The sequence below is a fragment of the Heterocephalus glaber genome, unplaced genomic scaffold (assembly GCF_053883595.1).
Source record: "Heterocephalus glaber isolate CG9 unplaced genomic scaffold, H.glaber_assembly_v1.0 deba00001831, whole genome shotgun sequence".
Lineage (NCBI taxonomy): Eukaryota > Metazoa > Chordata > Mammalia > Rodentia > Bathyergidae > Heterocephalus > Heterocephalus glaber.
The window spans coordinates 1,724,273-1,796,361 of record NW_028258491.1 but is presented as its reverse complement, the minus strand read 5'-3'; the positions used below and the strand labels follow the sequence as shown (position 1 = coordinate 1,796,361).

Below are 72,089 nucleotides of genomic sequence, written 5' to 3'. Positions count from 1 at the left end.
TGTGATTTTTGTAAGCTTTATGCTATTGTGTGTGCACCTACAGGGCCTAACCTTGTAATGTTAGGTTCTCTCCTGCCAGGGTTGTTTCACAGGCTTTTTCACATTCCAGCACACGTGTATCTGCTAATTCTTTAACTGGATTTTTTTTCTCTCTATTTTTTCCCATTTTACTTATATTCCCTTTCTTTCTCTTCTTTATTCCTCCTCTTCCTACACCTCTTCTGTACCCCCTCCCTCCCTCCCTTTTTTCTTCTTATATATAAATGTTCTCATTAAGGCCTTTTCCCCCTTAGCCTATTCCACCTAATTTCCCCATCCTCCTTTCTGCTCTGAAATTAGCGAAATGTTGGAGAGTTTTTCAAACAAATTATAAATTACATGTTGATGAATGATTTGTTCTTTAGATATTGATATTTCTGATGAATATTCTGTCTTTATAAACAGTGCTAAGAATTCAACCTCACAGTAAAGTTCTGCAAGAAGATTCCCAACCTTAATCCTAAATTGACACTTCATAAAAGATTTCAGGTTAAGTATTATTTTCTAATTTCTTGCTAATCATCTCATGATAACCTTATGTAGCTATATATAAAAAGCAAGAATTTTCCCACTAATCATTTACAAAATGTATGATAGTATCCAGACTGGTTATGTCTTTCTGCTTATTTTTCTTTCATAAAATAAAAAATATCAGGTACAGTAAAATGATAAAATATATTATATGAATGTAGCCTGTAGATGAAGCCAGCCAGCTAGAAAAACAAGAATGTAGGTTCTGCCCCATCCCTGTGGTGCCTGAGGATGCCTATTTACCCTCTCAGTTCTGTTAGTGAAGACTGGAGTCCTGTCCAATGCATGAGACATGAGGAGGCTCCTTAGTATTAGGCTAACATACCCAGTCCTGGCAGAATAAATTGAGTAATAAAATTAGGATAAAATACTCAATGCACTGTATCATAATAATTATGCAAAGTTAAAAGTACATATTCAAATCAGTTTTTTTACTCACAAAAGGAAAAATACTGAAGGAAATTACTATTATGTAAACAAATTGTAAGAAGTCTGGAATTCTTTTATTAATTTTAATATTTTTTATTTTTTTCTAATGAATATGTGTTACATCTATGGTCATCATTCATTTAAGTATAAAACATTTCCAGAAGAAAAATTTCATTGTTCTATCCTTCATAGTGTCAATTGTAAAGAAAATACAACTCAGGAAATTTCTTCTCTAACTTCCTAGTCAAAAAATCCTGATTAATCACTCAAATGTACACATTATTCCTGGCAAGTTTATAAAACTACGTGTCAATTTAAAAAGTAAATAAATGAAGTTCAGCAGAATCTTGGAGCATCACATGAGAAGAGGAAGTGTTTATGTTCTAAATGTGGGGCTTCTAAGGGAAAAGACAAACTCTAGAGCTCATTAAATCCTTGAAATTTTCTCTTTGGAATTGGGCCAAGGAATCTTCCCTGGAAATTGCTCCCTGAGGGTAACCAAAGGCTGCAGTGTTCTGAATGCACAGCACATGAGGCTGACTGGGAGGAGAGGCACACACTGGTCTGTTTCCATTCACAGGTCCTACTGTGACACTATTCAGAGGAAATTTCTGTGAGATCTTTCCATTTTATCAAGACTTGAACAAAATTTCTAGGGTGATGGAGTTTACTTCAGAATAAAAATAAGAATACAGAAAAATATAAAGATAAATTACGCCTAGGGAAAAAAAACAGATTACAGTAATTTTCAGCTCAGTGCATGGTTTCCTATTTTGTTTCTGAGAATATTTTGTGCTTGACAAATTTCTAAACAGACAACATTGAAAGACAGTTTTTCAGCAACTTTGGTGGTGCACAGTAAGTATTCAGAGAACTGGATAAAATAAATGGGACTTTATCAAAAAATCTGCACACACACACCTCATTTGGGCCTCACCATAATGTTAAATTTTGCAGAAAAAGTATTATAGAGTTTGTGAAATCAATGTATTCAATCAATGTACAATTTTTAAAATACAATGTTTTTGAGGAAAATTGATTTTGAATGGGCAAGTTGAAAAATATATAGTTACCAGAGCTGAAGGTCCATACTGCCTCTGGCTGGCTCAGAAAAGGTGTGGAAGAGTTATTTTAGTGAAAAGAAAAGGGTTAATTTATTTCACAAGAGAGATAGGGGCCTCCACACCCCACAAATCTGTCTCCCTGTGTTAATTTCTGCCAGGGCTTTTATGTCCAGGTGACCCTAAGCTCCCTGCCTCCCTTTTCCAAGTTAAAGCAGACCTTGACCTCCTGGGTTGGTATCTGAATGTTCTTCACAGGCAGTGATGATATTTCTGGGACGGAGCAGTAATTCTCTGTCCAGTCATTTGAATGGGGACAGGCAGAGTATTCCTGCTCTCTGCAAGGGGAAGCAGGAGAAGTAGCCTATTTTTCAAAATCCAAAAGTTTTAAAGATTAATTTTTTCTCTGTTACTATATTTTCAGGAATTTAATATTAATGTGAATCACCTTATTCCTCCCAAAAATTTTTCTTCAAATATTACAATAAGTCATTGGAAACAAAATATAGTGAATAATACACTAAAATATTGTTTAGCATAGTCAATAATATATTCTTAATCAGTACTGGTAAAACAATTTCTGATCAGGAATACAGTATTTTAAGTCTGGTCTCTGATGTCAAAGTATTGAGGTAGAATCAATGGGAACATGTAACTGCTCTTTTTTATAATCTCTGTGCCCTTTTTTTTGAAGCTAAGGATGTGAATAAGAATATTTTTGGTATAATATTTTCCTGAGTATTGAATGTGTTAATAAAGGAAAGAGTTAAGCAGAGTGTCAGTTTCATGCTAAAAACAAGATGTAACCCTTTAATGTATCAGAAACAAATGTTACTTTATACCCATATGTATACCTGATGATTCTGTTTTTACACTCTTTTTTCACAAGGGTTACCATCAATAACCAGGAACATTATGAAAAATACTGAGCAATTCACATAGACAAAAATATTTTTGGAGACAAGGCAATTTTTAAAATTTATTATTCAACGGATAAGTTCAGCGAAACACCATGGGTAGATGGAACATGACCAATGTGCCTGGCTTCATCCTCATGGGGCTGACAGACTCTGCAGAGACACAGCTGGTCCTCTCCATGCTCTTTCTCCTGATTTACCTTATCACAGTGTTGGGGAATGTGGGAATGATACTGATCATTCGCCTGGATCCCCAGCTTCACACCCCCATGTACTTTTTTCTCACTCACCTGTCACTTCTTGACCTCAGCTACTCAAGCGTCATCACCCCTAAAACTTTACACAATTTACTGACTTCCACCAAGAGCATCTCCTTCCTGGGCTGCTTCACCCAGATGTACTTTTACATTATCTTTGTTGCTGCTGAATGTTTCCTCCTCGCTTGGATGGCCTATGATCGCTATGTAGCTATCTCTAGCCCCCTGCACTATCCAGTCATTATGTCCAGAAGACTGTGTCTTTCCCTACTTGCTGTCTCCTATATAATTGGCCTTCTGGATGCCACTGTGAATGTGCTTTTAATGAGCAGACTGCCCTTCTGCAAATCTAATCTCATCCAGCACTTTTTCTGTGACTCAACACCAATTGTAGCCTTGTCCTGCAGTGACACATCTGAGGTTGAAATCAGCATATTCATTTGTGCTGGATCCAATTTAGTACTGTCCCTCATCACCATATCTGGATCCTATCTGTCCATCCTCTCCATTATCCTGAAAATTAATTCCACTGCTGGAAAGAAAAAAGCCTTCTCCACCTGTGCCTCCCATCTTCTGGGAGTCACCATCTTCTACAGCACTATGATATTTACTTACCTAAAACCAAAGACATCCTACTCCTTGGGAAAGGATCAGGTGGCTTCTGTGTTTTACACGATTGTGATCCCCATGTTAAATCCTCTCATTTACAGTCTCAGAAACCAAGAGGTTAAAAAGTCTGTCTTTAGAATCATACAGAGGATTGTGGGTTCTAAACAATTTAAATAATAGTGATGCTTGGCTTTTCCACTTTTCCACTTGTTTTTTTCCTTCTAAAAAAATTCTTAGATATCATTCTAAAAAACAAATTAAATCTTTTTTTTCCCTTTCCAGATGCTCTTTACTTAACAACCATGAATTTGGATATTTTTATACCCAGGTACTTACAAATATATATTATAATTTGGAGTTATAAATTACTTGTTAAATTTAAGATGTAAAATTCTGTGCTCTTAAGGAAAACTTTTGTGCAAAAACAAAAAAAAGTCCTTTTAAATACTATATCAATGTTACATTTCTGGATTCCCCAATTTTAGACAATTTTATAATGAAAAACCCTTCATTTTTCATATGTCATTCTGTTTATAGTGATTTTCAGCATCAAAGATTTGGGCAATTGCTTACAAGTCAATCTAACTGCATGTAGATTCTAGATCCGGTGCTTCTCTAGCATTTGACAAACAATAATTTACTGAAATTGTAAGTTTCTGTCTGCTCACCTGCATGATGCATAATAATTCCATCTCTCTCATCAAAAGATGGTCATAAAAATTTTAGGACAATAAAATAGGTGCTGGCCATTATCACCAGAATGCTTGCATTCCTATAATATATTCATGTAATATACACTCCATATTTCTGAATAGTATTCCTTTACATTTTACCAATTTTTTTATTCAATTTAATTTAGTAACTAATAAGTAGCTAAAAAAAATAGGCCCGAAGTTCCCAGTTTAGGATTATGTAATATATTGAAGTAGCCAAGCTATAGGAAAGTGGTATATCTTAATGTTGGTGATAATTTGGAAAAATGAAGATTATATATTAAAGAGAAATATGTATCCATTGTTGCCTGTTTTGTGCAAGTTTTTTCTAAATTTGTGGTTATTAATAAATGCCTATATATTTAACACAATTCCTGTCATTTCTTGTATATTTTTGCAGCTTTTTTATTCACTTTAAAGTTTAATATCTAATAAACTCTGTATATTGAATCATGTAATATTACCTTGTACTCTGTAATGAGAAAAATTATGCTGTCATTGTATAGAGAGTTGTACCTGAAATGTAGTGAATTTGCCAGTTTGAAAATCAGAGAGCAATAACAGCTGTTAGGTGTGTTCCTGTGAGCCACATGGAGACCAAACCTTTCTCTGAAATGACAAGAAGCTTTAGCCACTGGCTTCTTTTTCTTTCTCCTGATTTATTTTTTGTACCAGGGATCGAACTTGGGTCCTTGTGCTTGCACAGCAGGCAACAAAACCACTGAGCTAAATCCCCAGCCCAGGTTTACAGTGTTCTTTCAAAATAAATGAATGATGATCAGCTTTGCCTCATATGTTATACTTTTTAAATAAAACTTTTGCAAGGGAAAGAACTGACAATTAATTTACAATATGTGTTAGTGCATAAGCTTAGATCAAGATGAGGAATAAAAATCTCCTTAGTTTAAAAAGTATTTTATCTCTACATTTATGTCAGTTTAAAATTTCTGTTTGATATAGTAAGGTTATTTCATAATATACAGTTTCACATCCTAAGTAAGCTATTTTATTTAAACTTGTAAAAGGTGTATTATACTGATTGCTTTACTCAATATATGTGATTATGAAAATATCTACTATTAGAATTTCAATTTATTTTATGTAAAAAATATTTCATTATTTTAGGTGTCTAAAGTGCAAAATCTTTAAGAATTAAGATTTAATTATTTTCAAATCAGTGACTAAATTATGCCTAGTATTATATCAATCTTACTTAAAATCATATTTTATTTCCCTTCAATAGCTGTCTTTTCCAGAATCTATATTTGTAGATACACCTGGTTGTCTTTCATTGTGGTTAGGGTTTAGAATTTAATAAATATTTACTGTTTGATATATTGTTAGGGCTCTTCTCTTTTCACATAAATGTATGAGTAATTTCATATATTTATGGACTATTTCCACTCTCCACTCTCCAGTCTAGAGGTATAGTTTTATCTTATGCTCTTTTATTTGTAATTTCATGATTTAGAAAATATGTTCTATCAGTTTTTCCTGGTAAACCCATCAATATAATGAATGTATGACTTTGTAGACAACATTTGAATTAAAGAAATTCTTTACTTTTAATTCAGTTAATTCTGATTTACTTTATTATATGAGGTGAACAACATTTATATTATGTTATTACCTAAACAATGTAATCTGTGCCCAGAGATTCAGCTCAGTGGTGCTGCCACCTGTCTGGCAAGCACAAGGTCCTAAGTTTGACCCCTGGTACCAAAAACAAAACAAAGCAAAATAAAACAAAACATAATGTAATCTATTGATCTCCAGGATTAAAATGTGTGGCTCATAGGCATTGGGTATCCATGTGACCAGGAGCAGGTTCTGGGCATATAAGGAACTTGGGTCATTGTTCAGGAACTGCACACATATTATGCAGCTACTCTCTTTTTCTGCCACCTTCATTGTCAATATGGAGGATATTGAATTGTCAGGAGTGCCGCCACAAGGAGGAATAATGGCTGTGTGTGTTGTGCTTTTGTACTCATATTAGAATTAAAACTATTGCTTTAGTAGCTATAAGGTGTTACTTGGGTCATTTGTCTCTCATACCAGGATTGTTTTATCTGGTTTTCTAACTGTTGTGTCTGGGAATGTGCACAGCAGCTTTGCTGTCTGAGTAGTTCATTGGGATCTTAAAGTAAGTCACAAGGGGTTAAGGGAACAAACTTTAAAAGAAAAAGCAAATCATTTTATTTGTAAGAAAGGAGGTGACCAGGGAGAACACAGAATGCTATTCTGCTAGATGTAGGTAGGGGGCTTCAGAAAGTCTAACACCTGTGAACCTTTGTCTTCAGCTTTCTTTAATCAAAATGATTCTCTCCCCCAGGTCCATACCTAGAACTTGTCACAACCTGATTGGTTCTATGGACTGGCATAGGTGGATCCAGGGGCCTGAACCCTACCTGTGGTTCCACTGTCTACATACATATACCAAGGTGGGCCAGCTTGTCCTTATCAGGGCCTTATTTCTGGAATTTATAGGTTGGAGAGGAGAAACTTTATATACTAGATCTAGTTAGTGATTCAGTATCTCAGGCAGTAATATTTTGACCCTAGAGTGAGAGAAAATATATGGATATATTCTAAATGAGAGTTATATAGTCCCATTTCCCTTTCAACTCATTGCATTTTACTGGAGGAGGTGGGAACATGAGGCTAACCTGGCTATGGGACCTGCCTCAATGCATTGTTTTTTCAGCTCTCCCTTGTACTGTATTGTTAAGTGTCCCTTCCAGTAAATCTTTAACTCTTTCTAGTCAGGATTAGCCAGAAAACATATTGAGGACTTTTCCTGCCTATAGACTCCTACATAACATTTCTCAGATACATGCATCTGCTAGATAATTGATTTAGTTCAACTTCCTTGTATTTTTTCTCATTTTCCACTTATACTCCTTTTTCTTCATTTTATTCCTTAAATTCTTTTATTGGTACATTTTAGGTATACAATATATTTATATTTATCATTGGAAACTTGGGACTTTACATGATGCATCTTGGTTCTTTTATTTTCCAGATCCCCTACCCTCCCTCCCTTCTCCCTTGCCACCCTTCCCTATTTACAAAGACTTTGTTTCCATTTTTATTTTCTCATACATTTTCCTTTCTCTTCTTTCCTTTCACCTACTGCTCCCACTTCCTCTACCCCTTTGGACCTCTTCTTCCTATTTCCCATTATCAATTATGCATTTTAATCATTTTAATCTTTATTTACACTTTTAGTTTCTCACACCAGAGAAACTATTCAGTATTTACACACATGTCCTATTTATTTCACTTAAGAGTATGGCCTCAATATGCATCAATTTACCTATAAATGTCTCTAGTGTGTAGTTCTTTACAGTTGAGTAGTACTCCATCTTATAAAAAACCCCCACATCTTCTTTATCCATTTTCCAGTTGATGGGAACTTGGGCTGTTCCCCAGGTTTAGCTATTACAAACTGTGCCACTATAAACATGGATGCACATATATCGCTGTGGTATGATACTTTTAATTCTTTTGGGAAGATACCCAGCCGAGAAATAGCTGGGTCAAATGGGACTTCTAGTGCTAGATTTTGAGGTATCTCCATATTTATTTCCACAGTGGTTGCACCAGTCTGCACTCCCATCAACAAGGGAAAAGAGTTCCTTTCTCCCCACAACCCCACCAACATTTGATATTCATTGATTTCTTGATAGCAGCCATTCTTTCTGGGTAGAGGTGTAATCTCAGTGCTAATTTCATTTTCATCAATTGAATGACCAGGAATGTTCAACATTTTTTCATGTGTTTATTTGCTGCTTTTAATTCTTTGTCTGAGAAATATCTGTTAATTTCAGATGCCCATTTTTGAATTGGGTCATTAAATTTGGGACGTCTGATTTTATAAAGTTCTTTACATATTCTAGATAGTAGTCCTTTGTCTAAGGTACAACTGCTAAAATTTTTTCCCACATTGTAGGTTGTCTCTTAGCTCTGTTGTTGGCTTCTCTTGCAGTGAAGAAGCTTTTTAATAAGATGAGATCCCAGTTGTTGATTCTTTGTGCTAGTTCCCATGCTACTGAGGTTTTCTTCGTAAAATCTTTTCCTATGCCAATGTCTTCAAGAGTTCTTCCTAACATCTTCCAGCAAGTTTAGTGTTTCTGCTTTAATATTGAGATATTTAACACACTTCAATCTTAGTTTAGTGTATGGTAATAGATATAGCTCTAGTTTTAATCTTTGGCAGGGTGAAATCCAGTTTTTCCAACACCACTTATTAAAGAGGTTATCCTACCTCCAATGAGGATGGTTTGCTCCTTTTTCAAAATAAGATGGCTGAGTATGTCTGGAGTTGTTTCTGCATCTTCCAATCTATTCCATTGGTCCTCAGGTCTGTTACCTTGCCAGTACCATGCTGTTTTTTTCACAGAGGCTTTGTAGTATAGTTTCAAGTTGAGGATTGTGATATCCACTGTCATGTCTCTGTTGCATAGAATTGCTTTTGCTATTCTAGGTCTCTTCTGGTTCCAAATGAATTTTTGGATTGTTTTCTCTAGTTCTATGAAATATATTTTTGGAATTTCAATTGGCATTGCATTAAATCTATATAGTAGTTTTGGAAATATGGCCATTTGTACTATATTTGTTCTTCTTACCAAGGAACAAGGGCTGTCTTCCATTTTTGTATATCCTCTTCATCTTTTTTCATGGTACTGTAGTTTTTAGTGTAGAGGTCTTTTGCTTCCTTTGTTAAATTGATTCCTAGATATTTCATTTCTTTGAATGCTATTTTGGAAGGAATTATTTCCATAATTTCTCTCTCAGTGAGTCTGTTATTTGTGTATAGGAAAGCTATTGATCTTTGAGTGTTGACCTTGTATCCAGCTACTGTACTGAATCTGTCAATTAAGTCTAGAAATCTTTTGGAAGAGTTGTTTGGGTCTTTTATGTAGAGTATCATATCATCAGCAAATAATTTCAGTTTAACTTCTTCCTTTCCTATCTTTATTCCTTTTATTTATTTCTCTTATCTAATTGCTGTGGCTAATTTTTCCAAAACTATATTGAACAGGAGTTGTGATAGTGGACATCCTTGTTTTTTTCCTCATTTTAGCCTGCTGGTTTTCTGTTTTTGACCATTTAGTATGATGTTGGTTGTTAGATTTTCATAGATACCCTTAATCAGGTTGAGATAAAGACTTTCTATTCCAATTTTGTGTAGGGTTTTTTCATGAACAGGTGTTGAATTTTGTTGAATGCTTTTTCTGCCTCTGCTGAGATGATCCAATGCTTTTTTTCTTGAATCTGTTAATATAGTGTCTTACATTTATTGATTTATGTATGTCAAACCATCCTTGCATCATCGTGATAAATCTAACTTGATCAGGGTGTATGCTCTTCTTGATGATCCTCTGTATTCTGTTTGCCAGTATTTTGTTGAGGATTTTTGCAGCTATGTTCATTAGGGAAATTGGCCTGTAGTTCTCTTTTTGGTTGGGTCTTTCCCTGGTTTTGGAATCAGAGTAACACTTGCTTCCAGGAATGAATTTGGAAGTATTGCTTTCATTTAAATTTCATTGAAGAGTTTAAAGAGCAATGGTGATAGTGCTTCCCTAAATATCTTGTATAATTCTGCAGTGAAGCCATCAGGACCTGGGCTTTCCTTTGTTGGTAAATTTTTAATTACATTTTCAATTTCACTGATTGCAATTGGGGTGTTTAGATTTTTAGTATTTTCTTCATTTAACTTTGGCAATTTGTATTTATCTAGGAATCTGTCCATTTCTTTTGTGTTTTCCATTTTTTTTAGAGTACAAGTTCTCATAGTAGGTATTGATGATCCTCTGCATTTCTGCTGGATCTGTTGTGACTTTACCTTTTTTGTTCTTGATTGCATGGACTTGAGCCTTTTCTTTCCTTTTTTTGATAAGATTGGCTATAGGTTTATTGATTTTATTTATTCTTTTGAAAAACCAACTCTTTGATTCACTAATTTTTTGGTATCATTCTCAGTCTCAATTGCATTTATTTCTGCTCTGACCTTTAAAATTTCCTCTCTTTTATGAGCTTTGGTTTTGTCATGCTCTTCTTTTTCTAGGAGCTTGAGGTTCAGCATTAGTTTGTTTATTATAGCTCTCTTTGTTTTCCTAATATGGGCATTCACTTCTATGAATCTCCCTCATAGAACTGCTTTCACTGTGTCCCATAGATTCCTGTATGTTGTACTTGCATTATCATTTAGTTGTAGAAACTGTCTAATTTCTTCAATTTCCCCCATGACCCATTGGTTGTTCAGGACAGTGTTATTCAATTTCCATTTGTTTGTGAGGTTTTTGTGGTTTCTTAGGCTATTGACCTCCAATTTATTTGCACTATGGTCTGAAAATATAAAGAGGTTTACTTCAATTCTTTTGCATTTACTTAAACATGTCCTATAAGCTAGCATGTTGTCTAATTTGGAGAGTGACCTGCATGCAGCTGAAAAGATTATATATTCTGATTTTCAGGGATGGAACACTCTGTTAATATCTATTAAGGTCATTTTTTCAAAATCTTGGTTGTGTTCTAAAATTTTGTTTTTTATTTTTTGCCTAGATGATCTATTTGTGACAGTTGGGTGGTGAGGTCCCCCATTTCAATTGTATTAGTGCTTATTGGGTTTTTATATCCATTAATATTTGTTTTGTATAGTTCAGGGCATTTTTATTTGGTTCATATGTATTTATGATTGTCATCTCTTCCTCTGGGATTGTTCCCTTTACAAGGATGTAGTGACCTTTTATGTCTCTATTAATTAGTTTTGGTTTGAAATCTATTTTATCTGCAAATAAGCTTGCTACCCCTGCTTTTTTCCATGTTCTGGTAACATGGAGAACTATTCTCCTTTGTTTTACTTTCAGTCTGTGCATTTATTTTTAAATTAGGTGTGTTTCTTGTACAGAGCATATTGTAGGATTTTGCTTCCTAATCTATACTGCTAGTCTATTTCTTTTGATTGGTGAATTGAGGCTATTAACATTGATGGTTATAATTGATAAATATTGACTTATCCTTGTCACGATGTTTTACTATTGTTGGCTATTATTTTTTATTTTTACCTCTTTCCCTTTAGTTTCTTGCCTTACATGGTAGCTTTGCCCTATTGGGCCTCATGGAGTTGTGATCTTCATTGTCTTTTTCTAGAATATTGTTTAGAATTGTTAAGAGTGCTTGTTTGGTGTTCATGAAACTTCTCAGGTGTTCTTTGACATGGAAGTATCTAATTTCTGCATCGATTTTGAAAGACAATTCTGCAGGATACAATAGTCTATGTTGTAAGTCATTTTCTTTTAAGGCTTGAAATACTTCACTCCAGGCTCTCCTTGACTTGCAGTTTTGTGTTGAGAATTCTGCTCTGATTCTGATTGGCTTTCCTTTGTATGTGATTTGTTTCTTTTCTTTAAGTGCTTGTAGGATATTGTTATTCTGTTGGGTTTCTAGGATCCTGCCTACTATGTGCCTAGGTGTAGATTTTTTTTGATTATGGCTATTTAGAGTTCTATATGCCTCAATTATCTGTATGTCAAATTCTCTGCCTCTGTCTGGGAAGTGTTCTACTATTACTTCTGTGAACAGTTTTTTTATGTCATTTGTACTTTCTCATGATTTTTGCAGACTCCTATCAGTCTTATATTATTCTTCTTTGCATCATCTAGCAGCTACTGGATTGATTTCTCGTGTTCCCTTACTATTTTTAAGAAATGTCTGTTTTCATGGTCATTAAGCAAAATCTTCTTTCCTATATCTGATATTCTGTCTTTGCATTTGCTCAATCTGCTGTGAAAACTTTCAAGGGAGTTTTTTTTTATCTCCTGTTTATCTGTTTGAATCTGTTTCATGGATTCCATTTCTTTCCTATATTGGCTGTTCATAGTTTCCATTTCTTTCTTATGCTGGGCATTCACAGCTTCTAGCATGGGACTGAGTTCTTCTACTTTTTTATGTATTTCTGATTTAGAGTCTCTAATCATGTTTTTCACTTTGTTCACCATCTCTGTATTTATCTGGAAAATTATTTATGTTTTAAATTTTGCTAGAGCCTCATTCATCTGTTTTGTTACTTCCTGTGCTATCAGTTCAATGTGTCCAGGTGGTTGATTATCATATTTTTCCTCTTTGCGTCCCCCAGAATTTGCCTTTGGTGAACTGGAATTCTTGGTTTGTGTTCTGCCAAGGGGTCTTCTCATTTTTATTTCTGTTGTTGGTGTTGTTTTTTGCTTTAATTCCTGGGCTGATACTTCAATATTTCTGACTGTGAATGCCTTTGTTACTTGTGTTGAGAGCCCCTATGGAGTGATTGCTTCTCAGAGATATCTTCTCTGTATAGCTTGAAATTTTAGGCTTTGAATCTCTAATAACTCACAGGCAATCTCATTTTCAGTATACCAGGGAAGACAACTGATTAGATCAGTCACAACACTTTAGCCTAATTGGCACAATCAGCACCAACACTAGCATCAAACACAGCTTAGAAAATGAAAATTTGTGGTAGCAGTCAATCTGTCACCTTTTACTGCACAAGGTCAGTCAATTTCTAGGGCTAACCCAAAATATGTTTGTACTAAGTAAACCCTTCAATATGGAAAATTTTCCCTTTGGGAAAAGGATTTGGAAGGGGTTGGGGAGGGAGGGATAGAGAGATAGAGGGAGGATGAAAGGTTAGAGGTTAGGCTAAGGGACGTGGGAAGGTCATACAAATTGTGGGAATTTGTTAAAGACAGGAAAAAAACACAGTAAAAGCACAGAGACAATTAAAGAACAAACTGACAGCACTAGGGAAGCTAGAAATTGTATTCACCATCCTATAATAGTGACATTCAAGAGAACAGAGAGAGAAAAACAGTTCAAAATGGGACAGGAACAGGAACAAAGAGGGAGAGAGAGAGAGAAAAAGAGAAAAGAAAATATATATAATCTCCCTCAGGATATGTCTCTTTGTCCTGGTAGACAATGTGGGCAGCAGTGTGTGGGTCTAAGTCAATTAGTCTCAGCAAGCCAGCTACTGAGATTCAGGCTGATTTCTGGCTGCAAGTTCCAAGTTGAGGTCCCTAACCTCCTGCAGTATTAAACTCTCCAAGGTTCTACTGCAGGTTCCAGCTTTCCTCCCTCATAAGTGAGTCCAAGTTTCTATGGAGGTGTTGATCCCACCAACTTACCAACCATGATGGTCCAGTGTGGTTTTAATGAAGAGATTTTCTTCATTTTCCCAGTGGGGTTCAATTTTCATTAAGGAGCCTCAGCAAGGCCCTCTCTGTTCTTCACTTCTGCTCTATCTTCCTGGGTGTCATAACCATGGCCTTTATGTTTCCACTGGGGCCTCTGCTGTGCTGATTCAGATACCAGGTGGCCCATGTGGCATTGTCCATTGGGGCTGCTGCTGGCATCTGTGGGATTGGTTCCAGTGGAGCTGCTGCTGGCATCCCTTTCTTCTCTTTTTTATTCCTTCTATTCTCATACTCTCAAATATCCCCTCCCTCCCTTTTTTCCTATTCATAAATATGCTCATGTAATCCTATTTTCTCCTTTCCCATCTTGTTACTCTTCTTTTCTGTTCCTTGATAGTGAATTTTTCAAAGAAGTTTTAAATTACATGTTGATGTATGGTTTGTTCCTCAGATATTGACATTAGTGGTGGCTATTATGTCCTCAAAATAGTGCATAAGATCTCAAGCTCATGCAGAAGTTGAGATCCAAGTGTTGTACTGAGGATTTCATGCTGAGACATCACAGCATAAGACACATCACAACAACAAACCACTTACTCAAAAGATCTCCACACAATGGATCTTCCACTCTCCATTCCCAGTGACCTTAAAATTCAACAATACACACACACACACACACACACACACACACTCAAAAAAATCATCAGAAAACAGTCTGTTCCCCAAATTCATAATTCGCACCCAAAAATTGATCCCACCAATATTGAAGTGGAAGAAATGTCGAAGAATTTTAAAAAGTGATAGTGAAAATGATCAATGATAGTAAGGATAGTGTGAATAAGGAGCTGAATTAATCAAATACTTAAATTTTTAATGAAATCAAAGAAGATACAATAGAGAACTGAATGAATGAAGGAGAAAATCATGATAAAGTATATGATAGACTGCATTACTGAAAATTGAAATTCTAGGAAAGGAACTAAGAAATCCTAGAAGTCAATCCTTAAATAGTGAAATGAAAAATTGAATTGTGGGTCTCAACAATAATTAAGATGAATAACAAGACTGTATATCAGAATTAAATGACAAAGTGGATGTGCTGCAACAATGGTCCAGTAAGAGAATGAAGAAAGAGAAGTAATGAGAAGATTGAGAACCCTATGAAAATCTCAAATAATAAAATAAAGACTCAAGTAGGGTGATACAGTACAGGGCAATCGCATAAAAACTTATTCACTGGAATTGTAAGAGACACATTAACTAGGGAATGAAGGCAAATAAACATGACCAAAAAAGAAACTCCTCATAGCATATCACACTCAAATTGCCAAAAAATTTAGACATAGAAGATTAAGTGCAGATACAAAGAAAGGCTAAATCACTTAGAATTATTAACTCAGAGGCATAAACAAAATTTTTGAACCAAAATTTTAAAAGCCAGAAAGGCTTGAATTGATCTACTTCAAGCCATGAAGAAAATAATTACAAGCTTGCAGTGCTGGACCTAGTCCTGTTGAAAAATAAATAAAGCCCTTCAAAGATAAGTCTAAAGAAATACTTACTGAATAAAAAGTGTTTCAATATTTCTAAAGAGAAGTTTTCAAAACAGATAAAGAGGGCAGCCACAATCATAAAGCTAAGAGGAAAAATTAATCTCATTGTGGCAATAGGTTTAAAAATACCAGATATGAAACAAACACTAGAAAAAGAACAAAATGCAATATATTAATACAAATGAGAAATTGTTTTGTCTTGTGAGTGAAATAAAATAATAGATTGGATCAAAACACAACACACGTTGTATATGTTGCCTGATTCACATGTAGCCCAAAAAGACACTGATTGTAATGAAAAGGGTACTTCAGTCAGCTTGAAGACTTAAACAAGTCAGAATAGCAATGGTTAGATCCACTAAAGTAAAGTTCAAACAGAAATTATTCAGTAGAGACAAAGAAGGCCACTGCCTACTGGCAAAGGGACCCATTTACCAAGAGACAATCATTGTAAATAACTATGTACACAGTTTCAAGAAATACATGATCTCCCTGGACCCTTTGTACAGCATTTCTCTCCCTTGAGTACACTTCAAGACCTTGTACAATGGCAGTTAGATGACATACTTCCACATGAGGTTGGTCATAGAATTTCTTTGTGGCCAGCTTGTGCACAGAAATGCTGGTAGAAGGCCAGAAAGCTATTTCCAGGTTATGAGCTGTTTGGGAAGACAGGAGTTTTACTGTATATGACCTTAAGAATATGAATGGCAATTGATACAGCCAACTTTGAGGGTGAAAGCAGATCCTGAGAAGTGTTATGAGAGGAAGGTTAGTGATATTGCTCCTGAGGCCCCCTCCCAGCTCCTTAATTTCAAAGTTCTCAGTCTGCCAGAGATGTACTTTGTGGTGCCATGTTCTGATTTGTAATAATTTTCCCATGTGGAACTACCATAGAAGTTTCACAAAAATTGAGAATTGAGCATTGGTTATGGGCAGGAGAGTGGGGTTAGCAAATGAATGGTAAACTATTCATACAGGGACTGAGGCAGAGCTAGGAAGGAGAATAGGCAAACAGAAAAGAACCAACCTAATAAGATTAAACAATCCAAGCACATAAAGACAAGTATAACTCATTCATTCCTTTATTCTTCACTTAATAAATTGATAAGTCATGTCCTTGGCACATGTTCAAGTCTTCCAGATATAACTCTGAGGCTGATCAGATACATTATGTAGCTTCATGAACTTGACAGCAGCTTATTATTAGATCTAAATTGTAACCAAAATAATTTAAAAAGCTGTTATGTGGTGAGAGAGAAAGTGCAGAGAAATGGTGAAAATCAAATCATTTTCTAAATGGAAAAGTGATTTAGCATTGAAGGATAATGCTTTATTACATTGAATATTGAATAATCTCATTATTTTACATTATTTTATATTGATTAAGAAAATAACAGATAAGGAGAATCTGATTTTCTCAAATATTTGATTTGCAGTTATGCAGACGACCCTCCTCTCCTGCTCTCAGAACGCACAGTGGTTCCCTCACTTCTGGCCCATCCAGGGGCAGAGGAAGGTGTCTCTTCCCAGCTTTCCAACACTGTGCTAATCCTGGACAGAGGTGCAGCAAGAAAAAGAGGGTAAAGATGAGAAGTTTTGCCTGGGATGGCAACCAGAGAACCCTGGGGCTGAGAAGGCCTTGGTTCCCCCCCTAGGTCCCACCTGCTTTTCTTCACCTCTGTTTTTCTGCTCCCCCAGGGTCTCCATCCTGGCACTGGATTACACAGTTTTACCTTCATATATACACATGCCTGACTCCTGGCCAGCACTTTAGTTACTTGTCAGTGTCATGTTTGGATACAAGTGCTTTGTATTAATGCATAGAGAGAATTTTCTAATATAGTCTATCATAGAAATATACATATATATATATATGCACATACATATATATATATATATATATATATATATATATACATATGTACCCACCACAGCCCTTCTCCCTTGCCCTTTAACAGGAATAGGGTGAACCCCATCTGTGCCTGAACCATCAAATCCAGAATCCAGAAGATGAGGAGGCAGCCATGTGTCCTGACCACCCAAGAGCCTGGGCTTTCCAGAGAAAGGCTTTGTGCAATTGACTGGGGATATTTTTTCTTTTTCATTTCTTTTTTTCACCATGGGCCTCCCCTCCTGCTCCCCAATCTCTGCACCAAAGCTCACTTGCAGGCAATGTTGGAAAAGAAATGCATTTGAAAGAAAAAAAATAAAAATAGATATAAAAATAGGTAATAAAAATATAAAACTGATCCTTGAATTTTATTGCAAGTTAATTGATCATCAACATGATGAATTTGTTACTGATACTAACCATATTCCTAAATATAATGAGATCACCACAGTTTCTCATTCTCCCTTCTCATTAAATAGATAATGTTTATTAGGCTTAATGTCAAAGAATGACACACTGATATTCCAGAAGACAATCTGAAGTAAAACATTTCTTGAACTGTTGCATGAAAAAAGTCTAAAGAATTAACCTGGAAGGCTGGAACATTTTTGAATTTTATAATACAGGAATATGCAAAAATATTGTACAATTAAGTTATTTCTTTCTTCCAGAAAACATTTAAAAATATTATAATCTGAGATTTAACTATTAAAAATTGTGCCACTATAAACATGGGTGCATATATATCACTGTGGTATGAAGCTTTTAATAATTTTTGGAAGATACCCAGCAGGGGAATACCTGGGTCAAAATGGAACTTCCAATCCTAGTTTTTGAGGAATATCCACACAGATTTCCACAGTGGTTGCACTAGTTTGCACTCCCACCAACAGTAGAGCAGTGTTCCTTTTGCCCCACAACCCCAACAGCATTTGTCTTGGAAACAGCCCAAATGCCCATCAACTAGTGATTGGATAAAGAGGATGTGGGATATTTTCTTTTTAATAAAATGGAGTACTACTCAGCCATAAAAAACTATGAACTGGAGGCTTTTATAGCTAAATGGATGCACATTGAGGCAATACTCTTAAGAGAATTAAATAGGACACCAATGAGTAAATACCAAATAGTTTCATTGGTGTGAGAAACTGAAAGTATAAATGAGGACCAAAATATATAATACATAATGTGAAATAGGAAGAAAATATCCAAAGGAAAGAGGAAGTATGGAAAGGGGGAAGTGGAAAGGAAAGAAGAGGAAACAATGAGAAAAGAAGGAAAAAACCTGAAGGTTTTTTGTAAGTAGGAAAGGGTGGAGGGGTGAAAGGGAGGAAAGGGAAATGGGGAAATAGAAGAACCAAGATATATCATGTACAGGAAGAAATTCCCAATGAAGAATGTGATCATAATATATACCTAAAATGTACCAACAAACTTATGAATAAAAAATTATGATCTAGAAAATGAATTTGAAGTAACTATGAATTTAACCAGCTTGGTTTTCCTTACATAAAATTGTGCCTAAAAAAAATTGTGGCTATAATTTCAGTACTGTGTGGCTAAAAATCAAGCTGCATTAGTTTTCGAGAAATTTTGCATATAGACTCTGCTGCCAAACTTTGCTTTTTCCAATAAAGATGTGTGAATCCATTTTGTATAAACAACCAGAATTAGAAATTGAAATAACAAAAATGTTATTTTTAATATCAAATTAATATTTAGAAATAAATCCTTACAAAGGCTTTGGTATGGATTCTCATATACTGATGCTGTTTTTCTGGCAGAGTTACAAAACAATCACTCATTTCTGAAAAACAGACATATCAAAAGTATAGCAAATATCTACACTTTTTTACTGCCTCCTCTTTCCTTTTTTCATACTGCATAAGTCCATAAGTCCAGATCATTTTCCCTTACTATATATTCCTCCTTGGATTTCATCAAAGTCTATAAGCCATAACCTGTGCAGTCTTTTCAACTGATGGGTGTCTGTCTGAAAGGACTTCTTCCCAGATACTTGTAAGACACCTCTACCAATTGTTTGTTCCCTTGACATCTTTCCATTAAATTCTACCTGTTGCTCATTACTTCCTACTGCTCCAACTACTGAACCCCATTTTCTACTGTGTTCTTTCACATGTTGTTTCTTAATTATAGTGTATCTCATGATCTAGTATATTGGATCATTTATGTTTGTATTTTTCTTCATTAAGGGGAATATATCATCTGTGGCTCCTACTCTTGTCAAAACCAGATCCACAGATCACTTTTTTAATCCATTCCTGATCTATGAGTTATTTATACCAGTTGATTACAAGCGTTCCATAGATTTCTATAAGTTTGGAGATCTTAATTAAAATGAATCATAATTTCTACCCACAGTGGAATAGAAAATAAAGTTAATATTTTGGAGATAAAAACAGTTAACTAATATGAATTTTAAAAATAAATTCAGAACTTCATATTATATTTACCCATAAAAATGGAAAACACACTTTAGATTGGTAGTGTAGAAGAATAGTACAGAACCAAACCAGAGCACATAAGTGAAAAATGGAGTAACAAACACATGATGAAGGGAAATATTTTAGTACCATGAAACACATAAAAATTAAGAATAGCAGTTACAATGACCAGGTGATAGAGACAAAAACAAATTTAACCTAGAAAAATTAGGAAAATAAAATATAGCAATGAAAGTACTATAGATTTTCCCAGAATTGCATACTCTTTATAAAAAATGAAAAAGGTAGCAAATTATTTACCACAAAGAAATTATTAAGGTGTATTTTTATGGATAGGCTAATACAGTTGAGTTGATTGCTACTCATATGCATAAATCAATTTATCACATTCTACCTCATACATTTGTGTAAATATTGTCATTCAAAAATTTAAATTAGATAAACAAACATTTGATTCTTTCACCAGTCAAAACTGAAAGGAAAGAAAGACTACCATGATAACATTAAAGAAAGTGAGGGAAAGACAGAAAGAGAAAAGAATAAGGAGGTAAATAAAATTAGGAATTTAAACTGTGATGATCTAGCAGTTAAACTACATGAATGTTTACCCTGAAAGGGATTATAAATTCTTCATGTGACTTTGCTTGCTGCTGTAAAACAGAAATTCAAGAACTGCTCTGCTGTCTGAAGCAGCTCTACACAGGACCTGAATGTGTTTCAATGATAGTAAATTTTGAATGAAACAATCTTCCTTGTGGCATCTTGTGATCTCATGCCTATTGAGGTGATATTGGCTTAGATATTCACCCTCAGCCTCTCATTTGACTTAAAACTCATTATTAGCTTTAAGGTCAGGGTTAGGGTAGTTTAGGATTTAGGGTTAGGGTGAGGGTTGTCGAAGTTATGGTTATGGTTAGAGTTCAGGTTGTTAGGGTGATGGTTAGGTTTAGGATTAAGAGTTTTAGGGTTAAAATGTGGATGAACAGCATTGCCTTTCTACAAGTCCATGAACAATATAATGCTTAGCAGAAGTAGCTCTTATTCACCATGACACATATTCTCTTGAAATTTTCGGAATATGTTTTTTCTGAGGCTTACTTTTATCTATAAATCACAGTTGATTTTATAGGATTTAATGCAAGATTCACAATATCTATGTACCTTGATTATCACTGTCTACTTTTTCCAATCCTACATTTGCTGCCACTTCTTGGACAGATAATACTCAATGAAATACTTCAGTTTTATTATTATATTTTTGTTTATTTTCATATTTTCAAAACATATGACATGATTATCTATAACCAAAGCAGAATTTGTCCATGTATTCATTACAAAATTTATGCTAGAGTCCATGCTGATTTTTTCTTTCTGATAAATTTACTTTTGAAACAATAAAATGCATTCCACATGTATACAATGTACTTGAAGCAGGTGACACTGGCCAAATTGAATAAAGGTTCTCTCCCATTCCAGTTGGGGCTCAGAATGTGCATCAATCACCGTAAATAGAGAGTTCACTTAGTTAAAGATGAGACACCATAGAATATGTAATGCATGGATGTATGGGTTACTGAATGGCTCAAATGAGCACAAGGCCTGCCCAAATACCAAGTACAAGTGGGCATAGATCCCAGTGAGAATCTCATATGGGCCAAAGTTTTGTAGGTGGTAACAGGTCCCAGCTGGGATGCCAAACAGACATTAGCAGCTTGGGCTCACAGGTCCCAGTCAAAGGACTGCCTGGAAAAGAGCACACAGGCCCACAAGCAACAGCCAGAGGGCTGCCCAGATTCCATCATTAACTGTGCACAGATCCCAGCCAGATGCTTTCTCAGACACCAGTGACTCAGATGCACAACTCTGAGGCAAAGGCACTCCCAGACAACAGCTATGTAGGGGGCAGGCCCTAGCCAAAGGGCAACAAAGTGGAACAATCTGGTACTTAACCACTGAGGCTCCCAGAACTGCCAATGCAAGAGGTTCTGGAAAAAAAGAAATCAGAAATAACTTCTCAGATAATAAGAGATTGTTTCCATAGTGCAAAAAATGTTTAATAACTCTAGAGCAGACACAGATTTTAAAAAATAGAGGAGCTGAGGAACATGATGGAATCCCAGCATAGGAAACAAATGGAATCCATAAAACATGCAAATAGAATTCCAGGAGATTAAAATTTGCATTGAAAGTTTATGCAGCAGAATGAGCCAATGTGAGCACAGAATTTCAGATATAGAAGATAGGATTGCAATTAATGAATAGGGAAAATTTTTCTTTAAAGTAGTAAAGGACCATGAGAAATCAATGCATCAGCTGCTAGATGATGCAAAGAAGAATAACATAAGACAGATTGGAGTTAACGAAGAAACAGGAGAGAGTGCAAAAGACATAAAAACAACTGTTCACAGAAGTAATAGCCGAAAACTTACCACGTAGGAGAAAATAACTTGACATACAGATAAGTGAGGCATATAGGACTCCAACTACCATGATCAAAAAAAAAAATCCACACCTAGGTTTATAATAGTTAAGATTCCAGAAACCCAACAGAAGAACAAAATTCTATAAGCAGTTAGAGAAAAGGAACAAATCACATACAAAGGAAAGCCCATCAGAATCATAGCAGACTTCTCAACTCAAGCCCTCAAGACAAGTAAAGCTCAGAGTAAAATATTTCTAGCCCTAAAAGAAAACAACCTCCAAACCAGATTGATGTACTTGGAAAACTGTCAAACTTGATGGAGAAATAAGATACTTTCATGACAATGAGCACCTGAGAAACTACATGAATGCAAAATCAGCACTTCAAAAATTTTTGAACAATATTCTAGAAAAGGACAATGAGGATTACAAACTCAGGAAGCCCAGCAGAATGAATATATCAGGCACAAAAGATATTAAATGCACAGGGGGAGAATCCAACAAAAAGAAAAGTCATGACAAAGATAAGTCAATACATATCCATTATAACCATCAATGTTAATGATCTCAATTCACCAATCAAAAGAAATAGACTGGCGGAATGGCTCAAGAAGCAAGATCCAACAATATGCTGCATAAAAGAAATGCACTTAATTCAAAAAGAAACTCATACACTGAAAATTAAAGGATGGAAAAAAATACCCCATGAGACAGGAGCCTGAAAAAAAGGAGGAGTATCTATCTTCTTTGCAGATCAAGTGAATTTCAAACCAACACTAAATAATAGAGAAAAAGAAGGACACTACATTTTTGTAAAGGGAACAATCCAAGAGGAAGAGGTGACAATCATAAATATATATGCTCCAAGTACCAGTGAACAAAACTCTACAAAACAAATACTAATGGATGGGTAAAATCAAATAAGGATTCATACATTAGTAGTGGGGGATCTCAATACCTCACTGTCACAAATAGATAGAACAACTAGACAAAAAATTAAATACAAAATACCAGAACTCAAGCAAACTCTTGAACAAATGGACATAACAGATGTTTACAGAGTGTTCCACCCCACAACATCAGAATACACATTCTTTTTGGTTGCACATGGGTCATTCTCCAAAATAGATCACCCACTACCTCATAGAACATACTTAAGTAAGTATAAAGGAATTGAAGTTATCCCCTGTATATTTTCAGATCATAGTAAAATGAAATTGGAGGTCAATAACAAAAGAAACTGCAAGAAATAATAAACACATGGAAATTGCAAAACACACTTCTGAATAACCAGTGTTTCACAGAGTAAATTAAAGAAGAAATTAGAGAGTTTTTACAATTAAATGACAATGCCAATACAACATCAGAATCTATGGGACACAATGAAAGCAGTCTTAAGAGGGAAATTCATAGCATTGAAAACTCATATTAGGAAAACAGAGTAAGCTTAAATAAACAACCTGATGATGAACCTCAAGTTTCTAAAAAAGAAGATAAGGACAAAGCCAAAGATCATACGGGAGAGGAAATTATAAAGCTCAGAGCAGAAATCAATGCAATGGAGACTAAGAGAATGATGCAAAAAATCAAGGAAGCAAAGAGTTGGTTCTTCAAAAGAATAAACAAAATTGGCAAACCCTTAGCCAACCTTATCAAAAAAGGAGAGAAAAGACCCAAAACCATGCAATTAGGAATGGAAATGGTAAAATTACAATAGATTCAGCAGAAATCCAGATAATCATCAATATATCTACTGTGAACCTATACACCAAAAAGATAGAAAACACAGAAGAAATGGACAGATTCCTAGATACATATGAATTACCAAAGTTGAATGAAGAAGACCTAAAAATTCTAAACAACCTAATATCATCAATGAAATTGAAAACATAATTAAAATCTTACCAAATGAGAAAATCCCTGGTCCTGATGACTTCACTGATGAATTCTACAAGACATTTAGGGTAGAATTATTCCCACTACTGTTTAAATTCTTCAATTAAATTGAAAGGGATGCTATGCTCCTGAATTTATTCCTGGAAGCAAGCATCACCTTGATCCCAAATGCAGAGAACGATGCAACTGAAAAAGAGAACTATAGGCTAATCTCACAAATGAACATAGAAGCAAAAATCTTCAGTAAAATACTGGGAAACGGAATGCAGGACATCATCAAGAAGGTCATACACCCTGAACAACTGGGATTAATCCCAGGGAATCAGGGATGTTTTAACCTACACAATCAAAAAATGTAATACTATATTATTAGAGCCAAGGACAAAAACCATATGATGCAGAAAAAACATTTAACAAAATCCAACACACGCATTCGTGATAAACCCTCCAAAAATTTGGAATACACAGTCTCTATCTCAACCTGATAATACCCATCTATCAAGAAGCAACAGCTAATATCATACTAAAAGGTCAAAAAATTAAATTCTTCACACTGAAATCAGGAATGAGACAAGGATGTCCACTATCACTACTCCTGTTCAATATAGTTTTGGAAACATTAGCCATAGCAATTAGACAAGAGAAATAAAAGGAATGAAGATAGGAAATGAAGAAGTTAAATTGTCATTATTTGCAGATGATGATACTCTATATAGGAGACCTCAAGAACTCCACCAAAAGTCTCCTAGACTTAATGACAAAATTCATTGGAGTAGCTGGATACAAGGTCAACACAAAAAAATCAATAGCTTTCCTCTACATGAACAAGAAAATTGCTGAAAAAGGAACTGCAAAAACAACTCCCTTCACAATAGCATCTGAGAAAATGAAATTGCTAGGAATCAACCTAACAAAACCAATCAAATACCTCTTCTATGAAAACTATAGCACTCTGAAAAAAGGGATGGAAGAGGATCCTAGAAAATGGAAAGCCATCCCTTGCCCTTTGGTAGAAAGCATGAATATAGTGAAAAAGGCCATACTTCCAAAACTGCCATATAGATTCAATGGAATTCCAACTGAAATTATAATAGCACAGCTCACAGACCTTGAGCAAACAATCCAAAGATTCATTTGGAACAAGAAGAGACCTAGAATAGCAAAAGCAATTCTAGGCAACAAAATCAAGGTAGGGGGTATAACAATCCCCAACTTGAAACTATACTACAAAGCTGCTTTGATAAAAACATGGCAAAGAAACAGACCTGAGGACCAGTGGAACAGATTAGAAGATACTGAAACAATCCCAGACACACTCAGCCACCTCATCTTCAAAAAAGGAACCAAACACCATCACTGAAGGAAAGATAGCCTCTTTAATAAATGGTGCTGGAAAAACCTTGTTACAACTTGCCAAAGATTAAAACTAGACCTATATCTCTCAGCATGCACTAATCTAAAATCAAAATGGATTAAAGATCTAAATATTAAAACAGACATGGTGAACCAGCTGTAACAGAGGTTAGGTAGAACTCTTGAAGACAGTGGTGTAGGAAAAGATTTTATGAACAAAACCTCAGTTGCCTGTGAGCTAGCACAATCAATCAACAAGTGGAATCTCTTCTTATTAAAAGGCTTCTGCACATAAAGAGAAACCCCCAACAGCATGAAGAGACACCCCATGATGTGGGAAAATAATTTACCATCTGTTCCTCAGATAAAGGCCTACTATCTAGAAAATATAAAGAACTTACAAAAATCAGACTTCCCAAATTTAAAGATCCAATTCATAAAAGGACATTTGAAATGAACAGACATTTCTGACAAAGAAGTATCAATATCAAATAAACATATAAAAAACTGTTCAACATCACTGGTTATTCAAGAGATGCAAATGAAAACAATGCTGAGATTCAAACTCTCCTGAGGAAGATTGGGTGCTATGATGAAATCAACCAATAACAAATGCTGGGGGAGCGGTCAGGGGGAAGGAACCCTGCTCCACTGTTGGTGGGAATGTAGCCTAGTACAACCACTGTGGAAATCATTGTGAAGATACAGCAAAGAACTAGGATTAGAGGTCAAATTTGATTCAGCTATGCCTCTACTGGATATCTTCCAAAAAGAATTAATAGAATCACACCACAATGATATATGTGAATCCATGATGATATCAGCACAGTTTGTAATAGCTAAATTTTGCAAACAGCCCAATTGCCCATCAACTTGAGACTGGATAAGGAAAATGTGTTTTTTTAAATAGAATGCAGTACTACTCAGTCACAAAGAATGAGAAATTAGAGACATTTATAGCTAATGGATGCACATTGAGATCATACTCTTAAGTGAAATAAATAGGACACGTGTAAATAATGAACGGTTTCTCTGGTGTGAGAAACTGAAAGTGTAAATAAAGATCAAAAGGCATAATTGATTATGTGAAATAGGAAAGTACAAAGGGGAAAGGGAAGTGGGAGGTTTGGGGGTAAGGAAGGGAGAACAGTATTAATATGAGAAAAGAAAAATATGGAAACAAAATCTGTAAATAAGAAGGAGTGGAGGGGTTGCAGAGAGAGCAAGGGAATGAGGAAAAAATAAGAAACAAAATATATTATGTAAAGTTAGAAATTTCCAATGATGAATGTCATATTCTATACCTAAAATATACCAATAAAATTAATAAAAAATAAAAGGCTAACCTAAGATATGTCATGTTAGATTATAGTGTTTTTGTTATAATATTAGACTGAGACTGATTGTGCTCACTTCGGTAGCACATATACTAAAATTGAGACCGACTACACAGTATTACAAAAATACTACAGAGCTATAAGTACACATACAAATAATCTCTATGCGCACAAAGGAAAATAATGGGGAAAATTACTAGTATGTAAACAAAATGTTAGCAAGCCTTGCATTCCTTGTAATGCATGAATATTCTGTTTTCTATTTTTTTCTAATGAATATGCCTTACCTCTATCATCATGTTGTACTTCTAAATATAAAAAGTTTTATGGTGAAAATCGTAATGTCTCAAGCTTTATTTTCTGTCATTAAATAAATGTCCCTGGAAAAGTGTTCTTCATCACCCTAATCCAAAAGTTTCCTGATTGATCACTTGAGTGTAAACATTATTCTTTTCAAATTAATGTAGTGATATGTCAATTTAAAAAGTAGATAAAATGAAGTTCAGCCACTGTTTAGAGTATCTCAAAAGGGCATGAAGTGTGTATTGGCTTTCTGGATGTGGTTTCTGATGGAATAGGCAAAGTCTTTGTTTACTTAATCCTTGAAATTTTGTCCTTGGAACCAGCCCAAGCAATACTTCCTAGGAAATTATGCCCTGAGGATGACCAAATGATCCAGTGTTCTGAACGCTCATTAAATGAAGCCCCCTGAGTTCAGCAGGTGAGAGGGAAAGTGTACACTCTTCACTGTATTTTCACCGCTCCTTTCTCCATTCTTTTCAGACAAGACTTCCTGGGGAAGTTTCCATGTGACCAGGCCCTGAAAAAAGTTTCTACCATGATGTAATTTATCTCATTAAGAAAATGTATGCTCTAATACATAACAATAGGTTATATGAACAAAAAACAAATATGTCTGAGAAATTTTAAGCTTCTTAAGTGGATTTCATATTTTATCTCTTAGAGTAACTTTAAGTTGACCAGTTTTTACTCAGATAATCTTAAAGAAGTTTTATTTTTCAGCAACTTTGTGTCACAGTAAGTATCATTCCTCACATTTGAGTGGATTACGTCATATAAAATAAAATGGGTATTTCATCAGAAAAACATCCATTTCGTCAGAAAAACTTTCACTATCATTTAGGCCTTAATACAAGTAATGGTAAGCTCTGTAAAGAAGAATATAGAGTTGGGATTTCAAAATGTACATATTTTTAAAATGTAATATTTTGAATGAATGTCATTTTGAATAATCAAGTTAAGAAAGGGTAGTAGAAGACAGACATCCATGCTGCCCTCACTCCAATCCCAACCTTCAATAAAGTGAGAGAAGGTTTATTTTGTTCAAAAGAAAAGTGTTTTTGAATAGTTAACTCAAAAGTAGACAAAGGGACCTGTTAATGACTCAAATCTCTACCTCCCTATGGCAGGGCTCCCAGGGACTTTATATCCTGGACACTCTCAGGTCCCTTCCTCTCTTGTCCAAATTAATCCTGACTTGGTTTCCTGATGTCTAGATCTGCACATGATTTTCAAAGGGATCTGATAATTTTCTGACACAGTATCGTTCTCTGTTTACTCTTCTGAGCTGATGTCAGGAGTGGTGGATATTTGAGCTCTGGGAGAAATTTAGAGAAGCAGCATATCACTAAAAATCCCAGTGCTTAAGAATTAATTTTGGCCTCACATCAAGACTATTGTAGTCAGGCTAAGTACTAATTTTAATTATTCCACAGTTAATGGACACCATGAGTATTAGGAACTTCAACACTGTGCCTGGCTTCATCCTCATGGGGCTGATGGACTCTGCAAAGACACAGCTGGTCCTCTCCATGCTCTTTGTCCTGATTTACCTGATCACAGTGCTGGTAAACATGGGGATGATACTAATCATTCACCTGGATACCCAGCTTCACATCCTCATGTACTTTTTTCTCACTTACCTCCCATTTCTGGACCTCAGCTACTCAAGAGTCATAACCCCTAAATCCTTACAGAACTTAATGACTTCCACCATGAGCATCTCCTTCCTAGGCTGCTTCATGTAGATGTACTTTTTTATATTCTTTGGTGGCAGTGAGTGATTCTTTCTCTCAGCTATGGCCTGTGACTGGTATGTAGCTAACTGCAGCCCTATGCACTATCCTGTCATTATGTCCACAAGTCTGTGCCATGTCTTGCTCGCTAGCTCCTATATGTTTTGGGTTTATAGATTCCATTGTTAGTGCAGCCTGCAAGAGAACCTTGCAAGAGAGCCCTGCATTTCTGGAACTCTAATGTCATCCATCACTTTTTCTGTGACTTATCCCCTATTTTAGCCCTGTCCTACAGTGAAACTCATGATGTTGAAATCACAATATTCACTTTTGGTGGATCCACCCTAGTGCTGTCCCTTATCACCATATCTGGATCCTATGTGTCCATTCTTTCCATTATCCTGAAAATTAATTCCACTGGCAGAAAGCAAAAAGCCTTCTTCACCTGTGCCTCCCATGGAGTCACCTTTTATTATGGCACTCTAATCTTTACTGATTTAAAACTGAAGACATCTTACTCCTTGGGAGAGGATCAGGTGGCTTCTGTGTTTTACACCATTGTGATCCCCATGCTGAACCCTCTCATTTACTGTCTCAGAAACAAAGAGGTGAAAAATGCTGTTGTTTGAATCATGCAGAAGAGAGTGGCACTAAAATAACAGTGATGCTAAATATTTATACTTGCCTTTTCTCTTCTTCCTTTTGAGAAATTTTTTGGTATCTCTCTTAAAGCAATATAATTTCTGTTTTTGCTGAAGCTGTGTTTTACTTAATTTTTATTTAACACATTCTTTGACATTATAATGAGCATTATTTTAGAAATTCATTTTAAGTGGAAATAATGAAGCCTGTGTGGTCCATTATGGAATTTCCTGTGATTTTAAGAGCAACTAATATCCAACATAAGAAAATGTGCTTGTCATTTAAAAAACTTTTAAATATCATTGTAATATCATAGAATATCCACCTTAACTGTATCATTAGAGAATTTTATAATAAAACAGGCCTCTACATTTCTTATAACTCATTGTGTTGATAGCACAGTGAATAAGAGCTGATTAGTAGAAACCATGCTCAAAACAAACATTCTCCCATTCAGATCCTGGGTCTGCCACCTTTGAATTTTATAACCCTCATTAATTTACTGAAATGTTATGGCTCAATACCATCCACCTGCACAAGATACATAAGAATTCCACATCCACCTCATCAGAGCATCAGTGTAAAACCTTTGGTTCAATAATAGGAATGCTGGACCCTATCTTCAGAAGACTGTGATTCCTACCATATTTTAATACTTAATAAATTTTTTGAAAAATATTTATTCATATTTTACAAATTTTTCTTGATGAATTTAATTGACACATATAGTTAGAAGAAAAACAGAAGCCATTAGTTACCAATTTTAAATTCAGAATAAAACAATATACTGAAATAGAATTAAATTATAACAAAGTGGTGCGTGTTAACATAGACAATGTGGAAAATAATGAAAACTATTAAAGCAAAGATATACACCATAGCAATTATTGAAAGTGTTCTGTGTATTCCTCTAGATAACTTGTTATTAACACACATTATTGAATATGAGTTCTTACATTTCCTGTGTGATCTTTGCCGCTCTCTGTATTCATTTTAAAGTTTATCTTCTAATAATTTCTTTGTAACTGAAATCAATGAGATGAATATATTCTCAGTATATGAGCTAAATTAAGACTGTCATTGTGCATTTCTTTGAAACTAAAATACTGTGAACTCACCAAGGTAAAAAAAATCTGTATGTGGTAATATCTTTTAGCTGCATATTTGCTAACTATGCTAAAACCATAACTTTATGGGACATCTAAAGAACATTCAGCCTCCTGTTTCTATGCCTTTCACCAGACATCTTTATATTTGTAATGTTGTGTAAAAATAAATTACAGAACTCATTGTAAACATCACTTACATTACATTTTAATGGAAATAATTTGGCCAAAAGGATTGAGGATGAATTTTGAATATGTTGCATGGAATAAGCTTAGGACAATAGAGAAATGAAATCTCATTTGTAATATTTTATTTATATTTCTATAAATGCATGTTTTAATTTATTTTCTATATTTCCGTTTATTTTATATTATATATTTTCATTTTCTAAGTAAATATTTTATTTCAATTTGATATTTTATTATGTTATTTAAATCCCAGTTTGTGATCATTTGAATATTTTTTAAAAATTGTTGCTTTTTGTAAAATTATATTTGTTTACTTTTATTGTCTAAAGTGCAACATCTCCATTTTAAAAGTTAGGAATTTATTGATGTATTATGAATTCAAACAACTAGTTTATAAATATCATGTAAATATATAGTATATTATTCAAATTTCTGAATCTTTCACAAAGTTATACCTGCTCCTAAATCAATATTACCTCAAATTATTATGTATTTTTTCTTTGATGCCTATGTTTTTAAAATCCATTTAATAAATATTCCTGGTTTTCTTTGTAATTCAAATCAAGATTTTAAATAGCATGCATTGTTCAATATGTTGTTTGGGCCCATCTGTCATCACATGTATATCTTCATAATTTCATATATTTATGGTCTCTTCCTGCTTTCTCATCATTTTGTAAGATGTGAATTTATATTGTTCTAATTTGTATGAATTTCTATTATTTAGACAGATTATGCTTTTTTTTTGGCAAAGCACTCAATTGATATTATGACTTTATATATGATATTTACTTTGAAGAATTCTTAAGTTTTTATTAAATTGAGACTAACAAATTTTCTTTAAAACTTATGCTGGAAAGCATTTATATTGTATTATTAAATAAGCATAATACAATTCAATGGCAATTTGAAACAAATACTTAAATGACTTGCACTGCCCAGTTACTTTATTAGATCATTGCATAGCTCATATAATGGAAGTTATTTTTCTGAAATAATGTCTTATCAGCTGTTACATGGTGCCAGACCAGAATGTTATACAATATAAATATATTTTTTAAAAGAAGATAATACATCACTGTGGAATATGAACAGCTGGTCTTACTTCTATACAGTTAATGTAGCGATACCAGTAACATTATATCTTGCTAAACACTATATTTCAAACAGTAACTGAACAGGCTGAAGATATACAATTCACATAGTTTATCCTTACAGAGCAACTCTCAGGTACATACTAGTGCTATACAAATTTAGGGTCATGTAGTAAAAAATTATCATTTCTTGCTTCAGGCAAAGGCTTAATAATTTTTGGGGGGTATTTTCTTTATATCTTACCAAGTTCATGTCCTTTTCATCAGAATAATTTGATTCTTAACATAGGATGTATTTGGAGTCTACTCAACACTTTCTCTGTTACTGTCCTGGAATAAGGATCAATCAATTCACTTTTAAAATTATTGTAGTAGCACCTTAGCTTCTCTCTGGCTTTACTTAGTCAATTATGAAGCACATTGAAAAAGACTGTAAGGGAATGAAGGTAAAACACAGAGTCAAAGCGCAGTCTCATCTCTACCACTGGACAGTGATATTGCTTTGTGGTAGTGTATCATTTTCACAACCCCTACAAGACTTCACCACATGAGATGTACACACCTAAGCCTTTATAAGGACCCAGGATAAGAAATGACACCATTCACTCTCCCTGCACCTCTAACCCTCACCATACAACACTCTCTCCTAGTTTCCACTGAGGGATTTCCTCACTCTTCCCTGGAAATGTAGGTCCCCAAATGACCCAGGACACTTTCAGTGGTCTAGCTTAAAACTTTATGGTGTCAAATATAGCAGTTAAAAACAATTCTACCCCTCACCACCTTATTTGTAACTGAATCTGTCCACATCACTCTCTGTGCTTTCTTTTTCAGTGCAGATATTTTCCATCTTTAATTTTGTATCCTTTGCTCTTGCCTTCTGTTGTGTATCTGTTTTACCATGTGATCATGTAAGACTATGGGCCCAGATATTTCCTCAGCACTTAGAGCAGGGTTGTAGTAAGTGTATTTGGAGACTGAATTTGTAGAGGATGCCACTGGGTAGAGCACAGAAAATTTAAATAACTCACTTGTGGTCTCTCCACTGGTCACAACCCATGTTCATTTGAACTTAGAGCAGCAATACTGATGATTATTCTATTACATGACTTTATTTATAATAATATGCTGTTAAAATTAGGTTGAATTTCTTAATACATTAAGAAAACCAATACAATAGAGGTCATTGATTAGTGTACATTGTTGTGAATTGATTTGTAGAATTTCTGATCTAAGATACAGTGATTTGGTATTAGTAGTTACTTTTTGAAGTTTACAGGTATAAACTTATTTACAGAAAAATTAACTTGGTTAAGCAGAGAATGAGTATATGATGGCTGGTGATGGGAAGGTTAATTGTGTTATTTAGAAGGAATGTTTTAGAAACTGAAAGTGTAAATAAGGATTAAAATGATTAAAATGAATAATTGATAAGTTGAAATAGAAAAGGTCCAAAGGGGTAGGGTTGGTGGGAGGGGAAGGAGAAAGGAAAGAATGGAGAGGAAAAATTATGAGAAAAGAAAAAAAAGGAAACTAAATCTATGTAAACAGGGAAGAATGGAGGGGGTGAGGGCTCACAGGTAATGCGGGAAACATTAAGAACTTAGATACATCATGTACAGGTACAAGCACCTAATTGTAAATGTAAATATTTACCATACCTAAACTGCACCAATAAAAGAATTTTTAAAAAAATAATACATAAAAAGTAAAAAAAATAAATAAACAGATTATGACTTATACAGTTGTTATTTTGTGAGTGTTAAGGAAGAGTAATAATCCATTAGATCACCAGAGACAATAAAATATAAATTAGGAAGGAAATTAAGAAGTCAAATTAGATAGCAAAGGAAAGAATGCCCTACAATAAGGAATTTATCTTAATTAGTGTACACACATGCATGCGCGCGCACGCACACACACACACACACGCATTGAAAAGTTTATTCCAATGGTTGAGAATATGCTAAAGAATCATTTCACTTCTCATTTGTATCTATTGCTTGTCCTCACTGACATGGAAAAGACGTTTTTCTGCCACATGGTCTTGAGGTCTATAGTCTCTAATTCTGTTCTAGTTTAATATAACATTTATTCAGTCACTGTTTGAAATTTTTCTCTCTTGTTCAAGGAAGGCAAATAGTTGGCAGCTTTTTCAAGGCCATGTTTTTAGCTTGTGGAAGGCTTATCTTTTAAATATGTGGTCAGAGTGCCTGTGCTTGCTGTACATTCTGAAGGAAAACAGCAGGTTCTCATCCAGTTCTGATGTATAGAACTCCCACTGCATGTAGCCTTGAAGAACAGCTATGGTATATATCACTCAAGGTCCTTTGAAGGGCACATTTTACATCTTTTTTCCTCAAGCTGTAGATCAAATGATTTAACAATGTAATGATCAAAGTACAAAATTTGGTATACATTTTGTCAGTGTCACTGGTGTGACTGGACTTGGATTGCACGTGCATAAATATCAGCATCCCATAGAACATGGTGACCACCGTCAGATGGGACCCACAGGTGGAGAAGGCCTTGCTCCTGCTCTCTGCAGACTTCCTCCTGAGAATGGCTGTGAAGATGAGCAACTAGGACACGAGAACCATCAGGAGAGAGGAAATCAAATCCAATGGTGCAAAGGCCATAATTATCCCTTCAATTTCATGTGTATTTGAACACAGCAAAGATAACAAGGAGATCCAGTCACAGTAGAAATAACTGATGACATTGTGGTCACAGAAGTACAAAACGAAAATCTTTGTGGTGACTACGAGTGACATAAATGTGCAGTAGAGATAGGGTATTCCCACCAGCACCCATCATAACTTTTGTGACCTCGTGACATTGTAGAGGAGAGGGTTACAGATGGCCACGTAGCCATCATAAGACATGGCACACAGAATAAAAAGATCACTGCCAATAAACAGAAGACATAAAGCAAACTGGGCAGCACAGCAATAATAAGAGATTGTATTTGGATGCACAACAAAATTTCCCAACATTTTGGGTCCCACAGCTGTGGAAAAACCAAAATCAGTGAGAGCCAGGTGTCTGAGGAAAAGTACATGGGAGTTTTCAGCCTGGGGTCCATGTGGGTGAGGATGATCCATGCCCAGGCTGCCCAGCACTGAGATTGCATAGATGATGAAGAACAGTGCAAACAGTGGAGCCTGCAGCTCAGAAATATCTGTGATGCCTAGCAGAATGAACGTGATCACCACTGTGAGATTGGGCCCCTCCATCCAGGGTGATTAGAAGACCTATGTTTATAGGAACATTATCATAGGGGGAATATTGAAATATTGTCACCTGGAGTATTCTTATTATGCAAAACTAGGTAAATGAGATATATTTAAACTTTCCATATTGAGTATTTCCAAATAAAACTATACTATTTTCTGCAATTTTTAAAATAGACTATATATGAATACCTATAAGTAGCAGAACATTACTGCTCACTATGGGTGATTATATTCACAAAAATATCTTATTAACTGTTAAGCCTTACTTTGATTGTCTTAGGAAGTAAAGAAGTACTGGCATTAGTTTACATGCTACTATATCCAATATCCACTGCAAAACAATACAATTATCCATAAATTTTTCAAAGTTTGAGAAGACTTCATACGTATATACATATATAGATAGATAGAAAGAGAGAGAGATGGATAGATAGATAACTAGGCATAGAATGTTTATTTTGCAGAAACAATTTATCTCAAATTCTATACTCATACGCAAAAATATGTCCTGGCAATTTTGATTGAAATAATAATTAAGTGATTCAAAGTGTCCAACCTTGCTGGAAATAGTTCTCATAGATCAAGTAAATTTGCATATTTTTGCGTTTCATGTGATAATGACAATCCCCTTGAAATAATTTTTCTTTACATATGTAAAGTATATACTTAAATATGTAAGTAAGGACAGTTATATTTCTACCTCAGTGTGCCTCAGTCCAATAGTATTGTTAGATAATAGATACACTACTGGTTTTCATTACTTATCTTCTATTACTAATAAGTGGTTCAAAGGCATTTTAATATAAGTTGCTTTTACATAAATTTACTGGAAATATTCTTCCCTTCAGAGTATTCATGCTAAAGCTGAAATACACTTACTTGAATATAGTAAATCAGATGAACTTTATCATGCTGAGGCCTGGGGTACTGTAAAGAATTCTGAGCAAATTAGGAGAAAGAGAGGTCATTAGCACTGGTTTTAGAAAAATGAAGATTCATGAAATTCTCTTGATGAAAGATGCTATGATTTAAACAATATAAGGATGACATCTTGTAAAAATTTTATAAACTTATACATTGTGTAAAATCAGAAGTATGCTGTAAAATAGCATAGAGATAACACAGTATAGTAAAGATTATATATTCCTGGATTCTTGGGTGTGTTCTGGAATCCTCTGTGTGTTATGTCATAAGGACTCCTTCCAAACATGACATCGCACATTATGTAGACAAATATATGTGAGCCAGATGAAATGCACCCGAGTTTCTTATAACCAAAGGATTTAAATACAGCAGAGTAGAAGATGAATACAGCATCTTAATGTAAGTTCATTATTATTGGTATAAAAACTTGTGAGCACCAATTTTCCTTTTCCTAAAAAGAAAGAAATAGAAATACACACTTTAGAGTGAGAGGCTCCATGGTGTCCAGCTGTACTTGAGCTACAAGTAAACAAACATTTCATACAATTCACATTATGCACCAAACCGATCATGGGTCATTTGTATGAAACTGGCATATAGTACTGCTTATGTGGTTGTGGGTATTCAGTCTGCTACTATGCCCTTTCAGACACCACTCTGATATTAAATACAAATGTAGAACAAATCACTGCATTTGAGAAATACCCTGATTAAACACAATAAGAAACAGTTTAAATCCTTTTCATTGTTGGTTTGGCTTGGCTTCGTTTGGTTTGGTTTCTAATTATAAAATATTACAACATAATATACATAACTAATTACCAATATTGATGTAATGTAGAGAAAAAGATGTTTCTTCTCCAGTTTCAGAAATTAATGGAATTTTCTTTTCGCAGCTAATTATTATTGAATAACCATGTTTAATTTTAAACTTATAATATGAAAAAAATTTAGTCAGATGCCAGTGCAAAATGAACATCTTACCATTATTAAAAAATGTATCATGAAATAGTTTCTCTAAAAACCACTTCCTATGTCTCAATATGAAGGGGCAATTTTTTCCCTAGAAAGATATAAAATGGACCTAATTCTTACATTTATTTGGATAATCTTAGATGTTCAAATACTTTAGGGAGTCAAAATCAGTCCAGAGCCACTAAATACCTAAGGACTTGGAAGGTGATCAAATTGAGAGAATGAATCACTGCTGTCTCAGGACCTGCTTTAAAACTTCTACATCCTTTCATTTACAGTTAACCTCCTCTCACTTTTACCAACTGTTAGATATAACATAATATGGATACAAAATTAAAAACTTTCTAAGTGGACATATAATATGTGTTTTCAAGTTGATATTTCTCTCACATTATCAGGATATTTTTTCAAGTAGTGATATGAAAACCAGTGAGGTGCTATTGATTTACAAGCATTATGAATTTGTAGAAAGCACAGAAACTGAGTCAGAAATGCTGCCATATCCCAAATGGCAAAGCCATTGACAATTGGGACCATTTCTTCAGATCTTGATAATGTATGTCACCCCATGAAATAGTCCATCTTTGTTACCTGTAATGAAATTACTGTCTTGAGTCTATGTGTTTCTTCACATTTGGTATTTGAGGAGAATTTATGGATACTTTTTAACTTTAGAGACTCCCTCTGGGGATTGTCAAAATTATTGGAGGATTAACTCTAAAGCATTTGAACGTAAATGCCTGCAGGCGTCTGCTAATTTCCAAGGACATTTTACATTCTACTTTGAATTTATTTATATATTATAGGATCCAGAAAACTATTCTGGATTTTAACTAACTGTATTGATATTTGAATAATCTCAAAGAGGTATTATTATTATTCCCATATTCACTGCCCCATAAATTGAAATACCCAAGATGTAGAAAAGAACTAAGCTATGTATTAGTTATTAATGAATAAATATAATGTAACTTACATAAACAATGGAATATTAGCCTTAAAAAGGATATCCTACAATATGCAATAACATGGATGAACCAGAATAACATTATGCTCAATGAAATAAAATAATCAAAGGTCAAACAATGCAATGACCCTACATATGAGATAATTAAAATACTCCATAGAAATCATGAAGCTGGGGACAAGAGCCAAAGTTTGTAAGAAATGAAGAACTGCTAAGCCAGGAGCTCTGACACAGGACTGTAATTCCAGGACTTTGGAAGGCTGAGGCAGGAGAATTCAAGTGTGAGACCAGGTCTCAATAAAAGAGGGGAGGCAGCCAGTGCTGGGGATGTGGCTCAGGGTAAAGGATTGGATTCAATCACCAGAACTGCAAAGGAAAACACACATACACATAAAGAAACACACACACACACAGGGAGCGAAACAGAGAAAAAATGCTAAAAAATACACAATGTCTCAATCACATAATGTGAGTTCCAGAGATTTGCTGACAGACATCATGCTTAGAGTTAACAGTACTGTATAGCGCATTTTAAGTATTGATAGTGTAGGATTTATATTAAGCATAATGAATAAATTTTAAAAAACAAATATGTAATCCCCCCAAATCCTTCAATCACTAAGAATCTAGTAATTCAAAGGACCCAGGCAAAAATAGCTGCTTTTCCTGTGATAGGAACACTCCAGAGGAGAAAAGTCCACAGGAAGGGAGAAGAGAAAATTAGAAATTGAACCCCTGCTGTTTCAATCTCTGCTTCATTGATGCAGTTTGAGAGACATGGTGCACAGTGTGAATGTCATGATTGCCATTAGATCCTTGCTGCTATATTTACTTATTTTTTTCAACTTGTTTGTGTATGTATTTATTTATTGGGAGAGAGTTTCGCTACGTATTCCAGGCTGAACTTGCATTCATTGTGCAGGCCAGACTGACCTCAAACTTGTCGGATCTTCATGTCTCAGCCTCCGAAGTGCTGGGATTACAGCTATGTGTGCCACCACGCCCGGCTTTAAATCATTTCTTTTAAAACAGATACTGTAGTTTTATGGGGCATGAATTGTACAGGAATAAATGTATTTAAATAAGATTACATATAATTTTACATGTTCATTTTCTGTTTTTATTGAAATCTTAATCGTATATTTTTCTGATCTTTATGTGCATTCTTGATAATTCATTTTGTCTATTACACATAATACGGTAACTATCTTTTAAAATTATATTTTAATATCTTTCAGTTTCCATGATATTCTAAAAATATTTTCAATTTGAAAATTATCCACTTTAACAAATATATCATTAACTGAGGTGATTCTACTAATTTTAAGAATTCTAGTAAACAGTGGTATTATTACTTTGCAGTTTCCAAAATGAAAATATGCTTGTTTTTAATAATCAGTATTGAAATTCTTTGTACACTTTTCCTCTCTGGTGAATATTAACCCTGATCCAAATGCGATTTCTCCTTCTCTTGAGGGGAGAGGAGGCAATGTGTCCTTCACATGCAGTTCTCCTGTAAACACACACACTCATCAAAAACTACAATAAAAATTTGTCCATACATAAAAACCTCTTATGATATATGACTGAATGCCTTATTATGGAAATTCCTGATGTCTATTCTTCAGTTTTGTTCCATCCATGTTTATTCATTTGGTTGGAGATTATTCTTTGATATAACCTTTTTGTTATTTACAAATTGTTTTCCAAACTCCACCAATGTTGTGAAATATTTTAATTTCTCTCTCTTACTATGCACTTTGAAGTTACTAATACCATTTTGTATTTACAAATATTATTAAAATAAAAAACATTATTGCAAGCATATTCTATCTTTATGAATATGTATGTATACTTTCTGCAGTATCCTGTGGATTGAGTTTACTATTAATTCAGCAATTGTATAATTATATTAATTGTCCTCAGTTTCTCATTCTATTACTAGTTAAGATTGATAGAGGGCAGGTTTAAAAACTTGTAGAACACAACATTTCTTATCCTTTGTAACTTTGAGTAGCATTTAAGGTTTAACAATATACACAAGCATAGGCATAAACATAGGCATATATATGCACATATTCTCAAGGTAAGTTCTTATATCATCTGAGAAGGACCAATGACAGGTGTCAATAGGCAAGACTTAGTTTGACATTTGACTGAAGGAAAGCAGAGCTCCTCAAAAAGAGGAAAACAATTTTTGTGTAGCAGAATATTGTCATGGAAGGTGTTCTACATCTATACCATTGAGACATTACTTAAATTATGTAACCAAGGGCCTGGGATTTAGCTTAGTGGTTCAGTTGCCTGCCTTGCAAGCACAAGGACCCGAGTCTGATCCCCAGTACCAAAATAAATATATATGTATATATATATATCATGTAACCATATTTTAGGGAATTATCCTTTGGGTGTACTTTGTGTTCTAAGGCTACTTTTGTACTTTGGTTGATTTGTCAAGGAAACTCTTGCGGAAGAACTGAGTTCACAAAATAAAATTTCAAACAATATATTTTTTTAAGATAGAAAGTTTCTTTATTAATTATTCCAACCATATTTCTTCAGATCCAGGAGTTTTGAACTCAAATACTTAGGAGAAAACAAGTTAAGATTGTATTATCCTGCAACTCATTACCAGTAACATATTGCAAAGTGAAACAGCTTGGAAAAGAGGGTGGGAGGGGAGCGGAGTGAGAGAGAGAAGATAAAAGAAGAAGAATTAAGTTGATCAAGTGGAATTCTTTTTTTCTTTAAAATTCTTGGGAACTATGAAGTCCTTGCAAGCACAGCTCGTTTCTGCAGATTATTTTCCAAACGTGTACAAAATGGAATCCAAAAGGAGAAGCCCTTAGAACCTGGAGAGGTGCAACATGAAGGGCCACGAATATCCAGCAGCAAGCCATCCTGCCTTCTGTCACCAGCGCTTCTTCCTCCGTTCCCAAGAGTTAGCGGGACGAAAATGTTTTCCCCGTGATTGTTTTCATTTCTTTTTTCTCAGCATCTGGGCATGCAAGGTTCAGCACCTTGAGGAAGTCAGATGTTTTTGCCCGCATACGTGTGTGAATATAGGCCTTGGAGCACTTGATATGGTAGTGCAGGTAGTCCCGGAACGTGTGGATCAGGTTGATGGTGTTGTCTCAGGAACTGGCATTAGTATGGCAAGGGAACAGCCCAAAGGTGATGTAGCCAATGTCTCCCACAGTGACATCTGTGTCTTTAAGCTCCAGAGGAAGTTCCCTGCGGCTAAAGAGAACCTGGGGGCTCCTGCATGAACACCTTTCCAATGACCACATCATCATCATCTTTAAACACTGTGCTGAAGACCACTATGACTCTGTCCTTTTTAGATTCAACATATATGGTTTCATCATCCTTATAGTGGATAACTGCCCTGTTCTCTCCTTCCTTGCCCTCTTCTTGCAATTGGATGTATTTCTCAAAGACAGAGGCAAAACAATTTTGCTTCAATATGCCAACCTGATGCACAATGGAATCTTTGGATGCAGGCAGATTCTCAAGGTCATATAGCAAAGAGACATTGTAGCCTGATTCTGGATTTACCAAGAAGCTTCCATAGACTCTCTTTAATAGCTCTTCAGCATCATGTGCCTGAAGTTTCTTGTAGAATTTCAAAGAAATACTGACCATCACTTTTGTTTTGTCTCCATTAGGACTTGAAATATGATAGAGGACTACATCAAAATCTGCAAATGTCACTTCTACTGGTTCTGGTTTATTTCCAGCAGCCACGTTCTCCAATTTGAATGCGAGCATCTCCTTGATGATGCGGTTGTGGTTGTTCACCTCCAGCAGGATCAGAGTAGTGGCTGGCCCCGGAAGCCTGAACCTGCCTGCCGAGCTGCTGCTGCCACCACCACTGCCACCTAAAAAGATATTTTTAGAAAATGAAACAAATGAGGAAAAGTCAGAAAATGTAAACCTGTTTGAGAGACATATATTTGCCAAGAAAATGAGGTATGTGGGCAACCAGGTAAGTGAGACCACACCAGAAAGCTTTTTCTGTTTTTCCTGGAGTTGGGCAATGAGGAAGGGGTGGCCTTGCTAAGGGACTGAGTAGCAGAGGTCAAAGAAAAGGAGAAAAGGGGAAGGAAGTGGGAGGGCTAGGGGAAAGGATAGAAGGGAATGGGATTAATATGAGAAAGTGGAAAAATAGGAGCAAAATCTTTGTAAATAGGGAGGAATGGAGGGGTTGAAGGGAGGGCTGGGCAAGGGTGAAAAATAAGAACCAAGAGAGACTATGTAAAGGTGCAAATTTGGAAGGGTGGAGGGTGTGAAGGGAGGGCTAGGAATGGAGAAAAAATTAGAACCAAGATGCATCATGTAAAGGTACAATTCCCAACGAGAAATGTAATTGTGCTGTATACCTAAAATGTACCAATAAAAGAATTTGACACACACAAAAAAAGAAAACAGAGCAAAAGCCAAGTAGGTACCAGGCTGCTGGGACCCCCATGACCTTAGGAGATGGCTCAGCAGTAGGAGGAACTAACACTCTCTGTCATTTCCATTTTATTTATGAAATGTGCTTTTTTGGGGAACTATTTTTCATTTAAGTAGAATCTTGAAAAAATGCTAAGATATAATCTCAATTGATGCCTGTGAAGGCAAGGTAAAATTGGAAGACATTCAACCCTAAGGCTATCCAGGAGATGACACTAAGAATTTGTGCATATTACCTATGGTATCCAAACCACATGCTGTGATTAGCTTGTTAGGCAGATCTCAGAATGCATGAGATTGCTTTGAACTTGAATCAGGTAGTGGTGAGTCCATGGAAAATAATCTGGTTTTACCTAAGCATTGGTTTTCCTTCAGATTTGGTAATGCTTGGCCAATCCAGTCAGATATAAGTGATATTATTTATAGTTGCAACTATGGGAGAGTTATGGTATGGAATCAAAATGTCCCCTAAAACTAAAGTTTTAGTAGAGAGTTGATGGGACTTTTGGAAAATGATCAGATTATAAAGTCTGCATCATCATCAAATAGATTACTAATAGTTAATATTTACATTAGTAAAAGTTTGATGGCATTATAGGCAGGTGATGAATAAAGGCAGTGGGCCTATCTGAAGGTAGTAGTCACAGGAGTGACCTTGAGTACTATCTCTGGTCCCAGGATCTTTCTTCTCTGGTTCCCTGACCCTCTCTGATTCCCGGCTGCCATGCTGAGAAGTTTTCTTATTCTTTGCCTATTCCTGACTTGCTGCAAGCCTAAAGCAATAGAATCAGTGGACCACGGACTCACACTTCTGATTCATGAGCCAAAATAACCCTTTAGTCTTTCAAGCTGTTTATATCAGGTGCTTACTCAATTTTTGAAAATTTAAAAACTAAAGGGATTTTACTCAATTTAATAGTTCTGATAAGTAATAGCATATTAGTATATTTTACTTAAATTAGAAAGATGCTTATTCTGAATATTATATAGGAGTACAACTGACTTTATATTTATATATATTTATTTATATTAATCTATCTTATTTTCCATAAAATTGTACTTACAACATTGAAAGTGTTTGCATGCCCTAGTCCTATCCAGTTAAATCAATTTCCTGACATAAGCGATATTTACCATGCATAATTATTTGTTAATTTATGTTTTCATCAGCAAAACATTCCATAAGTTTACAGAAATGTATGTACATTTTTCTGATGTACTATCCAATGTCTTATTTTTTCATTTGGGTTTTCTTTTGCTCTCCTCTATGTGAATTTATTTAGCTATAAGTCATTGTCTCATTTGGTTGAGTGTATAAACTTAGTAGAAGTTTGTAAATTGTGTGGCAAAACGTCCATTAGTATTAAACTCCCAGCCGAAGAATGGAGTTGTTCACTTCCTCACCACCACTTTCAAGTTGTCACCTTTTAAATCTGTGCCACGTTTATGAGTTGTAACAGCATTTAATATGACTCCATTTCCAATTTTCAGATTGTTATAAAATGAAGTACAGGCATTAATCATGCAAGATTTCTTTATTTATCATTTTTATTTATATGTATATGCTATCCAGTGTCCTATGAATTAATAGTGTACTATATATTAATTCAACAAACATACAATTTTCAATTCTATGGTTTATTCTTTTACTATGTTGGCGATTGGTTCTATGATGCAATGTTAAATTTGTATATGCATAAAATTCACTATTATTTATAATTGTAAGCAGTGTAATGAACTCTTCAATGCTTAGTGATATACACACACTGAAACATGTACATAAGCTCGTATATCCTGGGTCAGTGCTAACATGTGTTCTTTGACTCCATACAGATCATGGATGTGATCTGAACTTTTACATTCAAAGGAAATAATGCTGTGATATCACAAGGAATTGCCCAACAAAAGAATAAAATGGGTTTTGTGGTTCTGCGTAGGAATGTATTGGAGTATATATCCCTATATATACTGTATTTGTCTGTTGCAGTGCTATTTAAATGCATTAATTACATTTTAGAAAACTATAATTGATTACAGTCTATGTATTAAGAGCATTACTATAATTAATGAATAAAGGGAATTCTTGAGGGCATAAATGAATTTACAAAATTATAATTTAAAAGTAATAATTAAAGAAGAATGGGGAAGAGAAAATACAGTTAGGGTCACTTTGATGAAGAGGTAGAGGAGGAGTGAAAATGAAATGTGTTAGGACCAGAACTCAGGACCAGCAAAGCAGAGCTCCTTTTCTGTCATTTCCTTTCCTGACCTGGGCAGTGAGGAAGGATGAAATCTCTATTGGCCTCTCCCTGGTAGTGATGAAAAGAAAACAGAGACAAAAGCTAAGTATGGGGGAGGCCTGTGGGAAATCTCCTACTAGGAGATGTAGACTGCTTTATTGGAAGAGTCAAACTGCTGAAAAGTTCTATTTAATTAATTGAACTGTGGTCATGTTGTTGTTGTGGCTATTGTCAAGTTTAAGTATAGTCTTGTTAAATGACAATGGTTAATGGTATCAAGTTAAAGAATGGGTTTTATGCCTGTGCTATGGATGTATATATAATAAAAACAGAATAACTTCACCCACATCAGTCAGCACAGGGATGATTCCCAGAAATCTGAAGATAACAATCATGTGATTGCTGTATGATGCAAAGAATGAAGGGAATTCCTTCAAGTTGGAACTAAGCATCCATATCTCTAAAGAAAATATTCTGGGATTACGGGAGCAATACAAACTTCCAGTGCCTGATACTGTTTGATCAAGTCAGTCAACTAAAACTACAAGATTATTTATAAATATAACCATGGAAAACTACACAGCACAATTTAGATAGGTTAAGGGAATAAAATACACAGCATGTTAAAGCTTGTGTAGGTAGTGATACCAGCATCTATGTGTGGAAATATATATACATAATGATATGAACATTGTAAATGCAAATCAATGATAGTTTGTTTCTGCTTTCAGTACAACACAGGAGAGGATTGCTCATGTCCTATATCTTAAACACTCACAAAGAAGAGACTCATATTAATAAATTAAACTTTCATTAAACTCTTTATACTGACATACAGAATGTCAATTTTAATTTTTGGTGATATTTTAGAGTGGAAAATATATTTTATTCATAAATAAGATTTTCTCAACACTTTTTGCAGTTCTTCTGTGACATCTTTGTTTCTCAAACTCTAGATGATGGGGTTCACCATAGGAATCACAGTGGTGTAAAATACGGACACCACCATGTTGTGCTCCAAGACATAGCTGGAACTTGGTCTCACATACATGAAAAGAACAGTTCCATGGAAAATGAACACTGCAGTTAGGTAAGAGCCACATGTAGAAAAGACCTTTCATTTCCCTTCTGCAGAGTGTGTCCTGAGAATAGTTGACAGAATGAAATCATAGGATACCAGAACAATCAGTACAGTAAATATCTCAATAGAGCCAGCAAAGTAAAACAGTGGAAGCTCGTTCCTGTGAGTGTTGGAGCAAGAAATCTCAAGCAGAGCAGGGATATCACAGAAGATGTGCTGGGTGACATTAGGTCTGCAGAAGGACCAGCTGAAAGTGGCCGCTGTGTGCACAGTGGCATGCAGAATCCCCCCGGGGTAGGACACAGTGACGAGTTTGAGGTAGGCCCTGGGCATCATGCTAATGGAGTATAGCAGTGAGTCATAAATTATTACAGCCGAGAGAAAGCATTCTGTGGTCCAGAAAATTACACCAAAAAACATTTGTGCTGCACACCCAAGGAATGAAATGACTTTCTTCTTTGACAAGAAATCAAACAACATATTTGGGATAATAACAGAAGAATAGCAGACATCCAAAGAAGACAAGGCACTCAGAAAATAGTAGGTTGGGTTGTGCAGCTGGGGATCCCCAATGACCAGCACAATCAGTCCTAAATTTCCAATAAGAGTAATAAGGTAAATTGCTAGAAACAGGAAGAAGCAAATGATCTGCAGCCCAGCATTGTCAGTGAATCCCTTCAACACAAATATGGTCACTTCAGTGAAATTCTCCATGCTGACATGTCCCAGGACAAAACTGAAGATAATCATAAATGGAAGATCATGTCACTAGGAGAAAATGAACCTCACAGCACCCATAAAGAACAGGAACCATGCCTACATAAGTATCTCCATAAACATACAAGTACACATAAGTATCTCCATAAACATACATGTACAACTGAGGGTATAGATAGCATATAATTCCCCAGGATCAGCTCTAAATAGGACTGAGAAGAATGCTGACATCACTTGCTGTATAATCAAGTGCAAAACTGTATGTGTGTACACACTTAATACAACAGTGCCGTGTGTCTTAAATATCAGGTCAACTGGTTAATGCTCCCCAAAATTGCATCATCTCTTTTCATATTAAATCACAGTAGAACACAAACTGACCGTCTAAAAAGCTCCTTGTTTCATAGTACTGCAAGACATATTATATCAAGGATGTAACATTGAGGTAGAGTGACAATTCTATGTCTGTTAGCAATTGTGTTTATATATTAATCCATAAGCTCTAGACTGTGAACATTAATATTTATTTTACAGGATTGCACTCATTTTTGAAGAAAAATTATGCTAAAATTGAATCTTTCAAAAACTATAATTACAAAATAAGCTAAATTTGTTGGTTCTACAAAGTACCCTAAGAGAATAAAATGCAGTGAAAGATACTTTGAATTATGATTTTTTTCTTCTGATAATAGTTTATATACTTGAATTCTTCTTTAGACATTAAACTGTTCTGTAAAATATACGGTTTAAAAATATGCACATGATTTACCACCATTCTCCTTCTTACAACATGGAAGCCATCTATTTGCTTTGAGCAAATAACATGATTTAGGTAAATTATATGAGCAAGTTATTTCTACCAGCTGCCAAAAAGAAGTTGTAATGGTATAAAGAAGTTAATATTGGCCCATGCTCAAGAGATTTAGACTTTTCAACAGAAATAACTACCATTCTTGAAGACTAAATAATAAAGGATTAATTTTAAATTATTTGTAATTCTACTTCCGTAATTTCAACTTGAATAGAAGGTTTAAAATTCCAAATACCTTGAGCTTCATGATGCAACTCTAAATTTGGAAATAATAAGAGGAACAAGGACAGCTACTTACTGAGAGCTCACTGCAGGAATGGACGTGTGTGTATAGGAATGTTATTTCACACTTACGGAACCTTCCTTGGGTAATAATTCTAGAATCAAGACTGTCCATAGTCTTCCTCACAGTGCATCACAACTGTCACAATTCTTGCCTGTCTATTAGTGTAGAATGGCTTTGAGGTACTTACTAGAATGTCCATGGACCCCAGGGAATTAAAGTAAACAAAAATCTTGTTGTGTGCGCGTTTCTAAATAACTAAAACTTGAGAAATATAAAACAAATAATAATATGGAGTGAAGAGTAAGTGATATTACTCACACAAATTTTAAAGAATTATTGAAAGATTTCCTTATTATATCAAAATTTAAGACTCCAGATGATGGAAATGTTGAATGGTTCCTTACCTTCTATTGACAGATTTTGTGAGTTGTTATTATTTTAAAATATGTTCATCAGTCATTAAAATTAACTCATATTTACTTATACAAGTATAAATGAATTTTTTTTTGCCAAGAAGTGTTTGTTTACATTCATGGACAAAATTCTGCATAAATTAGACCCTCATGAATACATATTGTTCACACATAGAACAGGCAAGTGATGTTTAATACTTGGTTTTGAGTAGAAAAATATTTTCTAAAACTGAAATTGATATTCCTGAAATGTTAGGTTCTAGCTCCACAGATATATTTCAAATTATCTGAAAATTTCTCTTACCCAAGGAACAGCAAACACTAGTTTGGGTGCACAGTGAAGGTGTCTAAATGAGCTTGTTTTTATCCAGGTGTTTCACTGTTTATGAACGCCACAGATTCCCCTAGGGAATACACCTTAATTATTTCTGAAATAGAAACATAATGTTTTACTTCATAATGAAAAAAGTAAATGTCCTGGAATAAGGCTTAATTTGCTGCTACAGACCGATATGCACTCTTCAGGCCCTGTTTGAACTGTTTTGTTTAGTTTTATTTTTTGAATTTTTTATTTTTTACTAGTAATGTTTATATTTGCAGTATAATGTTACAGTGTTTAAAATACTTTTGATCTGCAATTATCGGATGATCAATGATATTGAATATGTTACTATACAGATATTTTTCATTTAATGACCTACCTGTGCAATGACTGTTTGGACTCACAAGCAGAGGTGTGCTCCTCTGACTTGTGAACCAGAGCTCGGACTTATGAGTCATCTTTTTCTTTTTTTTTTTGTACAGTTCTGTACATCTTGTTTGCAGAGCCTCAATGTCTTTATTGTAGAATACACCGTATTTATACAGTACTTGAATTTTTCCTGATGGTACTGTACAGAACAATACTGTAGTTTTATGTCCTGTTATACATTACAGTACTGCATGTAAGAGCTATGCAAATAAAAGCAAAGTTGGAATTTCCTTTGACCATTTCTGTGTTCCAAATATTGTCATGTACATACTATGTTCAATTCATCATTTAGCAATCAGTTCATTTAACTATCTATTTGCAGGGACTGAGTTCATTCCTTAAGTGAAGGTTTTCTCTAATCCTGTTGCCCACTTTTTCACTGAAGAAAAGTAAATTCAAGTTCTTTGTCTCTGTATAAACTAGGTATGTTTTGCTATTGAGTTCCAATGGTTTCATACATATTTACATTATTAATCCTATACCAGATCTCTGGTTTGCAAATATTTTCTTCTATTTTGTAGTTTGCCTATTCTGTCTACTGAATTTTTCTTTTTGGTGTGCAGGCGCTGTTTATTGTGATGTGTTCCCACTCCTAATTTGGTTTTAGTCACTTGGCTTTGATGCCACATCCAAGAAATCATCACCACACCCAAATTCCTGAATCTTTTCCTTCAATATTTCTTCTAGGGCTTTCCAAACAGGGCTTATGTTAACATATTAAACTCATTTGTAGTTGATCTTTCTATGTGGTGTCAGTGGAGGATTTCCTTTCATTCTTTTCCTTGTTCACCCTCAGTTTTCAGGAGCATCGTTTGCTGAACTCTCTGGTCCTCAAGTGTGTTGAAGATCAATTGACCACGTATGTGTGAAATTGCTTCATGGCTTTCAATTGGGTTCCATTACTCAAAATATCTTCCTTATGCAAGTAGCACAACTTTTTACACTTTTATTTATTTAAATCAAATTTATTTAATTAGAACCACTACATTATACCTGATGATGGGCTGCTATATGAGTTTTCTACATATGTGTTCATTGTGTAATTGTGTAAAATAGGTTAAACAATTTATTTTCTCAAACAATAATGATTTCTTTTTGGTGAAACATTCACAATTCTTTCTCTCTTTTTTAATATTCAGCTCACTGTCCCTTTCTGTCTTCCCCTTTCTGTATAATGGTACAGCAGAATCCATATTCTTATCTAACTCTACTGTAGTATATACACTGACCAACCTTTCCTCATCCCTAGCTCTGTGCTCTTCCTGGCTGCTGGTAACTCCATTCTTCTCTCACTTTTATGAGATCAATTGTTTGTCACACATGACTGATAAACTGTGGTAAATGTCATCAGTGGCTTGGTTTTTTTCAAATAACACAATAATCTCCAGTTCCATCCATGTTGTCACAAAAGACAGGATTCATTCATTTTTCTCGGTAAGTGGTATTCCATTGTGTATATTTTCTGCATTTTCTTTATGCAGTCACTAGTTAGTGGACACTTAGGTGTCTTCTTCCAGTTCATACCTATTGTGAAGAGAGGTGCAATGTATATGGTGATGTAGATGTCTCTTCCGCTCTCCTCCATATCAATTTCATTTCTTTTCTATAATATATATATACACTGGAGAGAAAACTGGAAAATACAGTAGACATTTTTTTTAATTTTTGAGGGACCATTGTATAGTATTTCATAAGGGTTATACTGATATACATTCCCATCAACAGTGTCTCTTTTCCACACACCCTTCCAGGCACTAGCATCTCTTGACTTTTCAATAATAGTCACCCTTACTCTGGTGAGTTGATAACTTGTTGTGGTTTTGATTTGTTTTTCCCCAATTAGTGATGTTGAGCGTTTTTCATGCACTTGCTCTATATTTGCACATAGCATCTATATTTGCATGTAGCAGGTGGTTGAGAATTAACAATTTATATCCAGTGTTGATTTTTAAATCAGGTTCTGTTTTTTGGCTGGGTTTTTTTTGTACCAATGATTGAACTCAGGACCTTGTGCTTGCTAGGCAGGCACAGTGTCACTGAGCTAAATCTCTAGCCCATGGCTGTTGGGTTTAAGGATTTCCTTACATATTCTAGACATTGCTATCTGGTCAGTTATATTGATTGCAAATATTTCTCTCATTTTGTACATTGAAAATCAATTGCATGGACCGGCATCTGGATTCTCTATCATATCACATTGCACTACGTACTTGTGTTTTTGCCAAAGTATGCTAATTTTATCACTGTGGCTTTGAATATTATTTTGAAATAGGTTTAATGCTCATATATTTTGAGAGCATTCTTCACACATATTCAATCTTTGGTTTTTTCTCCTACAAATGTATGTTCTCAAATAATCTGTCTTCAAGCTCATTAATTCTGTCTTTTGTTTGTTCTGTCCTATAATTAACTCAATGCATCACAATTTTAATTTCACTTAGTGCTCTTTTAAACTCAAGGATCTCTGTCTCTGTGAAGTTTCTGTTAGTGTACTGAATTATTTCTTTGTGTTTTTTGAAGTTATGCAGTAACTTATAACATTTCTTTTTAAAATTCTCCCTCTGGCATTGTTTCCTGCACTGATAACTATTGGTCATTGTAGGGAAATTGTTGCTATTACACAAGGTCATACTTTGGATTTTTGTTGGCATGTGATATCACAAGGTTATTAAATGACTGGCCTTTCATTATATTCTTTGTGATCTAGCATTGTGCTTATTTTTCCTCAAAATCTATGCATCTGTTCCCTTGTTTTAATCCGGTAGCCATTTTCAGTGCCATACCACTAGATGGAAACTGCAATCCTTGCTTTTAACATCTACTGCTGATGTTTTGTCACTGTTTCCTAACTAGAGGGCCATGGGAGCACAGTTTGGTTCCAAATATGTTATTGGTGGGTTGTTCTGTAAGAAGGCCCCAGAAACCTCTCCTCTTGAATGAGTTAGTCTTCACTGTCTCCTCTACTGTCCTTGGGCTAAAATCAAGCATTGTAATTGGTTCTGGGTCAAAGACCCATTAGCCCCAGGCTCCAGTGTTAAGCCTGTTGCTGCCAAGAACAAAAAGCAATGTCACATCCTTAGCCTATAGCCTGTCAATTCCTGTACAGGCCCACATTGCTATAGTGTGGTCTGAGGTCTCCTCATGGACATATATGATGTTGGTGGGGACACCACAGCTGTGTGTCTCTGCTGGGACCAGGGAGGCTCCAGATTCCACTCTGGGAATGCCTAGGTGTAGGGTCTGTTCGGATCCCCAACAGCCTTGCACTGAGTTTCAAGACAAAGTCTTAGGCTGTGTAGCTTCTCCTACCCTAAGCAAATGTATTTCTACACCATGCTGTGTGCCCTAAGTTTTGAGTAGTGTTGGAAAGGCAGTTCTTGTCACCACGTTGGGAGGATGGCACTGTCTCAGTGGCCCAATCAGATGGTCATGATAAAGGCCAAAGCACAAGATTCTGTCCCCGAGGACCAGTCCTCAGCATGGTGTTAGGGAACTTCTGTAACCTCTGTCTATAAACACTGGTCTGAGGATGGCTGTGCCCCCTGTGGAGAGGAAAAGAGTGGTGGTATCAGTCCCATGGCCCCAAATGCTGGTGCTGAACTGGGACACCAGGGATGCTCATTCAAGGCAGTCTTGGGTGAGGGTGTTGCTACCCTACCACAAGCCAGACATGATGCTGGCAAGATGAGAGTCTGTCCCACAACATGGAGGTCTCTATCCAATATTAGGGCTGCTGGAAGCTTTGTCTCTGGGCCCTGTTGTTGGTACAGGGCCTCTTATTTTCTTCTGCATGCTGGATTTTACTGAAGTGGGCCTGTTGTTGAGTTTTAAGACAGGCCTATGCTGGATTTCACATTCACACCCTGCTCCACAGTGGGTAGAGTCTCACTTCCTGCCTTGCTGCCTGAGGCTGGGGGAGATACACAGAGGCAGTCTCTGTATAGTGACTCAGACTGCAGGCATAGACCTTCAGATAGGGATGGGGCATTTCCCATCAGCAGGATTGAGGGTGGCCTGGGAACTGGGTTTCAAGTTTAAGGCCTGAACTCCATTCCTTCCTCCTCTCACAAGTCAGAAGCATCCTTTTCTTGCACTGTCAGTTTAGAGTTGTGGGAAGGGTAATGCACCACCCTTTCCTTTCCACCTTCTTCAAAGTTTTTATTCCTGACCAAGGTCTGTGGTGTGTCACTCGACTCCCTTAGCTCTTCTGAAGCTAGTTTGGTGCTTGAATTAATATCAAATGGTGTGGGTCTGGGAACGTTGTTCCTTAAAAATATTCCTCATCTGCCAGTTTTCTTTGCCTGCCCAACATTTAAAATATAATTAAGTCCACTAAGGACACTCAATTAATCCTTAATATTCTGAAATTTGCCATTTATTCCATCTATTTTACTTTGAGGTTCTATTAATTACTACTCTTACACAGTTATCTATTTTCTCTATTCTGTGGCTTATTTCTTTTTTATGTTTGTTATTCTTTTCATTGTGCAGACTTAAAAAATTTATAGCATTAATATATGACAATTTGTGAATTTCATTTGTACTTAAGGATCTTTCTCATGTTTAAGCACAAATATGGACATGGAGACATCTGTACATACACATACAGGCGAACTTTTATGGAGGTGTGGGACATATACAGATGTTGAGTATCAGTAACAACAATTGAATTTCATTATTTGGAGGAGGAAATGATATGAACAACAGGGAAGTGAGCCTTCTAAACCAAAGCAGAAATATCATGGTCTGCATGTAAGATAGGAACCAGTACTCTACATAGTTTTATGATCTATAATTTAAAGTTTTAAATCTGAATTCAGGGAAATACCCTTTACTTGAATTCTACTTTCTAAAAAGACTTTCATGTTAAAGTTAAAGATTAAAGCCAACTCAGAGGGAATAAAATGGCTCTGGCAATATAATAAAAATTAGAAATAAAAAAGAAGAGAGAAGGACAGCAGAACATTACCAGTCTTATAAAGTTGAACTTTAATATGAGTTTAGTCAAAGCTTTGTCATTAATGCATATTGGAACTTTAAAAACTGTTTTTGGCATCTATTGAGTTGACATATACATGAATGTGGTATTGAATGTGAAATCAAATATAAATTCCTGGCTTAAGCCTAGTATATCAATGATTTCTCACATTACTTGGACTATCAACTAATATCTTGTTTGGAAATTTTACTAGTATGATACCTTTATCTGTCATGAAATTTAGAGAGTTATCTTCAAAGTTTTTGAAACTATCTTGTCTTAGTCACTTTCTTCTTGGTGGAACACAGTACCAGAAACCTACAATTTAAAGAAGAAAAAGTTTTTTGTCTCAGTTTTTTTTTTTTTCAGTCCATTGTTTGCAGGCTCCAAGGAAGAAGAGCAAGGTGAAAAGGCCTGCAAGGAGGAGAGCTACTCATATCATGGTGGTCAGGAAGCAGGAGAAGGTAGGAGCCAGCAAGTGAGATATGTGTTTCCTGGTCATACCCCAGGACCTTCCTTTAAACAGACCCCACCTCTTAACCAGAATCAGCTGGAAGGTGCTCTCCCATATTTCAGTCACCTTTTAAAAGACCAACTCTGATGGCATGAGGCTCTGGGGGAACATCGAGAGCCAAATCATATGTGTGCTCCCTTAATTTTAGGAAGAATTTCTAGGATTTGGTGATACTTCTTTACCCTCAACTTTTAGTAAAAATCATGGTATCAAGATTGTTTTTCTGATGGGAATACAGTGTAGAGAGGGCTTTTTAAAATACATATTTGATTTTGAGTTCCTCCTCAAAATGATTTTTTACTAGTATGATTCTTAATTTCTCTAGAAATGATACAAAACAATGCATTACTGCTTAAAATTCTACTGTAACTACAGATAGCCTTTTAGATTCTCTGTGGTTATCTAAATTATTTTTTTAATTGACATTGCATTGAAGTTCTTACATAACTATTTGAGAATATATGAAAGTTTATTTACTGAAATTATTTTATCAAATATTACAATCATATGATATTCCTGGTTTTTAGAAATGTATATTCTTAAGAAAAAAGTAAATCTTGGAAATAGCATATAAATCCATGTAATAATGAAATAGAGGCTAATTGCAGAATAAACAAAGTATCAAATATTCAACACATTTTTTCTATACCTAATTCATTGAGGGACTATCTAAAATATGACCAACATTTAATTTAGAAATATACTCGGCTTATTTTTTTATTCACAGTATTTTTTTGAATGTAGATATGACAAACTTTCACCTTTATTATAAAATTAATAATTGGTAAATTATGTTAATTAGAAGAAACAAAATAATTTTAAAGTAGAAAAATTTTAGTAATTCTTTAATAACTCATTTTAACATCTTCTCTATGTTCATCATACATGTATTTTCTTCAAAATTGATATATTTCTTGTATATATAAAAATTATTAAAAATTTAGTATATGATTTTATCATAAAAACTGTAAAACTATTTAGTAATATTTATCTCCATGTTTTAATATGCATATGATTTTATGATTCCAGTGAATGATCTTATTTTTTTTTTTACAGTCAGCTGGCATTTCATACTAACCACTGGAGGAGGTAGTAATGCATAGTGTTGGAATTTAAAATACAAGGTCAGCATTAGCTGTAAACAATTCCAAAGCATTATAACTTTAAAACATATGTAGTGAAAAGGGATTAGAATTCATATAAAAATCAGAAGTCAAAAAGCAAAAAATAGAAATATTTAGTGATTTAATCAAAAGAAGTTTAAATTATACAGAAATGAAAAATATTAGAGGTCTATACACAATAAAAAGTGAATATAAATTAGCCAGCTCCATGGACATGTCCAGTTAAACATTCATACAAATACATATTCACCTCTTTCTTTATATAGCAGTAATACATACATACATGACATGAAAATTCTGGCAAAAAAAATCAGAGATATTAACAATATTCTCACATTTAAAAAATGGTGTGAAATATGTTTTAACAAAAAAATTCTACATGAATGTAAACCCCTGGTAAATTCTATGATTTTATCATGCCAGAAGCATGTTGGTTTTAATTTTTTAAAAACAAGATACTGGTATCATAACATATTGGCTTATTAATAAGTAAATCATTTTGTATACACAATATCTTAGTGCGTACAAAAAGTTTTAAGATTATTTACTATGATATTTTAAACTTTGAAAGTGTCTTCAACATGGGAAAATGGCTGCACGCATTTAGGTATTTTTTTTTTATAAAACACAAAAAAATCTGTGATTGGTCTCTGTGGTTCCTAGTAATAAGTCTTGTCTTATTTTTTTTCACATAGTATAAATTATATTCTAATGCAGGATTGCATTAAAACCCAGTAGTTCTTAAACAATGTTACTAAATAACCATAAGTCCCAAATGCAGCAAAGGTGAATAATCTTCATAGTGCCCTTTCACCTCACTGAAGTTGAAGCTGTTCGTTTTGGATATTTTTCCACTTCAATGTGAAGTAGATTGTTAGGGTTTCATTAATGGTTTCATTATGTGGATTTTTTAAAAGAAAAGGATGGTTTTGATTTCTTCGACAGTTCAGAGTTGGAAATCATGAGTCCTGGGATGCTTTAAATAACCAGCTGATGTTTAGTGGAGGAAATCTCTCAATGCAACTGCAATAAATAAGCATCTACATCCTTAGCTATATTACCAGTATATCCTGGAACCAAAGTAAGATGGTTTTCCTGTTCCCACAATCTACTTAATTGTTGTTTTGAAATCTGAATATTTCTATCATTTATAATATCTGTTTTGGATGATAGTTCTGACCACCGTCTTTTTATTACTGCTTGAAGCCAGTTTAAACCAACTATTACATATTCTTCAAATTTGCTTTTAAGTAATGACTTTACTAGAGGTAATAAATCTACACAGCAGCCAAGAGAGATATATTGTTTTTCTTCCTGTAAACTGTTGGTGAGTACAGGAAGGCAATCTGCCACAACTCGGAGGTCTTCTATCTTCACTAAATAAGCTACAAGTTCACTTATACTTCTCTTTTTCCAGAAAGTTAAAGCCACATTCAATCTCAAATTCCTGATGAACAAAACTTGGGCCATTGTTTCATGGTCCTGAGACACCTCAGAGAAAAACCCACTATATTTTGATGATGGGCTTTCTGTCTGCGAAGAACCAGAGTCACTGGAGTTAACCACGTATGTCCGACTATCGTGATGTAACTTCTCAGGCAGGTGGCCTGCACAAGCCAGCTCATTTTCTTTATTTCCCATGTCACAGCCCCCACTTCTAGGGGACTTTTTTTTTGTAACAAGGATTTGGAAAGGGATGATGAACTTTCTTTCTGCAATAGATCACCTTATGTAGGATATCTGGGCTTTTCACAGCTTGTCCAACTGTTCTACTTATGTAAGCAGCCAACTGTTTTTGGAGATTTCTTAACCTCCTTCATGTTCTTCTTAGTGAAATTAGAGATCCTTTTTCTAGGAAGATCAGTGGAATGATCCTCAATATTATTACAAAAGTTCCGTTTTTAACATTGTTATTTTCAGATGCCATAATCTTTTTAACTGCTGGCGCCTCATTGTTCCATGCCACCTCAGCCCAGCCCGGGCACTGACAAACAGTGCCCGCAGCTTAGAGCGTCCCTGGGCTCCTGGGCCCGGGGCCACTCACAGCCATTCAAACGTCGCCATGCGCGCCGATCTTATTCATATTTGTGTGCTACATAGGTAATTTTATTACATGAAGGATTACTAAGGATGTAGATCAATTTCTTTATGTTATAAATATTATTTCATGAATGCTAATTAATGCAAATTAAAAAGGTATGAAGCATGTGGATAAGACATGAAAGGTATTTTTCACCTAAAACTTTCACAAGAAACACAATTTAGCTCAAATCATTGGATCATGCCTGTTTGCTTCCTGAAATGGAATTATCAAATTGCTGAAAGAATGGATCCTAATCAAAGAAAGGGCACTGTTGTATGAGCCACATATGAGCAAAGTTAGACACAAGGAAATAGAGCAACAGATCTACCTACTTCCTCATAGGGTAGGCATCTTGTGCAAAAGTATAATACAAAAGACTATAACTTTTAAATGAGAGTTATGCCTTTCCTCTATAAATATAAGGAAGAGTAACCATAAACCCAAACATTGGCAGCAAGGAGTCTGCACCAAGCCAGTACAGAGAAATACTAATAAAAACAAATCTAAACACAAAGCCCTGTAAGCTTCTATTGAAAGATTCAAAACATGGTTTTCTTTTCTTTTGTGTTGAAAATGCTTAGTTACAGTTACATAGGCTGGTCTGTGAGTCCTAGTCCTCGGACCTCACCAAAACTCAGTTACACAGTAGCAGGAATTACAGGCTTGTTATAACCTCTAACTGTGAGATGCACCTTACTGAGTATATGCATTCATTTGCATATGGACTGAAATAGATTCAGTTATATGCTACACTGAAGCTACTGGTTGATGAATAGCCAAATACATTGAGATAATATACTGTGTTGCTCTCCTACAATCAAGTAAGGGGAGTGTTGAGAAAAGAGGAGACCAAGATCCCTAGGAGGAACAGACACATTGTAGCTCATTCATAGCACAGATTCACTGAAACCATCATGCTACATGGACCTGCCTCCCTCAAATAGGGTAAATTTTGATTTTAACAAAGCCCACAGAATAGGATAAAGCCTAAAACAGAAAAATTGGGATTAAAAATCAGAAACACAAACATTAAGACAAACATTGTATAAAAAGGTTCAAATAGTTAAGAATACCATAAGGAATATTTTAAAACTTTACTATCCTTTCCTATTCTCAGACTGCATAACTCTACTATCTGATCTTGTTATATATAGGCTTCTATTGTCCCAGGGAATATTCTCAATTATTAGGTTAAAGATTCATCCATCTCCTTTAAGGCAGGCAGTCTTTTAGTATTTATTTAGTCTTGTACTTAAATCATTTAAATGTTTAAATACTACAAAGGTCAAATTTTAAATACATATTCAGCTCCTTTGTGCTTGCCATACTTAGGAGGGAAAGAGGGCAGACTTCCATCCAAATCTCATTTTAGCGATTTCAACTGTATGTATCCTTTAAGAAAAGACACCAGATAGCTTTTTCCATGTATTTTGTGTGGCATATTTTACATCTTTGTGTTCTTTAAGCTATAGATCAAAGGATTAAACATTGGAATGATTAAGATATAAAATATGGAAGACAATTTGTCAGTGTTACTAGAGTGACTGGGCTTGGGCTGCACTTACATAAATATCAGTGTCCCCTAGAACATGGTAACCATTGTCAGGTGGGAACCACAGGTGGAGAAGGTCTTGAGCCTGCTCTCTGCAGACTTCATCCTGAGAATGGCTATGAGGATGTGTAAGTAGGACACCAGGACCATAAAGAGAGAGAAAATCAAATAAAAAGCTGTAAATATCATGATTATAAATTCAACTTCATGAGTATTTGAGCAGAGCAATGAAATCAAGGGGATATAATCACAGTAGAAATGATTAATGACATTGTATCCACAGAAAGACAAAGTGAAAATCTTTGAAGAAATGAGCAGACAGAAATGTGCAGTACACATAGGGAATCACCACCAGTATCCAATATACCTTGGGTGACACGAACAGTGTATAGGAGAGGGTGACAGATGGCCACATAGCAGTCACAGAACCTCACAGACAGAATAAAAAGCTCACTAATGATGAACATAGTAAAGAAAGACAGCTGTGTAGTGCTATGTGGCCATCTGTTAGCACTATGTAGTGCTGTGTATGGCTATAATAGGAGATTGTATTTTGATCCAACACAAAATTCACCAGGATTTTGTGTCCCAGAGCTGTAGAATAGCCAAGATCAGTGAGAACCAGTTGTCTGAGGAAAAAGTACATGGGAGTTTGCAGCCTGGGGTCCACTTGGGTGGGGATGCTCATCCCCAGATTGCCCAGGAGCAAGGTCAGGTAGATGAGGAGGAACAGGAGGAACAGTGCATCTTGCAGCTCAGCGTGATCTGTGATGCCCTGCAGAATGAACTCATTCACTGCTGTGAGGGTGAGTTTTTCCATCTGGATTTATCAGGAACTCTATTCTAGATAGAAAATATTTCAAATATTATCACTTGGGGAACACTTATTATGCAAAACTTCTGTTTTCAAGACACATTCAAACTTTCCAATTCATATTATTTGAAAGTAAAACTTATTTTACTTTCAATATTTTATTTACTTGAAATTATAAGTAAATTTTTAAAAATGTAGAGGTAGGTCTGTCATTTTCAAATTGGACAATTTTACTCTGAAAAGAATATTATTTAACATCTAGATATAATTTTTGTTTGAAATTGAGAGTAATCCTTGTGTTCAGTGATTGAAATCTATTTAAGCTGCTGATGTCTATAAATATTCAGCTTAGAACACCTAAAATATCAGTAGTTCCATGGTTGAGAAATCATGATAGATGTAAGAATGGAGGAATAAGATAGAAAGATGTTTTCGTATTTGTCACTACCAAAATTAAAATCATGTAGTTATATTTGTTAATTACATTTAACAATGGAACATTGTAGATTCAAATTAAATGATATGTCATTTTTACAGTTTCTAAAAACATCATAATTTAAAACATATTCATCTAAAATACTTATTCATATACTTATATTTGGCACATCCAAAATTGTTAAGATACTTGAAAAACATTGAGTACATATATGTTCAAAAACTAGTACTTATACAAATTTAAAAATTGTAATTAAAAGCTGTAACATACATAGAGTATTATATGTTAGATACAATGTGCTTTGTATAAACTTAGTATTTTTACAGGATACTTAGGACAAGTAATTAAACTAAAATTCATCTTTCCTATAAAAACTATTAAGTTTTTTGAAGGGTTTACTGGAAGGAAGAAGGAATTTTGAATGGTTTATTGTTTGCAGGGATTGGAAAATGGTAATACAGACCATTTACACATGTATTGTCTTTTTATCTGTCTTTTAAATGGTGACAGTAATCTACCAGAAAGTGATTTGCTTTACAGTGGACATGTACTCTCTTCTGGATTGTTAGTTCACCTCTTCACTGAGCCTAAAATGATGACAAGGTCAGGAATAGAACAGTAAGTCAGTAAACAAAACTGATTCCAATCTTTACCTCATCTCACCTCCACATGACTAAAATTAGATACTCCATGTAATCTTATTTCAGATTAGTTATCTTTTATTATTTGTGTCTAATATAAGAACATCTAATGTACTACCATGATATAAATCAACTTTGAGTAGCCTTTTCCCTCTGTGGAAATTTTCATTACAATTTAAAAATGCTTACATGTATGTATGCACATTTGGTTCACTTTGGAGAAAGGAATAATGTATTTTAAGTTGAAAATTTGATAATACATTTTGTAAAGCTATATATCAAGTTGAAATTTTCCTGTGATACATAATACCACAGAGACAAAATATAATACAGAAATAATGAATATACACAGACTTTGAGATGTGTCTGAGATGTGTTCTTGTGATATAACTTCTTCCAAATATGTCATAGGGCATTATGTAGATAAACAAATGTTAACAAAATGAAATACATCTGAATGTGTCTATTAGTTCATAGAACATTTAGATAGTATAGTAAAAGTGAATACCATTTAAAGGCAAAATAATTATTTTTGATGTAAAACATAATCACCAATTTCCCTTTACATAGAGAAATAAATAACATACTGTACTTTAGGGAACAGAGAAAGTGCATGTTACTAGAACATCTGCAGTAAGTCCTAGTCTCTTGTGAGCCAAAACAGCAGAAGATGAATTAACTTATTATACAGGAAAGGTATAAAAAAATGAGACTTTGAGAAGAAGCTGAGCTTTCGGCCTGATCAGTGCTACTCTGGGCAGCAAAGACGAAAGCCTCTGAGCTTCCTGCACCTTTGTTCAGTATATCTGAAGAAACAAATGTAACAGATGACTGGGGGCAGAGAGTTCAGTACATGGGAGAAATAAATGTAACAAACGACTGGGGGGGGCAGCGGAAATCCTAGAACAATGAGGGACTATGTAGATGAAGATTTTATTCCTCCCAGGATGTCTTCAGCTGGTGTAATCTTGTCCTGGAGCATCACAGCATCACCGGACCATTGAGGTCTTAGCTGTGACCAGAGGCCAAAATGGAGTTAGGTATGGACATGACATAGCTGGACTTCAAGCAAGAGAACTAGGACTAATCAAATGATTTTTCCCCAAAATTATGTAGAATTGCTCCTGACACTGTACAGTGGAAATTGTAATATCAGCTGTCCTGACTGGAACTACAAGCAAACAAATAACATCATGCAAGTTCTCAATGTTATATATATGGAATTTTATCTTGCACACAGTATTACTCATATGGTTATGTTGTGGCTCTTTGATTTCTTATTCTTCTCCTTCTGATACCACTCCTACATGAAACATAACAAAGTGTACCGGATAATAATAATATTGGAGGCTTACTTGTACTAAATGCAGTAACACTCAGTTTAAATCATGTTGTTGTTTCTTTTGGTTTATGGGTTTGTAATCATGAGATCCTACTAAATCACATGCACAGGAAAATTAAGAACCTGTGTTCCTGTAAAATGGAAAAAAAGATAAAGACGCTCCCAATCACATGCACGGGAGTTAATTGAAAAAAATTGTATTACTCACCTTTATTGAATATTCATTTGGTTTTCTACCTTTATTCTGAAAAAAAAAGAATGTTTAGTCAGATGAAGATTCAGTTGGAAAATGAAGAGCATTTTACCATTACCATAAACCTGGATACCTAAAAGACTCTTTATGCTAAGAAGTTGATATATAGATGGATATATCTATCTATATCTACATATCTATCTATATCTATATCTAAATCAGGGTGAAGTGAAAATATTTGTGTATCAAAATGTCAGCAGTGAATATCATTCTTACAATTATTTACTTTTTTGTAACTGTTAAAGTATTTTTGATGAAGTCACAAGGAGACTAAACCCACTAAAATCCTATGCATTTGGAAGGCTATACAAACAGGAGAATGAATTTCTGCTGTTTCCACTTGAGCCTTTGAAAACATCTGTGCTCTTTTATCTGTACTTCACCTCTCACTTTCACTGTCCAATAGATATAAAATTGCATGTCTACAAAATTGAACCTTTTTCTAAGCACACACCATGTTTCAAGGACGTTTGTTAAATCTCAATGCTGTGGGAGATATTAAAGAATTAACATGAAGACAAAAGAAGAACCAGTTCTATAGCTGCTCAGGAATTATAGAGTAGTAGAAAGCACAGAAACTGAATCAGAAATAGCTGTTTGCTTTAGATGGCAAACCAGAGCAAGTTGTGGTCATTTCTGCAGGCATTGGTAAGACACAGAACCATCTGAAGCCTACCTCTTTGCTACCTGCAATGAAACCTCTTTCTTGATTCTTCCATGAATTTCTGATCATTGAATTTTCGAGGCGAATTAGTGAAATTTTTTTACTATTTGTAGTCTCTCTGAGGAGTTGCCTAAGAATTTGTTGTTTATTCCCAAAACATTTGAATGTTTAATTAAATGCTTGGAGGTTGTCCACTAATTGTCAGGGACTATTTGTTCTCAGCTTTGAATTTATTTATTCATTGTGGGTTCCAGGAAACACTCTTTTTAGGTTTTACCAAAAATTCATTATGTTATATTATGCAAAATAAATGAGTTCTGGAGATCTGCTCTAAAACATTGTACCCAAAGCTAACAGTACCATATTGTCCTTTTGAAACTGCTAAGACTGCTAACCTAGAAGTAAATATAATGCAATAAACAAAGAAAAAGTGCAACACTGAGTCACAATAAAATCCCAAAAGAGGGAAGAATCTTGAAAATATTATTAGAATTCCAAGAATCAGGAACGAGGTCACCTTTACAATGAACTCTGTGAGAAATATCCAGAATAGCAAAATACATTGGAGTGAGAAACAGATTGCAGGGATTGAAGAAAGGGAGGAATGGGGAAGATGACTCAATTGTACTTTGTAGTAATGGAAAAGTTTTGTAACATTCATATGCAATCTTAAGTGTAAATTCATTTTTGAAAGAAAAATTTAAAATATCTACTAAATAACTGCTAGGAATGACATGAAAATGAGAAATTGGATCCCTGGTATTTCAGTTTCTGCTTCATATGACAGAACTCGATGGCAGTGGTGGTAGCTCTAACACTGCGAATATAAGGATGGATGCTAAATCTTTTCCTTTAAAATTTTAAATTTTATGGCATGTGTATTTTAACACAATACACTAATTTTGAATAGACATATATAATTTCACGTTTGCTTTTTGTGGGTCTTTTTAAAGAAGTGCTTCTTTATCTTGCATATATCACTAGAATTCATTCTTAGCAGTCAATTTTATCTACTATATGCAATAAATACTTGTTAAAGATTATGACAAGTTTTGATTTCTAGGAGTTTCAAATACAATGTACTAATAATACTTTGCATTTGAAAATACCAAACTTTAATATATATAAGCCATACATAATTATATGTGTACAATTTGTATTAATTTAAATATATTTAATTCAATTTATATAAATATAATTTATATATGTAATATATCCTTAATAAATGATAGATACTTTTATAAATTATAGGTTTCTGTTATATGTTCATATCATATAAACTACAAATATATATAATACAAACCATAAATGCACATAAATGCAATACACACACACACATATATGGCAAAGTGACTCCACTAACCCTAAGAGTTCTGGTAAATACTAACAATGTTACTCTATATTTTCTTAAATTGTACTTTTTTCCACTTATCAATATTACATAAGAGTTTCAATGATTTATATATTCACATTGGCCAGTTATTATTTTAAATTTCCACAAAAATTGTACCTTTGAATCTGAATATTTGTGCATCTGCTTCTTATTCTGATCCATCCTGGTCCTGATCCAAGAGTTTTGTCCCTCACTGATAATGGGCCCTGTCTTACAATTAGACACTGTGAAGCAAGTTGTCACTGATAAGTTCGTGTATCATCCAAAACTGTAAAATTGCAGATACCTAAATACATTTCTATGATATTTCACTGAATGTGTTAGTCTGAACCTTTCTCTCTTTTATTTTTTTTGTTTGTTTCAGTTTATCCATATTAAGTCATTTATGCATTACTATCAAATTTTGCTTTAAATTAGAAACTTGCTAATTGTTTTCCAAAATGCCTTTTACTTTACAATACAACAGTGTTGTAGAAATGTTTTTGTTTTCATTCCCTTGTTGTGGCAAATTCAGAGTAGAAATGGTCTTCCAGAGACAGGAGAGTTGGGTAAAATAAAAAAGGAGTTTATTGCCAGGCAATGGACAGTCTCAGGACACAAGTCCTTATAGACTGATCTCGAGTTAAGACAGTTTCTCCTTTTTATACCTTGCTTGCAGCCTAGGGTAGCTTAAATTGTGGAAATACAAATGTGGCAAGGATTTGATAAAGCATCATTAGGTTATACAGAATGTGGCAAGGATGTGATAAAACAGCACTAGGCAATTTTCCATGGTTTCAAGGTTGGGGGCTTAGATAAACAAATTTCAAGGCTGGTTTCTAATCTTTCCAGGAACAGGCTGCCCCACAAGAGGGGGAAGGCCCACCCAGAGTTTCCAAGCAGGGACAGGTTGACACAGACAGGGTTTTTAGGGGTGGCTCACACAAAGTACATAAATAGTGCATTGTTGCTACATTAAGCTGACACAGGGTTCATGAATAAATATTTTACAGCAATTATCCATTCCAAGTTATGTTTGGCAGCTCTTTCTACCTCACCCTCATTGTGACTTTGAAGGCACCAAGTTTTATGAACATGAAAGAGTGTTTGATATCATTTTACATTTACAATAAAAATTACCAATCATTATTCAAGTCAAATGGAAGCTATGAGCTGCCTCCATCTTGTGTATTTTTGTATATATTGTTCCTTTTCCCTATTTATTAGTCAGTTATTCATTAATTCAGATATATAATTATGTTTATATTCTCAAACCTCTGTTTTGTTTTTTCTTTATTAATTTATTTTCATGACAAAGGCTGAAGTAGATAGTGTTAATATTCACCCTTTTTGTAACTTCTGCATTGTGCTTAAGAAATTCTTCCATGATTTTTACAACTTACACACACACATCCAGAAATTTATTCCTAATTTTTATTATTTAGCTATGATTCAGTAATAGATCTCTGTGATTGGGAATTGGTTTGGCATGTGAAGGAAAGTAGTATGTGATACCACAGGGTAGGTAGTGCTTGCCTAATAGAATGAAGGAAATTCAAAAGCATTATGTAGTACTGCATTGTCATATGAGATACTGTATATTTGTACAGCTGAGATACTATGTGTAAATTATTTAATCATGTTTTAGAAAATATTCCTTGGTTGTGTTGTAGGTTCTAAAACAATTGCTCTCCCATCATTGGAGAAATAATGAAAATCTTGTTAAAACTTAGTTCACAAATATAATAATGTTAGTTAAGAATTAGAGATATAGGGATAAAAGGGAAAATTCAATGAAAACTGATCTTTGAAGAAGACTTATTTCCTATGAAAATGAGGTGTGTGGGAGTAGGGCACATTATGAGCTCAATAGAGATTCCTCTCTCGGGCTCTCTCTATCTCTCTGTCTCTTTCTCTCTCTGTCTCTCCGGCTCTCTGTATCATGTCTCTGTCTCTCTCTGTCTCACTCTGTGTCTGTCTTTCACTCTGTCTCTGTCTCTCTCTGTTCCTTCTAACCAGGGCACTAAAGAACATGACATCGGTAGAAGCCAATCAGGGGTCATAGGGGTCAAGAAAAGCAAAGACAGAGCTAGGTGGAGACCACATCTGCATGAATGCTAGAATGATGGAAGGGAGCTCAAGCCAGTTCTGGGATGAAGCACATCTCCTAGCCATTTCTATTTTATTCTATAAATTATCCCATCTCTCTCTCTTTTTATTATTTTGTTTTATCATACTAATCCTGTTTTCAGGAAGTCAGGGAGGAATTAAACAATAGGTTTTATGCCTGCACTGTGGAAGACACAATGAAAGAGGCAATCTGCTCTCAGGAGCCAGCCCAAGGAAGATATCCTGGAATCTGCCCACGCTGTGCTTCTACACCACAGGCTGTGATCAGGCAGCTGTGTAGACTTCAGAAAGGAAGAGAAGGCTCTGAGCTGGAATCAGGAGCTGAGATACTGGGGTAAATGTTCCAGCCTAATTCAAGAAGTTTTTTCTTCCTGTTTTCATTAATGACATTGTGTTTAATCAAGTCATCCGATATAGATATAAAATTAATTACAGTTTTAAATATGATAGGCTCTAACAGACTATTTAGAGTAAAGAAAATGATATAGCATATTAACTATGGCATAAATAAATGTATGTACTTTGGGTATTTTAGTATCAATATCAATTTTCCTGTAATATATTAAAGATATCAGTGTGCACACTGCAGAAAGAAAATAGATTATATAGTTGTTCTTGTGCTTAAAAAACCACAGGATAGATTGCCCATTGTCTTTCTTTACAAACTTCACAGCCATGAATGGTGGCACATGCCTATAATCCCAGCACTCAGGAGGCTGAAGCAGGTGGTTGCATATCAATCAAAAGCCATCCCAGGAAAAACAAAGGTCTCTGGTCAAAAAGTAATAGTGAGACACATCTGTTCTATACACCCAAGGGAAATTCTATTTTAATATTAGTTTGGAAACAATTTTTGTAATTCATGCATCTTGGAACTTTACATTTATTTCCATCTATTGGTATGTTATGTTTTTAAATTTTTAGTTTCCTAAATGATGAATAATATTTTGATCTTCAATATTAGCTCAAACATAAATTCCTGAATTAAATTTAACATGGAATATTGCTGTTTTTGTGTATTACTATGTTCATAAGTTTGTATTTTGTTTAGAATTTTCACCTACAAGATGCCTTCTCCATCTTTCTGAGTACTTTTCAAAGAGTGGAAATCATGTCTCCAGTTTAGCTTTCTCCAGGAATGTGTATATTTATCTTTTCTTAATCCCTGAGTAGAATTCATGAATCAGTCTCCCTGGGGTCAAATTCTAGGTTGAGCTGAATGTTATTTTACAATAAATTTCAATTTTTAGATCCACTATATTCATAAAATGCATGCCAGTGAGTTTCTGAGGCTCAACTGAAGTGCACCATACATCACTGCTTATGATCCTAAGCTCAACTATGCATTGGGTTATTACAGATATTTATAGTGTCCCAGAACTTTTTACTTAATTTTTGTTATTCTAAATTTTATTGAAATTGATGAAGCATGATATAAAATATTACATTGTATTGACTCTTATTATATTAGCAATTATTTCACTTATTTGCCAGTCTGAATTTGGCAAACTATATATACAAGGGAAAAACTTAAAAAAATTTAATATGACATGTAAATTATAAAATGGATATTGACTTTTAAAATTAAATATGAAATATTATTGTACCTAAGCATATTTAATTTTCTTTATGCACTTTATTTGTTATCTATTGAAATTGTGAACAACATTTATTTTGGAAATAGTATGTTAGGGTACATTAACACACATTTTCATTTTTTAATTTAAACTATTAGAAAATAACTATTATTAAAAGTCATAATTGGTGAAGGTAATTTGGGAAAATAAAAATTAATTTAACATATATTAATTTAAATATTTCTATACTCACCAACTAATATTAACATTTCAATTCTGTTGTTGAAGGATACATTTTATGGGGGATTATAATATTGTGTTTTATATATCAATAAAGTATGCTGTATATTTTCATCAAAGTGAATGAGATATCTGTAGTCTAAACTCATTCATAATATTCATTTCCAGATAACAATATACATGGGCTCTTGTTCTTCATATAATATTTTTAAATTTATACTCACTCTGTGCATTCACTCATATATGTACACTGAATTACACAAAACCACATGCTGTACTGGACCTACAGATTGCTGAGTAGCACATTTTATTGAGCGAATAGGCTCTATTGTGTTAATACATGAATATAAGGTCATTAATGAGAAAAGGAGAGTATGCTAGGATCACAATATGTTAATATTGTTGATATGTTAATATCTACTTAGAACACTTTAGTATGTTCATATGACATATTCTTTGTGATCCACTAAAATGAACCTCTTGAAAATACAATCAAGTCTGATTGTAACACAATCACCTAGCAGTATATGAAGAATAAAACAGTAAGATTGATCTCTCACAAAAGCAGAAAAGCACAGACACAAAATTATAACTGGATATAGCAAAGTTTATTGTAATTGCTGCAAAAAATATTTTGGCACGAAGAGAGACTGAGGAAAAAGGATCATAATTTCAAGTCACAGCTGAAAAATTAAAGACTTTTCAAAAACCTGTCTCAAATTAAACAAATAAATAAATGCTGGGGATGTAGTTTTAGGCTGTAGGATTAATCACCAGTATCTCAAAGAAGAAAAAAACGTTTTTTTCCCATCTTCTGTACCAACTACTCTTTTACACTCCCACATAGCATTCCAGCTTTATTGATAGACCACCCAATTGTAATATACTAGAAAAATTCTTTGAATGTTACACTAAAATTTACCAGCATTTTGGGTCCCACAGGTGTAAAATAACCAAGATCAGTGAGAGCTAGCTGCCTGAGGAAAAAGTACATGGGAGTTTTCAGGTTGAGGTCCACCTGGGTGAGAATGATCACACCCAGGTTGGCCAGCAATGAGGTTAGGTAGATGAGGAGGAACAGAGCAAACGGTGGAGCCTGCAGCTCAGGGCAATCTGTGATGCCCAGCAGAATGAACTCATTCATTGCCGTGAGGTTGCATTTTTCCATCAGGTTTTATAAGCAAATCAATTCTGGATACAAGAGATTTCATATATTATCACTTCTGGGACATTTATTATGCAAAATTCGTGTACGCAAGATACATTCAAACTTTCCAGTTCATATTATTTGGAAATAAAATTTATTTTTACTACTGACAGCATAAGTAAATTGAGATAAATGTAGAGGTAGGTCTGTAGTTTTCAACTAGGAAAATTTTACTCCAAAAATTATTCAATATCTAGATAAAATTTTGTGGTTAAAATTGGGAGTAACCCTTGTGTTCAGGGATCAGAACCTGTTTAAGCTGCTGAGGTCTATATCTAATATTCATCTTAGAATACAATGTAGCCCAAAATATCAGTAGTTCCTTGTTTGTGAAATAGTGATAGATATATAGATGGAGGAATAAGATAGAGAGGGTTTTCCACTTGTCGTTTCCATAATTACCATTATGCTGTCACATTTGTTAACAATGGAAAATTAAAGATTTAAATTAAAAGATATCTTATATTTAAAGTCTCTAAATCTACATCATAGTTTAAAACAATCATCTAATACCTTGTACTTAAGGTCATTGCATCCAAAATTGTTAAAGCACTTGGTAAATATTGAATACATATATACATTCAAAAAGTGTAACACTTATGTAACTTTAAAGACTATAATGAAAAGTTATAACATTTAAAGTATTATATATTGATACATTGTGTTGTATATAAATTTAGTATTTTTATAGGATTTCTTTGGCAAGCAATTTAACCAAACTTCTTCTTTCACATAAAAACTGGTGAATTATTCCCAGAGTTGTTTTAAGCAAGAAGGAATTTTGAATGGATCAGTGTGCCAGGGATCGGAAAATGGTTACACATGTATCATGTTTTTATCTATCTTTTAAGTGGTGACAGTAACCTACCAGAAAGAGATTTGCTTTACAGTGGACATGTACTCTCTTCTGGATTGTGAGTTCACCTCTTCACTGGCACTAATGTGATGACCAGTTGAGGAATAGATCAGTAGGTCAGGAAACAAAAGTGATCCCAATCTTTACCTCATCCCACCTGCACCATGACTAAATTTAGATAATCCACATGCTCTTATATTGGATTAGTTATCTTCTATTATCTGTAACTAATATAAGAATATCTAATGTACTACCTTGATATAAATCTACTTTAACCTTTTCTCTCTGTGTAAATTTTCATTAAAATTTAAAATACTTACATGCATGTAACAAATCAGATCTATGATATTTTGCTGGAACCAGGAGGGATATGAGGAAATGCGAGTGGATTAAGAGAATGAGAGGTCATTGGGATTGATCTTACACAATTTATGCTCATTTGGTTCCCTTTGGAGAAAGGAATAATGTATTTTAAGTTGAAAATTTTATAATACATTTTGTAAAGCTGTACATCAAATTAAAATTTTACTGTAATACACAATACCATAGAGACAAAATATAATACAGAAATGATGAATATACACAGAGTTTTGGTTGTGTTTTGGAATCTTCTTGGGATATGCCATGGTAACTTCTTCCAAATATGACATAGCACATTATGTAGATAAACAAATGTTAACCAAAGGGAATATATCTGAATGTGTTTATTAGGCCATAGAACAAGATTTACAGAGTATAGTAAAAGTGAATGGCATTTAAAGGTAAAATCATTATTTTTGATGTAAAACATAGTCATAGTTTTTCCTTCAATAGAAAGATAAATAAATGACACAATGTACAGTGGAAATTGTAGTGATAGCCATCCGGAATGGAGATACAAGCAAACAAATAACTTCATACAAGTTTGAAATGTTATGTGTGTTTAAAGCTGATTACATGTAATATTATCTTGAACACATTATTACTTATATGGCTATGTTGTGGCTCATTGAATTCCTAATCTGCTCCCTTCCAATATCACTACAACATGAAACATAACAAGATGTACTGGGTAATAATATTGGAGGCTTAACTTTTTAAAAAAATTCCATAACACTCAGCTAAAATCATGTTTTTATTTCTTTTGGTTTGTGGGTTTGTAATCATGAAAAACAACTATCTCTCATGCCCAGAAAAACTAAGATCCTGTAAAATGCAAAAAAGATACAGATGCTGCCTCTGACAAAGATTGGAGCTAATTGAAAAAAATTTGGTTTTACAAATCTTTATTGAATATTCAAGTTTGGTTTTCTACATTTACTCTAAGAAAAAAAAAGTTTAGTCAGATGCAGATTCAATTGCAAAATGAAGAGCATTTTACCATTACCATGAACCTGGATACTATAAAGAGTCTTAATGCTAAGAAGTTATTATATATTATAGATATAGATATATCCATCTATATCTATATCTATATAACTATATCTATCTATATCTATATCAGTGTGAGGTGAAAATATTTTGGATCAAAATGTCAGCAATGAATATCATTCTTTCAATTATTTCCATAATCATAAATGTTAAAATATTTTTGATGGAGTCATAAGGAGACTAAGTCCACTAAAAACCTATGGATTTGGAAGGCTATGCAAATAGAAGAATGAATGTCTGCAGTTCCCACTTCTGCCTTTAAAAAAATCTGTGCTCTTTTATCCGTGCTTCACATCTCACTTTGACTGCCCAATAG

General features: G+C 34.5%; 1 protein-coding gene, 2 long non-coding RNA genes and 3 pseudogenes across 3 annotated transcripts; 1 reads left to right on the top strand and 5 right to left on the bottom strand.

Moving 5' to 3' along the window:
• The first annotated feature begins 3,072 nt into the window (after positions 1-3,072).
• LOC101701007 (olfactory receptor 8H1) lies at positions 3,073-4,020 on the top strand. The gene has a single exon (XM_004869905.3). It carries the CDS (start codon positions 3,073-3,075, stop codon positions 4,018-4,020), a length of 948 nt encoding a protein of 315 aa, XP_004869962.3.
• Positions 4,021-27,027: 23,007 nt separating this feature from the next.
• Positions 27,028-36,274, bottom strand: LOC147820641 (uncharacterized). Its single transcript, XR_015448373.1, has 4 exons — positions 35,837-36,274; positions 31,966-32,151; positions 30,289-30,357; positions 27,028-27,474 (listed from the first exon to the last, which is right to left on the bottom strand). It is a non-coding gene; the product is annotated as an uncharacterized LOC147820641 (long non-coding RNA).
• A 4,106-nt stretch (positions 36,275-40,380) lies between these two features.
• Positions 40,381-41,658, bottom strand: LOC101711083 (actin-related protein 2/3 complex subunit 2 pseudogene; annotated as a pseudogene).
• A 3,752-nt stretch (positions 41,659-45,410) lies between these two features.
• Positions 45,411-46,324, bottom strand: LOC106008782 (olfactory receptor 5T7-like; annotated as a pseudogene).
• Positions 46,325-54,997: 8,673 nt separating this feature from the next.
• On the bottom strand, positions 54,998-58,390 carry LOC101708142 (KATNB1-like protein 1 pseudogene; annotated as a pseudogene).
• A 1,996-nt stretch (positions 58,391-60,386) lies between these two features.
• LOC147820640 (uncharacterized) lies at positions 60,387-65,067 on the bottom strand. The gene is made up of 3 exons (XR_015448372.1): positions 64,492-65,067; positions 62,273-62,308; positions 60,387-61,734 (listed from the first exon to the last, which is right to left on the bottom strand). It is a non-coding gene; the product is annotated as an uncharacterized LOC147820640 (long non-coding RNA).
• Positions 65,068-72,089: the final 7,022 nt, after the last annotated feature.

Bases quoted from the DNA above. Each gene is read 5' to 3' on its own strand.
- LOC101701007 (XM_004869905.3), top strand. From the start codon at position 3,073: ATGGGTAGATGGAACATGACCAATGTGCCTGGCTTCATCCTCATGGGG.